At 44.6% G+C, this 72089-nt stretch overlaps 1 protein-coding gene, 1 long non-coding RNA gene and 1 other non-coding gene across 3 annotated transcripts in view; all 3 read right to left on the minus strand.

The window, feature by feature from the left end:
• Nucleotides 1-15187: 15187 nt before the first annotated feature.
• On the minus strand, nt 15188-28304 carry LOC126508553 (uncharacterized). Its single transcript, XR_007593873.1, has 5 exons — nt 28171-28304; nt 26985-27226; nt 19203-20189; nt 16711-16850; nt 15188-16440 (listed from the first exon to the last, which is right to left on the minus strand). It is a non-coding gene; the product is annotated as an uncharacterized lncRNA (long non-coding RNA).
• Nucleotides 28305-53248: 24944 nt separating this feature from the next.
• On the minus strand, nt 53249-53352 carry LOC126508600 (U6 spliceosomal RNA). Its single transcript, XR_007593899.1, has one exon. It is a non-coding gene; the product is annotated as a U6 spliceosomal RNA (small nuclear RNA).
• A 13527-nt stretch (nt 53353-66879) lies between these two features.
• Arsb (arylsulfatase B) overlaps nt 66880-72089 on the minus strand; it is a 157439-nt gene continuing 152229 nt past the window's right edge. The window contains exons 7-8 of the mRNA XM_050153857.1: nt 70313-70435; nt 66880-69430 (exon numbers count right to left, since the gene is read on the minus strand). Of these exons, the coding sequence (XP_050009814.1) occupies nt 69165-69430; nt 70313-70435 (389 nt within the window). The 3' untranslated portion in view covers nt 66880-69164. The remainder of the gene's footprint in view (nt 69431-70312; nt 70436-72089) is intronic.

Consider the following 72089-nt stretch of genomic DNA (forward strand, 5'->3'; position numbering starts at 1 on the left):
CAAGAAGGGGGAAATGGAGACTCTGCTCTGCTCCCGGACAGACCAGACAACTCTGCTCTCTGGAGCAGAGACACCATGCTCCATTCTCCCAGGATGGACGGAGGCTAGAATCTTCCCGGTAAGCGCACCTTGGGGTGCTTACACACATTACTAGAAATGGGCTAGTCCAGGTGCGAGAATTAGCCTGTAAGGGCTAGAGTTCATGGGCCAAGCAGTTCTTAAATGAAAAAAAAAAAAAAAGGGGGAAAATTTTGTGGGGTATTTGTACTATATGTGAAAACATATTGCTGTGATTGATATAATAAAAACTGAATGGGCAATAACTAGAAAGAGGTTAGGAGAGACTTCTGGGGGCAGAGCGGACTCTGGGAAGAAAAAGGGGTGGAGTCACAAGACAGACACAGAGAGGAGACAGGAGATGCAAGACGGAAGAGAAGTAACACCATGTGACAGATTTAAGAATATGGGTTAATTGAAATTAGAAGAGCTAGTTGAGACAAGTCTAAGCTAAAGACCAAATTTTCACATTTAATAAGTTTCCATGTCATTATTTATGAGCTGGCAACCAAAAAAAAAATCTGGCTACACAATCAAAAAAGTTCTACATCTGAATGAGTTCAAAGATGAGAAACTGTAAAATCCTAAGTGAGGATAATTGTCAGACAGATAAAGTGTTTCTTACTATAGAATAGCATTGTCCACCAGACTGAGCTTTTAAGCTTCCAGAAAGAGAAGAACAAGGACCAACAAAGCAGAAAATTGAGAATTCGAGGACTGGGAAGTATGGCCTCAGACTGACCAATGGCAGTGTCCGAATCTAGAAGGCAAGAGCAGCAGCAATGAGACCATGTCTGAGGGAGCTGAGTTCCTGACTCTACCGTGCAGGAAGGAGCTAGAGTAAGGGCAGTTTCAGAGCCTTGGAATGTATAGTAAGTGTCATGTCTGAGAAAGCACTGAGAATGTGCTTCATCAAAATGAGCACTTACAACAAAGAAGGAAGATGTAGAGTTCAGAAACTAACACCCGTTGATGGCCTGAAAACAAGACGCTGCTCAGGCTCCTGTCCACTGGCTGACTGAAACTGTATCATCTGACCCCCTGCCTCGAGCTGGCTACCCCTTTGCAGTTGGCCTCCGTGTTTCTTAGAGTGGCCCTTCTTCAACAGTTGAGCAAGCTTTATACCCATCCTGGGGTCTTCAAGGGATAAGATTTGCCCTGAAATTCCCCACTGGGTCAACAGATCCTTTGGCAGGTTTGCAACACAGGGGTGAGGGCAGCTTTCCCAGACCAATCCTACTCTACCTTTTGCATTTCATAGATAAATAAATCTTGAGATTTTACCTAAGCCTTAATCTTTCTCAAAGAATGCCACTGCTTAGGACGTGACAGGGAAGAAGGGAAGGAAAACCCTGGAATAATGACTGTTCAGCCTCGAGAGAAGCCAGAAGGCAACCTCCTGGCTTAAGACACAAATCGGAGGAGATAATCTGGTAGGCTCCAGCCTGTGAAAAACAGTTCCAAGATAAATTACATGGTTCTGAGGGAGAGTCTAGCAAAGCACAGGGGTGATACAGACAAAGCCAAGAAAACAGAAGGGAATAACTGCAGACACAATAGAAAGCTAAAAGATGGAAATATAATCACATTATACCTCTTGGCTAGCCTAATATGAAATTGTAAAAATAAACATCAAATTAAACTTTTTCAAAAATTCCTGGGTTTGGGGAGGTGGTAAAAAGTAAATTCCCATTCCATGTTAGCTAGAAAGACAAGAGGCAATGTCCAAAATTGATATTTCCATCACATGAGTAAAGTTTAATAAACAGCAGGACTAGGAAGGAATTCCACTCTTGTTTCCAAGGTACATGATCAAAGTGTCAGGTGGAGGGGTGTAGTTCCTAGTCACAGAGGTGTAGTTTACAGAAAGAAGGAAAACACACGTGGAGGAAGTGAAACCGCATCGATAGACATTGATTCCCAAAGCAAGAAGTTCTGTAGGCAGAATGGTGGGAGGGGTGAGTGGTCAGAGCCTGAAATGGCTCTGGTCCCAGGCTCCATGCCCTTAGAAGACTCAGGGCTGTCAGCCTCCTCTGCTCAGAAGCTGGGATCCCGAATGCTCTACCCACGGAGGCCCTGGCCTGGATGGCCTACACTGAATGTTTTATCATTGGAATTTCCTAGTCTGCTCAGGAAATGCTATTGCTCTTGGATAGGACTCAGTTATTGGAAAGAAAAAAGAAAAGCGAAGAGGAGAGGAGAGAAGGTGTGAGAGGGAAGAGGTGAGGAGAGGAGAAAGAGGGGAGAGAGGAATAAAGAGAGAGGGGAAGGAAGGAATAAAAGGAGAGGGAGGAGAGGGAAGAGGAACAGAGTGGTTTTCAAATATAATATAATAATATTATTATATTTTTCAATATATATTTTTCAATTCAAATATAATAATGAAAGACAGAGAAGAAACACATCAAGTTCCAGCGTGATACTTTTCACAGAAAAAATATCTTTAAAGTACTGCCCAGTGCTTGGACTTGGTGATAAGAGGCAGCCTGGCAGGTTTGGACAGAAGTTGAGATGCAAGATGCAGAGGAAAGTTAGAGCAGGTCACAGTCTGAGAAGAAGCAAAGTTCACTTCTTCATTGAGGAACAAATTGTGATGGGAGGATTAGGAGCCCTTGCTCCAGGTAAGGCATGATGAATGAGCCAGAAAGTTCCATGAACAAGGCAGCCTGGGAGGGAGTCCCCAAGAAAAAGTGGAAGGAGTTTCAGAAGAAACAAACCTCTCATGTCAGAAGGGGGGAGACTGCAGTCACACTAGAGCGACAGGGAGATCACAGACACACTAGAGCCACGGGGAGACCACAGACACACTAGAGCCACGGGGAGACCACAGACACACTAGAGCCACAGGGAGACCACAGACACTAGAGCCACGGGGAGACCACAGACACTAGAGCCACAGGGAGACCACAGACACACTAGAGTGAGGAGGCCAAGTAGGGGCAAGAAATACTCAAAGCCTCCAGAGGAAGCATACTACCATGGCTTTTCACCCGGTAAAACTAGTTTCAGCCTGCTGGTCTCCAGCACTGAGAGAGAATAGTCATCTTTGGTTTTAAACCCCCAGGTTTGTGATTATTTGTTGTAGGATTCACACAAGAAATAATGACAGACACACCATTAAGTCCACACAGCTAAGATATTTATCTATCTAGTTCATTTATTGGATCTAATCTTTTCCAAATAATTAAACATATGCACAGACTCTGGGATTGATTTTTTGTTCAATATATGCCTAATGTTTTTCTGTTTTATTTCATGTAATTAATTAATTTTGGTTGTCAAAACTATTCTGTTGCCTGCTTAGCCACTCTCAGTAAGATTTCCATAGCTATCTTTCATTAAAGAAGGCTTGTTTTTTTCCCTGACCTGAGATTATCCCCAGGATGCCACATTTCCGTGTTCTTTCACTTGAATTAGATGAGATAAAATCCCACAGATGGGATTCCAAGCACTCCACCAAGAGTGACCAGGAGTTCCCTCCCTAACAGGGTGAGCAAGCTGGAAACCGTAAGGGAGTGGGACGCAACTGCCTGGTGTATTCAGTCACAGCAGATGCTCTTCAATCCCATCTGCTAGTCCAGAGTAGCCAGAGGAGACAGGACCACACGTCATAAGAGTTCAGAGGGCCAGCCCAGGACACAGTAACTCAGCAGAACAGCATAGGAGGTAAAAATTAAATGTAAGGAGATGTTAAGATGCTGACTGGCGCTAGCCATAGCTAACTAGCCTTTCCCAAATAGCCCTGGAAGCTGTGAAAAGCACCATGGATGACTCAGCTTGGCACCGAATGGGTAAGTGTCCATGAGATGTTTTTTTCCTCATCCAAGGAAGACTTGTCCTGGGCAGTCTTGCCTGATTGCAGGTGATTCATCAGTCTGGACCTCACTAGCTAGCTACCCATTTATTATAACAACCCATTTTGTCAAACACATCTTCATCACATATGGGAGCCCCTTTCTACTTGCCATCCAAATGATTCTTTCATAAGAGTCCTAGAATGCACAGACGCTTTCTGGGGGGTCACGGAAGGGGGTGATGTACACCTCAAGCAAAATATAACCCCATTTCCCACATGAATTCTATATCAGTTTTTTTTATCTAGTAACAGCTGAGTCAAAGGGCAGATACATTCCTTTTGTGTTTGCGTGTAGGTGTGTGTGTGTGTGTGTGTGTGTGTGTGTGTGTGAGAGAGAGAGAGAGAGAGAGAGAGAGAGAGAGAGAGAGAGAGACCAGGTTTCTTCCTTGATCATGCTACCTGATTTTCTAAGTCAAGGTCTCTGTAAACCTAGATCTCTCAGACTTAGAGATCCCCTACCTCTGCCTACTGACCCTAGCACCGGGGTTGCAAATGCGTGTCATCTTGCCTGGGGATTTGAACTTAGTTTCTCGCGCTTGCACGGCAGCCACTTTACCAAGTGGGCTCCTCCCCAGCAGTTACATTTCTCAGTTTAGTATATCCCTTCCCTGGGAACCCCACATGTTGTAGCTCATAAGTTTCTGAGGGCTCCCCATGGAGGAAGACCTCCTCTCTATACCTCTATAAGCCAACCTGCTGGAGAGTGTGGTCTTAGAAGGGGAAGCACCTGGCTGAGCCTTATTAACATGGCAGGTTCCAGGTGAGTCTTCAGTGAGCATCTTAGATACCTAGAAAAGGTATCCCGTGGTCCTCTTCAGGACATATCTCTGGGACCGAAACTGCCTAGCTCACCCCTCCCGATTATCCTTTCTGTATATTTTCAGTCCTTCAGTCTCCAGCTGTTGAACATCTGTTCACCCAGTCAGGCTTATGTGTTTTTCATCTTTCTTTTCCATTGTTGGCCCTTTGGCCACCTAATTCCTCGCAGGTCTACTTTGGAGACTGACTGGGCACAAACCAGGGGATGGTTTATATAGGAGAAAGGCAAATAGTGAGATAATTTTCTCTGTTCACACTAACCCTTGTCACTCAGGAACCATCTAGAATGGTCTGTGTTCTGCCATTTCCTCTTCATGGGTTATTCAGGTGTCCTTCCAGACACTCAGGGAAATTCCACCCATCCAAAGCACAGGAGAAGGCATTTAGGCTGCCGGCTCTCTCTCAAACTTCTCTTCCTCTGCACCCTATCCAAGTTTTGGGGGTTGAAGCCCAACACATGCTCTCAGTAGTTCACCGGGACATTTGACAGGTCACCCTGGCTCTTATTGCCGTGGGTAGACAGATGGAAACTCTGACAGGCTTTGCCAACAGCTGTCAACAGTCTTTATTTTCACAGTTACCGACCGAGACAGCAAACCCCTCACAGGCCGTGCGTGGTCTCATGCCTACAGTAGCCACAGTGTGATTGGGTCCAAATACTCCCAACATTTCTAGATCTTTCTTAAATCAATGGCTTTCTTTGCAGAGTACAAAGGCAAACACTATAACCCTCCAAAATCAATACAGAAGAGTGATGGATGGGGAAATAGGACTGGGTCGCACAAAGCAGAAGAAATAACAAAGCCAAAGGTCACAGAGCAATTGCTTTCTAATTTGTCTTTATAAAATGGGGAAGGAATTGAAGGAGAAATTGGCAAGTTAAGTGAAAATGTCAGAAGCATTTAATAATCTGAGGCCGTGCCACATACTGTCTTGCACAATGTCAGAGGAAGTGAAGTGGAAATTGAGAATATTTTCACAAGTCTGAGTCAGCCAGGAAGCCAGGGGAAAATACTCTTAAATTTAGGAAAATTACAGCCTTGCTGTTTGACATTAGTTGTAGAAAAAAACACCAAAGCTCAGAACGTATGCTGAGAACTTGGATGAGAGATCTCCTAAGCACCGTGCTTGGCCCAGGAGGGTCGGAGTACTGTTGGTCAGAGGCAGCAGGGAGACGCTAGCACTGGGGAACGAAACAGGCTTCATATCTTTGCTTACCTTGTTTGCTAACTGTTCAGACAAGGGCCGAATCTGACTTGGAGGAATGGGTCTGGGGGAATTCTTAAGCAAGGCTGGAGAGCCATGTCTCTATGGTAGACCCCAGCATCACAGGGGAATGAAAAAACAAACGCACTAAGTTTCTTTGAAAACAAGAGAGACGAGGGAGCAAACATTCTCACATGATAAAACGCATTATCAAAATCTAATGAGTGGTCACAGGGGCAGCCATGGGGTTGATGAAACAGACTCGAAGGCCCTTTCATACATCAGATTTGACCAGAAATTTATGCAAATAGAACCAGTGGGCATTTCAAGTCACAGGGTATGTGGCCTATTTTAAAAAGTGCTTCTGGGACAACTGGATAGTCATCCAAATAAAAATGAATTCTAGATAGCTGAAAACCTGGAAAGAACTGTACTAATCACTAGAAGACATAGAGGTGATAAAGAAATATGAGTATTTTGCAAAAGGTTCAAGACTGACAAACTTGACTTTATTAAAGCAAAACTATTTCTGCAAGGAGCCCTTTACACAAGTAATGTCTAAAGAAATATGTCACAATGGGAGCAGGGGAGCAAGGTGGCAGACACTGCGTAATACCGGAAGCAGAGTGTAAAGAAGGAGTCCTAGCTTCCTTTCCTGTAGAGCTTCTACATATGGTTAAATGGAAGTCCAAAAATTCATGATCAGCTTTATTCATAATATGAGAACTACGGCAAAACATTGCTTTCACTGACTAGATGAATACTGGGGTGGAGGTGAAGGGCAGCCTCTGGGGAAAGGATGACTGTTCTGTTCGCAATAGTAGCATGAATTTTTTTTTGATGTTCTGGAAAATGTCTTGGAAAAGAGCAATCCAAATTATAATCACATTATCAAGACTTAGGTCCAGGACTTTTCACTCTTGGGAATTTAATGCAAATATTCTTGCACAATTGTAAAATAAAGTATGTGCACAAGAAAGCTCTTTATTTTATTATTTATAATCATAGATCTTTCATTTGAAATTCTTGGGCCAAAAAAAGTTGTGGTGATCTGAATGAAAATGGCCCCAATATGACTATAGGGAGTGGTATTATTAGGAGGTGTGGCCTTATTGGAGTAAGTATGGCCTTGTTGGAGGAGGTGTAGCACTAGGGGCGGGCTTTGAGGTTTCAGAAGCTCAAGTCAGGCCCCTTGTCATGTTCCCTTCCTGCTACCTGTGGATCCAGATGTAGAACTCTCAGCTACCTTGCCAGCACCATGTCTGCCTGCATGCCGCCATGCTTCCTGCCATAATGATAATGGACTAAATTTCTACACCTCTAAGCCAACCCCAAAAATTCTACTAGCGAACTCTTACAGCTGATAAACACCTTCAGTAATGTGGCAGGATACAAGAAGAACTCAAAAAAATCAGTAGCTCTACTATATACAGATGCTAAAAGGACTGAGAAAGAAATCAGAGAAACATCACTCTTTACAATAACCACAAACAACATAAAAAAAACCTTGGAGTAACACTCACCAAAGAAACGAAAAGTACAAAACGAACTTTAAGTCTTTGAAGGAAGAAATTGAAGGAGATATCAGAAAGGAAGATTTCCCATGCTCTTGGATAAGTAGGATCACCACAATAAAAATGGCAATCCTACCAAAAGCATTCAACAGATTCAGTGCAATCCCCATCAAAATCCCAGCACATTTCTTCACAGATCTCAAAAGAACAATGCTCAACTTCATATGGAAAAAACAAAAAAACCCAGGATAGTCAAAAGAATCCTGTACAGGAAAGGAACCTCCAGAGGCATTACCATCCCTGACTTCAAGCTCTACTATAGAGCTGTAGTAATGAAAACAGCATGTTATTGGCATAAAGACAGACAGATGGACTTGAAGGTGGACCAGTGGAATTGAAGATCTGATATTAAGCCACACACATATGAACACTTGATTTTTGACAAAGAAGCTAAAATTATACAATAGAAAAAAAAGAAAGCATCTTCAACAAGTGGTGCTGGCATAACTGGATGTCAACATGTAGAAGAATGCAAATAGATCCATATCAGCCACACTGAACCTCATAGAAGAGAAAGTTGAAAGTAACCTTGAATGCATGAGCACAGGAGACTGCTTCCTAAATACAACACTAGAAGCACAGACACTGAGAGCAACAATTAATAAATGGGACCTCCTGAAACTGAGAAGCTTCTGTAAAGCAAATGACGCAGTCAGTGAGACAAAACAGCAGCCTACAGAATGGGAAAAGATCTTCACCAACCCCACATCGGACGGAGGACTGATCTCCAAAATATATAAAGAACTCAAGAAACTAGACATTAAAATACCAAATAATCCAATTAAAAAATGAGGTTCAGCTCTAAACAGAATTCTCAACAGAAGAATCTCAAATGGCAAAAGACACTTAAGGAATTACTCCTTAGCCGTCATGGAAATACAAATCAAAATGACTCTGAGATATCGTCTTACACCAGTCAAAATGGCTAAGATAAAAAACAAAGATGATAGTTTATGCTGGAGAGGATACAGAAAAAGGGAACATTCCTCCATTGCTGTTGGGAGTGCAAACTTGTACAACCACTTTGGAAATTAATATGATGGTTTCTCAGAAAATTGGAAACCAATCTACCTCAAGACCCAGCAATACCATTCTTGGGCATATACCCAAAGGACACAGACCCACACCACAAGGACATTTGCACAACTCTGCTCATAGCAGCATTATTTGTAATAGCCAGAACCTGGAAGCTAGCTAGACGGCCCTCAGCTGAAGAATGGATAAAGAAAATGTGGTACACTTACACAATGGAGTACTACTCAGCAGTAAAAACAATGACATCTTGAAATTTGCATGCAAATCGATGACACTAGAAAACGTCATTCTGAGTAAGGTAACACAGCTCTAGAAAGACAAACATGGTAAGTGTACTCACTCATAAGTGGATATTAGATGTAAAGCAAAGTATATTAGATGTAAACCAACCTATAGTCCATGACCCTAGAGAAGCTGGGGAACAAGGAGAACCTTAAGAGAGACATGCATGGATTATCCAGGGAATGAAAGAGACAAGATCTGAGAAAATTGGGAGTGTGTGTGTGTGCGTGTAGGGCAGAAGTGGAAGGAGAGGGGGAGGGGAGAAGAGGATGGAGGAGGAAACATGAGGAAAGGGGATGGGTGAGATGGGGGAAGAACAGCGAGGGAGAGCAAGAAAAGAAATCACTTGATCATGGAAGCCATTATGGGACCTGTGTGAAACCTGGCACCAGGGAAATTCTAAAGAATCCACAAGGATGACCCCCAGCTAACACCCTAAGCAATAGGAAGAAGGTGCCTGAACTGGCCTTCCCCTGTTATCAGATTGATGACTACTTTAGTTGACATTATAGAACCTTCATCCAATAACTAACAGTAGTTGATGCAGAGATCCACAGTGAATCACTGGGCTGTGCTTCTGGAGATCACTCGAAGAGAGAGAGAAGTGATAATATGAGCAAAGAGGTCAAGACCATGATGGGAATACCCATAGAAACAACTGACCTGAGCTAGTGGGAGCTCACTAAATCTGGGATGATAGCAGAGGAACCTGCATAGGACCAAACTAGGCCCTCTGAATGTGGGTGACAGATGTGGTTGGGGCAGTCTTTGCAGCCACTGGCAGTGGGACCAGGATTTATCCCTAGTGCTTGAACTGGCTTTTTGGAGCCCATTCTTTTTGGAGGGATTCCTTGCTCAGCCTAAATATATAGGGAAAGTGCTCCTGCCTCAAAGTGATGTGTCAGACTTTGTTGACTCCCTATGGGAAGCCTTACCCTCTTTAAGGAGTGGATGGGGGGTGGGGTGGGGAGAAGGTGGGGGAGCAGGAGTAGAGGAGGGAGTGGGACTGGAACAGGTATGTAAAATGAGAAAAGATTGTTTTAAAAATAAATTAATTTAATAAAAAAGATATCAAGCTAGGAAGTTTGGCCAAACATGTATATTTATCAGTTTAGATCCTATGCCATGCTACAGACAAAATGCATTATAGAGTAGCTGATGAATTGAGTGCTTTTTAAATCTTTTATTTTAAAATAATTATAGAATCAAAGGGAGTTACAAATGCAGTATGGAGTGCCTACGTGTCTCTTGGCCAGTGTCCTCCAATAAGACATTTTCTAGAGTTAGAATATCAAATATCAAACCAGGAAATGAAACATTGCAACTGACTAAGGTATAAATTTTCATCAGCTTCTTCCCTTTCAAGCTTCATTTGTTATGGGAGCCCACAGATTTGAATCCATTCCATCTAGACTAAAAGTCAGAGAGTTCAAACCTATTCTTGCTCCTCAAGGACAAACAACAGGATGTTTGACCAAAGATGTGGCTACTGGATGCTTTGCTCCTCAAAGGCCAGACAGCAGAATGTTTGACTTGGGGCATGGTTACCAGGTGTTTTGAGATGTAAGGAGGTAATTATGCTTGCTTGTTTTTCTTGTATCATTGGTAAAGAAGTCTTTTGCCCTCTGTCAGAGACCACACTATGTTGGGCTGCAATATGTCGGGGATTGGCCTCCACAAAAATATCTCTTGCCAGAGTAGGGGTGTGGGGATTTAGAAATATTAGTGAAGAATACAATGACATGTTTGAAAATAACAAATCAGAAACCATAGAATTGGGAGGGCATTCTAGTGAATACTGAAATCATTTGCATTTAATTTTCCATACACTTTTACACTCCAACACAGAGGGGGAAGAAAACAACAGAAGACTTCTTTAACATGATACAAAGGACAACTTGAACAGTTAATTGTTTTAACACTTTGGGGCATCAAGTCATTAGCATTCTGTTGTTTAGGCAGGGAAGCTTCCCTAGACCAAGTATCTGGAAAGCAGCCCTTCCCCGGGTAACCTCCAATTACAAAAGATGGTGCAGAAGTAAGTTTGTACATCCTAACCACCTGTCAGGATGGAAATCGGCTCACATTTTTGGGCCTCTACAGCCCTCCCCTTTTGATCGGGGCATATAAGGACTGTAAGTAAAGACTTGGGATGGTTGCAGTATTCACTGAAAGCCCTCCTGACTCTATTCTTCTGTCTTTGTCTGTTTCTTTCCTCAATCCTCACTCCTGTGTTTGGGCACATGAGAACAGGTCGGCTGGTCCCAACAAAATGTATGCACAGGTGCCTTCAGGACCGCGAGGGGTGCACCCACACACTGAGACAATGGGGATGTTCTATTGGGAACTCACCAAGGCCAGCTGGCCTGGATCTGAAAAAGCCTGGGATAAACCCGGACTCGCTGAACATAGCGGACAATGAGGACTACTGAGAACTCAAGAACAATGGCAATGGGTTTTTGATCCTACTGCACGAACTGGCTTTGTGGGAGCCTAGGCAGTTTGGATGCTCACCTTACTAGACATGGATGGAAATGGGTGGTCCTTGGACTTCCCACAGGGCAGGGAACCCTGATTGCTCTTTGAGCTGAGGAGAGAGGGGGACTTGATTGGGGGAGGGGGAGGGAAATGGGAGGCCGTGGTGGAAAAGAGACAGAAATCTTTAATAAAAAAATAAATTAATAAAAAAATGAAAAAAAATATGCTCTTTCTAAAGTCTACTTTAGCTTGGGTTACTGCCGCTCTTGGTGGTGTATGTTCTATGGACTTGGACAAACAGATAATGACACCATCACTACTGCAGGCCCCTGCAGAATATTTTCACTGACCTAAGTATCCCCTGTGCCCTACCTCTTCCCCCTCCCTGCCCTGCAGCCCACAATAATCACGATAATTACTATTCCCATAATAGTCTCTATACCTTCATGTCTTTAGAATGTCAAATTCAGGTTGAGCAACCTTAATCTAAAATGGCTAAATGCTCCAAAATTCAGAACTTTTAAATACACACCTGATACCCCAAGTGGGAAATACACCCCTGACCTTATGTGACCCACGGCAGTTAAAACACAGGTGTGTTTTGTCTAATCACCTTCAGGCTCTGGGTCAGAGGATAAGAAAACATAGGCAAATTTAGCCTTTAGACTGGGGTCCCTTCCCAGTCTATTTTCCTGAACATATACAGATATTCCAAAGATTAAAGTATCCAAAGTCCAAAGCTCTTCTGTTCTCATGCATTTTGGACAAAAGCTAATCTGTAACAGAATCTTACGGCATGTAGCTTTTCAGATACGCCATTTTTACTTAGCAATATGTGTTTAACTTTCCTCCATGTCATTTTATGTCTGAATACCTCATTTCTTAATACGACAAAAGACATCTTCACCTATTGAAAGTTACGTTGGTCATTCTCAAGTTTTGGTAATTATCCAGAAAGCTGCTATCAACTTCTACGTGAGAATATTTATATGGACCTCTTCATCCTGTGCTAATTTATTCCCACAAAAGACCTATGTGACTCTACCACAAAAGAGATGAGCTGCCCAGTCATTTCTGTAAAACCCCTGTCTCCTTCCTCTTTGTAGCTGCGCTCACTCCTACCCTTCCACACACCATCCCCCAACACATATATCATTCCTATCCCTTCCCAGTCACTAATCTAGTCTCTAACTTATAGTTTTTTCAAAAATGTTACATAATTGGGATGCAACCAGAGATTATCTTTCTTACACTAAGAAATAATGTACTCAAGTAAGATAGAAGCACTTGAATTGCCTTGGCACACTACGGATGAAAGGGTCAGAAAGCTCTGATATGCAGGGGTGATTGAGCAAATTTCTTATGCAGGACAGTAGGCAACACTGGAGTGCAGCATCCCTTGGCAGACAGAAGGAAGTTTCCTGCACAAGGGGCAAACTGACATCTTTAGAAGTTTGATGGTATCTGCTCTTGACAGAAGAGGCTATTGTGGAAAAGACTCCCCAGTATCAACAGGAATGGTACAAACCCTTGAAAATATGTTTAGGAACACATGGCGGTATGCCTCACCAGACATGAAGACATGGGGGAGAATTATCTCCTAACACTGGCCCCATAAAACTAAACAAACAAAAACCAACTTGTGGTCCACATGCTTTGTTATAAACACTCATCACAGATCTTTCTGGAGACCTTTTATGGGGTGAAGATCTGGCTTTGGGGGTGGTAGACCATCACTAAGCTGGAGTTGCGGTCAAGGGAGTTTATCTGCTCAAGGAGTGGAGCCAGCACTAGCTGGAGCCAGAATGAAGGCGGTATTTACATTGCTTCTTGCATTCAATAGTCTTTGCCATGTTACTCTAGTTTGTCCCATGAAGAAGTGGTTCACCTTCCTAGTCCTTGATGCTGCCCTTAGCCATGCGACTCGGCTCTTCTGCTAATGGGACGTTACCACTGCACCAGGACAGATCAAATGGTGTTTGCAGGATTCCACTTATTTTCTTGGGTTCCTCTATACCCTGTCAAGAAACATGTCCAGGCAAGATGCAGCGTGCTAAACCCAACCATTCGGCCTACAGTCAGCTGAGTCAGATATGTGGTGTTCCCCAGCAGAGCTGTCCAGCCTACTCCTGACCCAAGAGCCAACATCCCTGAGGTTTGTGGTCATAGATTATGTAGAATTAGTGTGGTGAGTAGGGTCGTACTGTGTGGCAGAGATATAAGGATGAAATAGACTTAACAGAAGGAAGACAAAACAGAAGGAAGAGATCATTGTTCTCTTTGTTTCAGCAACTGCCAGTGTGAAAAATAAGGAAGTGTATTGGTGGTAGAATTTAACAACAAAGAAATTATTTGTACGAGCTGGTATGTCGGCCCTTTGTGTTAAGCTCTGTTTTAGTGACTTTTGTATCTCTGTGGCCAAATACCTGAGAACTGTACCTTAGAAGAGGAAGGATTCCTATTTGCTCTTGGTCTGTGTACATAGACAGAACACCATGGTAGCAGGGGAGACTGTGTGTGTTGTGGGGTAGGAATCTTACTCCATGGCAAACAGGAACAGAGAAACAGGAACTGGGGTCCAAGTAAAACCTTCAAAGGCTTACCCCCAAGGCTCTTAAAGTTTCCTCAAACCTTCCCAAATAATCAGCCAGGGACCAAGCATCCAAACACATGAGTTTGTGGGAGACAAACTCATTCAAATCATGGCAAACACTTCACATTGGTGGCTTCAAATATCTAATATGTTATGGGATCTACTTGGATCCAACACAACTCAAACACCAAGTCAATGCAAAAAACTCTTGTAATCAAGCCACTACTGATCCATCAGGAGATCCAGCAGAACAGACTCAGGGGCTGAACTGAGACTCCAAGCCAGATAATTACAGAGCTTTTAAGCATGGTAACTAAAAACATCTGTGCCAAGTTCCAGCTACACTTTCACCAATCAGCTTTCAGGGATTAGGGACTTTCCTAGGAATGTTTCTCTGTGGTACACTTATCTTGCTCTCATTGGTTGGTTCACCCAACTGTGGCAGGATGACTTGCCCAACATTTATGTCTTACCTTGCCAACCAGCATGTCAGTGATGCCAGAAACCCAGGGAGATCTGCGGAGGTCTTGGGAACTTATTTATTTGGCCCTTACTCAAAATGGAACTTCTATCCAAAATGGCTTAAGTTTGGCTCTTTCTTACAATACCGTAGCAACAATGAGAGGTAAAGCTACTAGGCATGAGCCTGTGGGAAAGTCTTACTTCCTGCCCATGCCTCAGTTTCTTCCTTTGTAAAATAAGGTTGACAGTGGTTGCCTCACACCTGTGGGATGAGTGAAGGGTAAGCAAGACCTTGCAGGGGTCAGAAAGGACTCCTGAGGTGGAGGTAGGGGGCAGGGGTCACAAAAGCCAAGAATTGACAGGGCCATGGTGTGTTGCCTGACTCTGAAGTGGGGGAGCAAGGGTGGATGGCCCCTCAGGTGTGGAATCCCAGAGCTAGTAGGAGCATCACAAGCATTGCTCAGGAAGAGGGGAGATTCCAGGAGGGGAGACCCAAGCCTGGTGGAGTAGCTTCCCCTCACAGGAACTGAACCCTCTAACTCTCACTGACTTGATTTTTGCCCCTGCTTGAGCCCTGCTTCCTTGGCTACTCTACTGGAAGCCTCCACATGTCCTCAGTATTCTCCTCCCCGCTTACCAACTCCAACCTTCACAGACACAGCTCAATGTAGCATGCCAGCAACACAAATACAGATTTGCTCTTGGCTAGGAATATCTAGAATATCACCTCAGGAGTGAAGGCCTCTTGAGTCACCCATGAAGTCAGAGCTCCACAGAAGCACAGTATCAACTCACGTACCCAAATTGGCTTGTGGTCAACAGCTTTTTATTGAAGAGCCACTACCATTCGGCAGACGCTGAAGTCTTGCCACTCACCAGAGGAATGGCTGTGTGGATAGTGCGTGGCTATTGTGGAGTCCCATAGTAACAAGAGCTCTCCGGTGGGGAGGGAGAACCTTGTCTGAGGGTGTATAGTCAGGGTGGGAGGAATTGGCTTCTCCAACCGTGGGTGAGCCTCCTCAGGGGGCTGGTTCTGAGCTGGTGAAACTCTGGGGCATCCTTCTTTCCTTGTGATGAAAAATTCACTCTTTCCTTAGGCCTACTCCTTCTGGCCAGGAGAGCAGGCCCCATCTGATTATTTTAGGACTAGAAATTCCCTAGCCCCGGCCGGGCCAGCTCTTGTGGCAGACCCCCTGTGACATCGGTTTTGGCCCCTCCAGGGCTCTCTGCTGGACCGCACACCCATGCAATGAGGAGTTTAGTCTCGGTACCCCACCGCACTTCCATCTGGGGTTATCCTCTGGTTGGGAGACAGTTCCCGCTTCTGGGCAGCACAGGTTTCAGGGCTGGCTTTACAGGTGGATGATGTGACAAGGGCCGGAGCTGGAAAGCTGCCCAGTGCTAGAACTTTCTCAGCTTTTGTAGACCTGTGATTGCTGCCTGTCTGGCACAGTGAGATCATGACCTCTCCTTAGATGCTTGACTTGGACGAGATTTCAAACAAGCTTCCTGTAAACACAACATGTTTGTACAGATAGGACAATCTGTCTGATTGTCACCACAAACAGGGACCTAACCCTAGATTTTTTTTTTTTTGTTCAGACAGCAGGGGGTGGGGTGGGTTCTCTTTTCTCTTTCTAGAACGGGGATCCTTCCAGAATCACAGTGGCTCTGCTGGGGCTGTAGTTTGGAGCAGGCGGTTGGGAAGACCACATCTGTCTCCATGCCTGGGTGCCTTCTCACAGAGTCAAGGCAGGCGAGCAGATGCCTGATCTTAAATCCCCCCCCCCCCATGAGGGTTTCTTTCCATCCCTCCTTCAGCCTCCTATAAAGCTGGAGCGCTCTCCAGGAGCACTGGGCTGGTGCTGCTCTCAGGGTACACAGGAAGCCTTAGGGCTCTGAGGCACCTCTGCACACAAGGGCTCTTAACAACCTGCAGTAAAACACACTGAGCCCAGAAAGTAAACTCCCACAGAGGGGGGCCACATTAATGGGGCTGTCATTAGGACTCAGCGGCTAGCTGGAGTGATTTGTGCAGGCGACCTTCCAGGCCTCTAAAGAGCTGCATCAGGTCATTCCTGAGGAGGGAATGGAAGCAAAGAGAATGGTGTTAAAACTCAAGGAGTTAGAGGAAACTATTTTGTAAATAACAAAAGCAGACATTCATCCTCACCAGCAAGTGCTATCCCCATTCAGGAAGGGCAAGGGAGTTATTGTTAGTAGGGGATTTCCCAACCAACACCCAACACTGCAGGAAAAAGGGTCGGGGCCGTGGGACAGAGCTAGAGGATGACATAATGGGATAGGAGACACCTTATTCCTCAAACTGGCTTAGCTGAAACGCTCACCTAGATTCATTCCTTTATTGATTTGGAAAAAAACCGAAGAATTTTCTGCTTTACCCCCATGTGAAGCATCAGGACTTCGGAAGTCGCTCATGGGTAGATCACTGGTCCAGCATGCACGAAGGTCTGGCTCTACTCCCCAGCTGTGGAATACACACACACACACACACACACACACACACACACACAGAGAGAGAGAGAGAGAGAGAGAGAGAGAGAGAGAGAGAGAGAGAGGCATGCACACACACACACACCCATCCCATTAAAATAGTTGCATCTGTCACATTTGAAAATTAACCACATTTTTACAAATCTGAAAGGTAGAATTTCATTTTTTCTAATACCAGCTTTAATAATAAGTTAGAAACCTCTGTGAGGGGAATTCACTCCTTCAGGCCATAATAATTGAAGCTGCAATAACAATGAGGCTTTTCTTGTTTTGGTTTGGTTTGGTTGCAGGATGGAACCCAGGCCCTTATGTGTGCTGGTAAACCCTTTATACTAAAACATATCCCCAATCCTAATAGGGGTTACTCTCATTTTCCTCAAACATTTTTAAAGAACTTGATACCTAGTGATTTCCTCTTTAGAGGCGGAGAACCAAAGACCACAGACAGGTGACTAGTGAGTGGTAAGGCTGGGATCCGAACCAGGGAGTCTGTGCAGCCCCAACTTTGGAGGACTAAATTATGCTGCTAACAAGAACACGAGCGCCACACAGAAAACATTGTAATTAATAGACAAATAACTCTTTCAACATTTTCACATCAGCTGTTTTATAGGAGCTAAGAAGGCGTTATTATTACAGGAAACTTAGAGTTTGGGGTAGAAAAGTTTGACTTCTAAAGCCACAGATCACAGCCAACATCTCTTCCTCCTCAGCTTGGTTTTTGAAAAGAGCATGTCTCAGTGTGTGCCTGGCTTTCCTATGACTGCTCAGCACCTTGATCTCCTAGGAGACCATCTTCTAACCTACAGTCCAACAGGTTCTCACGACTGCCTCTCAAGAGAGTTATGAGAAACAGACTTTATCGTGTTCAAAACATGAAGATGCTTACTGTGAAATAGCCATTGGTTACAAATATAATTCAGACTTCTTATTTCCTTAAATCCCATAAGTATAACCTAAACTCTCTAGGTGGTGATTTTACTTTTGTGGATGTCTTTGATCATCTCGAGATCTCTCGAACACCTGAAAAACAATTCTCATTGAATGTGATTATGTGTTAAGAAGCAGTGTTTAGGTGTCCATGCGCTGTCCCAGGCCATCATCGGTCCCAGCATCAGGGGTAGGGGTGGGGGGAGTTATCTGGTTCTGCTCCGGTTCCTTTCATTTTAGATGCTAATGAAGACTGTGGTTATCTCTCTTTCTTTCTTTCTTTCTTTCTTTCTTTCTTTCTTTCTTTCTTTCTTTCTTTCTCTTTTTTTCTTTCTCTTTCTTTCTTTCTTTCTTTCTTGCCAGTAAAAAAATTTAAAGTGTCATGTGGCCAGTGATAGGTCCAAAATACTACAGAGAGCTTTCTTTACTATATATATATTATAATATTACAAATATATTATACATATTTAGTATGTATTTTATATATATTGCATATATATATTTGCCTTCCCCATATTCTGATGTTGCTTATTAGGTCAACTAAAGGGCCTTTGTCTGCAGTTGAAATGGAAAAGCTGGCAAGTCGATCACTGTGGGGATCAGTTTCTAAGTCTTTTGTTGTCGTTTTATCATTTTGAAAATGGAATCTACCTCTGGGTGCAGACACGGTGCATCATTACCCCTTAAAAGTTAATCCAGTTGGGCCAGCCAATTACCTGGCCAAGATACCACCCTTCAGGGAGGCAGGTAGGAGGAATAATTATCCCTTTAATCAGATAACATACTTGTCCTCCCAGAATTCCCAGCCTTCCTAGTGCAGTCTCTCTGAGCTTCCTCAGGGGTTCTGTTGAGTCCCCTGCTTCTCTGAGCTTTGACTACAACAGATAAAACCTTTCTTTTTCTTTTTTCTCTTCTGTCTTTTCCTTTGGGACACTGACTAGAGCCTAAGCCTGAGGTCGCTGGTTATCCAGGCTTTTGTCATCGTTTTTTTAATGCTCCCTACTTTCCATGGGGCTGCTTATGTGTCACGTGACTGCTCACGCAACGTGTGGCCTCCTTAACTCAAATGGTACAGCCTTTTCTTTTTCTCTGTCCTTCTTTTTCCCTCCGTACCTGCTCTGGGATTTTTCTTAAAAATTCTCGCAAAACTGTCCTCAAGCTTCCTTTTGAAGTTAATTCTTAAATTCTCTTACAAACAAGACTATGAGTCCCTTCCTGGGCACCCTGAATTCTCTATTAGCAATTCTATCCATGCATTCATTGTAGAAAATACTCAAAGCACAGAAACATTAATTACTCATAACCTTACCTCCAAGAAATCCTGTCCTGTCCTACACACATGTGGGTGCCTCTCATGTCACCCCTTCTAACTCTCCCTCTGGCATTATATACAAACCTGAAACGTCCCTCGTGGGCTCATGTGACTGATGTGTTGTAACTGGCCCGGCAGAAACCAGCACGTTCTAAGGCGACACCTATGCCCCTTAATCTGACTTTCAGACTTGGAAACAATGGGCTCTGCGGAGCTGGAATGAGCTGGAATTCCCCCTAGGAAGCCAGTGTTGGGAAGGAAAAGGCTGAAGCCTGGTGCCAGCCAGAGGGAAAACTTCCCAGGAAAGAGACTGCACACAGTTCCAAAAACTTGTCACGTCACCTTGTAAGGTGAGCCGGAAGTCCAGACAATGGCGGATGGGTCAGTGGTGGGCAGGACCACTCTTTGACCAGGAATTCTTAATTATGCTTATTTCTGTTTAAACTTTAATGCCACTTTGGGAAGCTGAAGATGGACTGGAGGGAGGTCACTGGATTTCTTGTCCTTCTTCCTTCTTCCAAATGCAGCCATATTGAATGAATCTCCTTTTTTGGTCTTTTTACTACTGATTTATTTCAATTGACTTCTCCAGGACAAGTGGCCAAATTTGACTTCTAAGTGTACAGACTGTGACCTCAAGTTTGATAAAAGTGGCACCATTTGGAGACGTCCGGGACACTTTAGGAGGTGGAGCCTCGCTGGGGGAAGCAGGTTATTGGGTCCCTGCTTCTAGTTCTCTCGGCTTCTTGTGCAACACGAATTGAATCGGCCTCTCCTCCATCACACACAAGTGTGTGGCTTTTTGTCCAGGCAGACGGGGCCAAGCAAGCAAAAAACAAGCTCTCAGAAGCCGTGAGGCAAAGAGTAATCCTTCCTCCTTCACGGTGTTTCCTCAAGGGTCTGGTTCGGGTGACACACAATGACGGGAGGTGTTCACATTTGCCCCTCGCAGTCGGCTCCAGCCCTCCTTACACAGACTTCTAATGAGCATGCGCAGCCGGTCCAGGACCACCCAGGCATCTGAAGCTGCACGTGGGCTCAGTCTGGACCATCCCTCTGTGTTCCACACTCCTGAGAAGAAATATAACAGATTTACGGCAGAGGCTTTCTGATATTAGAAAAGTGATGGGGGGGGGGGGAGGGGGGGGGGGGAGGGACATGATGACATCATGCTCTAGGGGACAAAAGTGTGAAGTGGGGAGGGTTGTGGAGGATACAGATGACAGCCTTCCTTGAGAAGCTGTGACATTTCTGATTAAGTCTCAATCCCTAGGACAAATGGCTGAGGTGCCTATTTAACATATCAAAGTGAACCTGGCCACCAGGTTCTCCTAGCATTTGTCAGCCCCTACAGGGCTTACAGAGCCTCCTGGCTTGTGTAGGTCCTGAACTCTGCAGCCCAGGGGGCTAGGCTGATCTTCCCTGTTAATACAACCATTTTGGTTACCCCACCACCAACTCCACCTGGTGCCTTTGGGCCTCCTGGTTGCTACACCTGGTTTCCCTCTCTGCACTCCCTTCCCCTCTCATCGCCTCACCTGGCTCAGCTCAGCCTTGTCATGTCCCAGATATCTGTTGCAGGGGACTGCTTGTTCGTCCCAGCCGCCCAGAACTGAAACAACCACACAGAAGCTATATTATTTGCAATACTGTTTGGCCAATAGCCTAAGTGTATTTCTGGCTAAACTCATATTCTAACCTAACCCATCTCTAGTCTGTATATTGCCATGTGGCTGTGGTTTATGGCTAAAGTTCCCAGCGTCTGTCTCCAGTGGCTCCATGACTTCTCTCTGACTCTGCCTTCCTCCTCCCATGCTATAGGCCAAGCCAGTTCTTTATTCATTAACCAATAAAAGCAACGCACAGACAGAAGGACCCCCCACACCAGATGTCCCTGACTCTAGCTCTGCTCTTTTTTATCTACAATAAATTTTCTCCTCCATGATACCCAGGAACAGTCATGGTCTTTCCTTCTTATTTCTTTTTTTCTTTCAGGTTCTGCTTTCTTGTCAAGATGGTTGCAAGAGGGAACGCCAAGGGCCAGAGGGTTGGTGACAATCTCTTCACTACAAAGTGCTGTGACTGTATTTTCTCCGAGACTGTCCTCATGCCTCATGAGTTACAGATGTTGTGAACTTTCCTCTGTGTCACTTGAGCAGTCTTGATGGTGGCTGTAGCCACAGGGCCCAGAGCAGTGCCAGGCACATGGTAGGTGCTCAGTCTGTTGGGATGAACAAACCTAGACGCTGTGGTTGCCCCTTCTCTCGGTGCCTGAGGATCATGGACCAGCCAGTAAGCTTCAGTGGGAAGTGCTCAGAATGGCTGGCTTCCTAACTCAAAGAATTATCTGGTTTCTGTTATTTTTGGGAGAGTCCCCAGTCTTGGCTTTCTCAGGCCGGTGTGTAGAATGGACTAAAAGTTTGAGGTTTTCCTCCACCAAACAAACCCAAACTCATACTCTTTGGTTTGATGGACAGAAAGCTGCTTAGGCAATAGAATGGGAGCCCTGGATTGCTGCAGCCTTTCTTTTGGTGTGTATGTAGGGTGGGGAAGGGGGGGTGTTGGGTTGGAGTGAAGAGATAATGAGCATAGGAGAAGAGAAAAAGGCAATTATTTTAAGCAGGACATACCATTTTTCAGGTATCGTGTGACATGTATGACACATATATAGATTATATATAATATATACATGTATGACTCATATGTATATTGATTATATACATGTATGACTAATATATATTATACACATGTATGAGTCATATATATGATTATATATGTATATGTACATCTATATATATAATCAAGTATGTTGCATTTCTGTGACAAAAGGACTCCTTTTTTAGAAGCTCTTGGGATTGAACCCAGCACTTTGAATATGCTGGGCAAATACCCTTCCACTGAGCCACATCCCAGGCCCTGTTTGTATTTTATTTAAAGATTTTTGAGAGGGGGTTTACCAAATCACCAGGCAGGCCTTGAACTCCTGATTCTCCTGTGTCAGCCTCATGAGGAGGTGGGATTGAAGGCCTGTGCCCCCAAGTCCAAGAAGGAAAAACTTAAGAACTGCTCTATCAAGTGACCTTTTAGTAGTTTAGAAAGTGACTTACTGTTGGACGTTGGACAATGGTCTTGTACCCTGTAAAGATTTGTCACTTGTATCGGTTTAATAAAATGCTGATTGGCCAGTAGTCAGGCAGGAAGTGTAGGTGGGATGACTAGAACAGGAGAATTCTGGGAAGAGGAAAGGCTCTGTCTGCAGTTGGCACCCAGACACAGAGAAAGCAAGATGAGAATGCCTCACTGATAAAAGGCACCAAGCCACATGGTTAACATAGACAAGAATTTTGGGTTAAGATGTAAGAGTTAGTTAATAAGAAGCCTGAGCTAACAGGCCAACCAGTTTATAATTAATGTAAGCCTCAGTGTGTTTCTTTGGGACTGAACAGCTGTGGGACAGGGCAGGGGGTTGGGGATGGGAAACAGAAACCTCTGCCAACAGTGACTACCTTTGGCCTGTTTTCTTTTTTTAAAATTTATTTATTTCTTTATTAATTAATTAAAGATTTCTCTCTCTTCCCCACCACCGCCTCCCCTTTCCCTCCCCCTCCCCCAATCTTTGGCCTGTTTTCTAAGTGCAAACTGCAGTTCCATAAGTACAAAAGGACATTAAACTCCTGTCACAAAGAGACTGAAAATCCAGAGGACCCAGAAGGACTTCATCCCAGTCATGTCTACTCTTCAGGCAGGGGGAATATCCTCCCAAAAGTCATTGTCTTTCTGCCTTAAAAAGTGTCTTTAGCACCGACTATCTGCTCTTTATGAAGAACATCTAAGTCCCAATTATCTGCCTCCTTTTTATGTGTACATTTTTTATTTTTAAAATTATAATTGCATAATTTTCCCCTTCCTTGTCTTCCCCCAGCCCCTCCCATGCACCCACCTTGCTCTTTCTCATGGCCTCTAATTGTTGTTGTTGGTGGTGTGTGCATGTATTGCTAAAGTCCTGCTAAGTCCATATAATGTCACTTGTATGTAAATGTTCTCAGGGTTGACTAATTTGATATTGGATATATCCACCCGCCCCCTTTAAGATTCGTATCTTGTGGGGCTCCTAGACACATGTGCACACTCATTGGTATTTCTAGGTCTCTCTCCTTCTACTCTGTTCCCAATTCACTTCCGCAGACCTAGCATGCAATGCTAAGAAGAAACTTGAACTTCTGTGGTTAGGGCTGAAAGTGTTTGGTGACTGTGCTCAGGCCATCATTATAGATGCTCACCAAGCATGGCAGCACAGACTTGCATATGGCTCAGTGTTCTATTATTGCCACCTTGAAATCCCTGCAAGCTGGAACAAGGTATCTCCTGATTTTATTTTTCCCTGGGTCCTACAGTTACCAATCTGTTTTGTTCACATTTGATCATTGTAAAAGACCTTTTGTGACAGTTGATCTTTAAAAGACTTTTAAATTTACACTGATTTTGTATGGGTTTGTGTGCCTGTGCATGTGCCACGGTGTGCTGAGGTCAGAAGACAACCTACAGGAATCATTTCTCTCCTTGTGGGTGTCAAGGATTGAACCCAGGGAGTTGAGCTTGGTGGCAAGCCCGTTTACTGGCTGAGCATTCTCAAAGGCCAAATAGTTAGTCTGGATTATCAGTTTGGCAAGATCTGGAATTAATGAACAGACACACCTCAGGCTGATCTGTGAAGGTATTTCTAGAAAAGGTTAACTGAACTGAGGGGAAAGACCCTTCCCCCTAGAATGAATGGGTGGTACCTTTTATGTCAGCCCAGATATGAAGAAATCAGAAGAGAGTGCAATGTGGTTTGCATGCTTCTGAGTCTTGCTGGTGAATGCATCTTTATCTTAGCAGCTGCTATATTCTTACATAAAACTTCAAATTCTTGGCCTTTAAATGTAAACTGAAAACCAAAGACACCCCAAGTTCTTCTAGGCCTTCTGTAGTGGAATGGGTCTGTTGAGGTATCCAACTTAGCATCTATGACAGCTATTGTTTGCCTACCCCATCCAGATCTATCTGAAGCCACTTCAGGAATTCTTCTCTTATAGGATCACATTGTATCAGTCCTGTTACTCTGCAGACTCTGCCTTGCACAGCTCTCTTCCTTCAGAGCATGTCTGTCTCCACAGCTCTCCTTCATCCATAACTTTTAGGTGGTCAGCCTTGGCCCCTGCTTCTCAGTGAGACTATTGTTCCAACAAGCCAGCAGAAACCAGCATCCCTAGGGGAGAGGTGAAGGAGGAAAGCCAAGGAAGCTGGAGAGTGGGAGAAGAGCCCCTGCAAAATTATCCTCTGCTCACAGGCCAATTCCAAGGACTCCAGCAGCAGAGAGAATTGCTGGTAGAAACCCGTTCCCGCCGGGCGATGGTGGCGCACGCCTTTAATCCCAGCACTCGGGAGGCAGAGGCAGGTGGATCTCTGTGAGTTCGAGACCAGCCTGGTCTACAGAGCTAGTGCCAGGACAGGCTCCAAAGCCACAGAGAAANAAAAAAAAAAAAAAAAAAAAAAAAAAAAAAAAAAAAAGAAAGAAACCCGTTCCCACCACTTTAAAATTAAGAAGATTACTGAGCAGGAAAACACTCATATTATTGGTTTCTATCACGCTGTGAGCAAATTCATGAGCAGCCGTAGGATGTTCACTAGCAGAGGCCTTGGCACAGGAGAAAATGTGAAGGAAAGAGAGGGATAATTGGGTCTTGAAGGAGAGAAGCTTCTGGAAGCATAGGTCAGGATTAGGCACTAGTGTGTTACTAACTAGGGCAGCTGGAAGGCAGAGTCAGATTAGCAGGGAAGTGAGGCAGGGGAGCTGTTGAGGCTTTTTGTTTGTTTGCTTGTTTTGTCTTCACAGTTTTGCCTGACTGTGAGGATGAGAGCTGACTGCTCAGAGTCAGTCTCTGCATGGTGGGTTTGTATAAATTTCCTGTGACTTCCATAAGTGACCACAAGCTGAATGACTCCAAATGACAAACCATTGTCCTCACAGCTCTGCAGTGTTGCCATCTGAAATATATACCATGTCACAGGTTTGGTCCCTTCTGAAGGCCCCTAAGAAAGGACACATTCTTTGACTGTCTTTATCTGATGATGGTTTTCTGGCAACTTTTGATGTTCCTTGGCTTGTAGACATGTCACTCTGGTTTCTGCAGCTCTGAACATCTCTGTGAGAGAAGTCTTCCTCTCCTTCTAGGGACCTGGCTTGCTGGATTGATGGCACACTCTAAGCGTGAGATGGTCTCATGATGGAGAAGGGTCATATGTCTATTGGTTAATAAAGAAACTGCCTTGGCCCTTTTGATAGGACAGCAGCTTAGATAGGCAGGGTAGACAGAACAGAATGCTGGGAGAAAGAAGCCAAGTCAGGCAGTTGCCATGATTCTCCCACTCCAGACAGATGCAGGTTAAGATCTTCCCTGGTAAGCCACCTTGTGGTGTTACACAGCTTATTAGAAATGGGTTGGATCAATATGTAAGAGCTAGCCAATAAAAGGCTGGAACTAATGGGCCAGGCAGTGTTTAAAAGAATACAGTTTCCGTGTAATTATTTCGGGTAAAGCTAGCCGGGTGACAGGCCGCAGCCCGCCACCGCCCATATTACAACAGTCTCAGCTCTAGAGCCCACCTTAGCGACAATTGTGATGCTTGCTCTATATTTTCAACCTGACCATGAGACATGCCAGGGAGTAATAATACTCCTTGTTTGGTGTATCTGGGAAGATGTTGCCAGAGATGTGGGACAGCAACAAAGGAAGAAAGCCCCGTCCGGAATGTGTGTGGCAACCGTCAATTGGCTGAGGGCCCAATTGATATACTAGTATAAAATTGGTAAAAGAGAAAGCTGGGGAGATGGCTCATCTGTCTTTCTGGTTCTGAAGCTTCCAGTCTTATGAATTAAGAGGTTACTGGGTTCTCAAATTCCCCAGCATGTAATCAGCTATTGTTGAACTATATAACCTCCTATGGTATAACTTAATCCAACAGAACACACACACACACACCACTTTGTTGGTTCTGTTCTGTTCTCCTGGAGAACCCTGACTAATATAACAACTGCAAAGACCTGAATTCCAAACAAGGCAATGGGGGCTTGGAACCTAGTATATCATTTTGGGGTCACAATTCAATCCATTCCAGGGTCTTCACATTTTCAATTTATGTTTGACTTTTGTTCTTGCTTACCTTCAGTTTTTGAACTGTGGGTGTCCCCTTGATAGAATTCCTGAAGTCTTGAAAACCATTATTAAAGCATAATAGCAAACCCTCTGCAGATCCAAGGAATTCTACAAGTATGTGCCCCAGGAGGCTGCAGGATCTGTGAGCATCCCCAGAGAATAGGACTGGAACAATGGTGAATGCCTTTGATGGCTCCGCAGCAGAGCCACAGTAAGAGCCAAGCCCTGTGCATTCAGCATCCTGTGCCCTGGAGTCACAGCACAGAAATGTGCTTGCCATCTGGAAACGGAAGTGGAATTGTAACAGAAATGTGGCGTTGGGACAGAAATGTGGCGTTGGGAGCTTTGCGTCAGAGTTAATGACTTGCTGAAAATTTTGGGAAAAAAAATCTAACAATATTGATGAATAAAGTCTATAATGGAGGAATCTCATTCATCCCTATCTTACCATGGGTGGGGGGTGCATGGCAAATTATATAAAATAACATCACAGATCAAACTCCTGACCACTAGTGAAGCTACCCTGAGATATTGGGCACTCAAACGTGTTGTCAGTGCCGCAGAAGGAGCCCGCAAGCACCATGCCACCATGCTGCATTCCAAGTCCCGAGCTCAACAGTTCAGACAGGGAAGATCAGATAAAAGGTTAGGGTTTTATCTCTAACCCTACCTGTTCTTTGCCAACTTGGGTCATTCCTCTTCAAGTATCAGTGTGGGCTGGAGTAGTCCGCAGATTGAAGGTGACATTTCTCTCCCAGTGGCAGGCTTCTTTTTAGGGTGCCAGGTAACCTCCCATCTCCTTCTTTTATGTTCAGAAAAATCCAAACAGCCCAGTGAGGCTCATTTACCTTAGCAGTATCTCAGGATCAGTGCTATCGCCATGTTTTAGTGTGAGGTGTTTTCACGGAAAAACTAGGGAGACAAATAAGGGGAGACAAATACTAGATGACATGTCACAAGGCTACAATTCTGTGCCACCATCGCAGAGGGCACAGACATGCACCAGACGATATGTCACAAGGCTACAATTCTGTGCTACCATCGCAGAGGGCACATACATGCACTAGACAATATGTCACAAGGCTACAATTCTGTGCCATCATCGCAGAGGGCACATACATGCACTAGACGATATGTCACAAGGCTACAATTCTGTGCCATCATCGCAGAGGGCACATACATGCACTAGACAATATGTCATAAGACTACAATTCTGTGCCATCATCACAGAGGGCACAGACAAGCACCAGACGATATGTCACAAGGCTAAAATTCTGTGCCACCATCGCATGGAGAGCACACACATGCACCAGATACAAGCAATATAAACCCTGACTGTGGGACTTTCAGATGATAGACCCCACAGCTCAAATCATCTGTATAGCATTGGAGGAAAGGACACTTGAATCCCCACCTTATACCTGGGGATAAAATTAATAGTAAACACATTAAAGATAAAAAAAATTTAAAATCAAAGCAAACATACACATTTTTAAAGAAAACATGAGGATATTAATTAATCTGCCCTAAGTGTTTTTACATGAAGAAATGATCATTAGCAAATTCGAAGGGAAATAATACACTAGGGAAATATGTAACTCACATTACAGGCAAAAATTAATTCTGCTCCCCCACCCACTTTTACAGAAAAAAGAACTATGACCCAGTAGAGAAATAGACAAAAGTTGAGAAAGAAGACAACTAACCACAGAGGAGCAGATATTTAAGGGGTGCTCACTGCGTGCACAGAGGAATACAGTCTTAAAGGTACAATTCAAGGGGCTGGAGAGATGGCTTAATGGTTAAAAGCACAGGTTGCTGTTCCAGAGGACCCGGGTTCTATTCCCAACACTCACCTAGTAGCTCCCAAGTGTCTGTAACTCCAGTTCCAGGGGACCTGACGCCCTCACAAGAGACATATGTGCAGGTAAAACACCAAATGCACAATAAAGTAGAAAGTAAGTAAGACAGCTTTTAAAAGTACAATTCAATTATACTTGTAAAAGAAGTTTATTTTTAAAAACCATTCAAGCATCTAGCTTTACTTATGGGATCAGGCAGGTACCATGTGTACTTTGTACAGTGGGGCTGACCTCAGAGGGGAGGGTCTTCATTGTACCCGGGGAATCCTGTAACCTTCACAGGCAGTGTGGACTACGCCCCAGAGAAGTCAAGTGCCTACTGTCCTTCTCAGAATGTCACAAGCACAGGCCAGCCAGAGAGGTGCAGAACTGCCTTTTATTCTGCTGTGCTGCCCCAGGGCGGAAAGACCTCCTGAGGTCAAACAAAGGAACAATGCAAAATATTGGCATTGGCCTTGAGAAAATGAGCAACATTAAAGGGGGGAAGTGGACCGCGCAAGTCTAATTAATGCTTGCAGAAGTATTTCCCAAGCTTTGGCTTTTCCAAACGAGAAAAGGACTTACTGGGTTTTCAACAGACGGGAGGTTAAAAGTTATTTTTTGAAAATGTTACTGGAGTCACAGCCTATGTCCTCACAAGCCGGGTCAGTCACCCCATCCTCAATGAGCAAATTAAAGGAAGAAAAATCAATGGTGGAAGCAGAAAACAGTGATTTACTCAGTGTGGCCACATAGAAAGACAAAGAGATCTAGTAAATGCCACCTCACCCCCAAGTCCCTCTTCAGGAGTTAAGGAGTCTGTGCAGTTAAGGAGTCTGGCCAAGGTATGGGCCTGTCCGACACTGTCTAGGCTCCCAATCTCTCCTACGAGGCCGACAGACAAACTGGACATTTTCTCCAGCGGTCAATTCACTCCTAGCTGATAAGTTCCTTTAGAAGATGCCTCCAGCACTTTAGACCTTCTCCAGTAGATGCCAAGGGGATTCTTCAAGTCTACTGTTTTAATAGTCTGATAGCCAAAGAGAGGGGCACAAGCATCATTTTGATTATATTAGTTGTTCCCAGGGAAGCCAGTTACAATATATATCCCTGGGACTGCATTTTTTTTCTAATGTGCAATAGGACTTTTTTACTTTAAGAAAATCTTTTCTTTGCTGCTTACTTAATGCAAACACAACTTCTGAGTATTGCCAAGGTGAAGAACAAGAAGGGACGAGCAGGACACGGTCAGTCACTGTAGTCCACGTCTCACTATCTGTTCTTTATATTTTGGTTGTTTGTTTTGTTTTGTATTTTAAGATAGGGCTTCTCTATGTAATCCCAGCTGCCCTGGAACTCATTTTGTAGACCAGACTGACCTTGAACTCACAGACCTTTGCCTGCCTCTGCCTCTGCCTCTGCCTCTGCCTCTGAGTGCTGGGATTAAAGGCATGTGCCACCACCGCCCAGCTATTAGTATGTGTATGAATGTTTGCCTGCTTGTATATATGTATAACATCTGCCTGGTGTCCCTGAAGGCCAGAAAAGGGCGTTGGATCCCCTACTGGAGTTATAGAGAGTTGTGAACTCCCAGGTGGGGGCTAGGAACCGAACCCTGGTCCTGTAAGAGCAACCAGTGCTCTTAACTGCTGAGCCATCTCTCTACCCACCCACCCCTTATGTTTAACAATAACAACTGGTCAGAACAATTGTCTGCAACTCCATCTGAACTGTTTCTATCATTGAGCTTGACAGTCACAGGATATATTGCAAATTTCAATTTGCTTACATACGTTTGTTACAAAGAATGATGAAGAGATTTAAAGATAAATAAGGCTTTTAAGCATTTGGTTAGATTATGCCGGGGATGATATTCCTGCAGGGGAAAGAGAAGAAAATTAGGTCTGTGTGCAGCAAGTATAAAATGCCTAGCCCAGGAGAATAACTTGCTGACCTAGTTTAAAGATAATAATGGTAAATGTAGAATGGCCATTTGAGCACACTCTAAAGAGTGATGTAAGAAGCTTTAAAAATGTCTACTTATTACATGTTGGAAATTATACATCTAGTTGAAGTAACTTTTTATAGCTCCAAAGAGAAAACCAGGTTTTCAATTTTTTGGAGGAAGACATAACCAAGTAATTGGAACGATTGCCCTTGGGAACAGCTGGCCAACCAATTAGGAAATGAAGACCTCATCCTTCCAAGTCTTTCTCAATGATGGAGTGACAAAAGGAAGTATACCCTACTCTGCCTTCCTGGTCTAGGTAGGCAGGTCCAATCTAGGCAGACTGCCTGGAAGGAGTGAGTCATGATGGGCTTGGCAGAAGCAGTGGAGCAGTAAAGAACACAGGGAGTCACAGTCCAGCCTCGCAGGAATGCAGGAAAAGCCCCAAGCCATGACCTACTCCCTGCCACGTCCCCATGGGTTGTGCAACCTTCCGACACCTCCCTCTGTCCTTCCACCTTGTATTCCCGCAAATCTCCTGCCTCCACATCCTCATCTGACTGTCTCTTGAGAACTTGCCTAGTCCCTCCTGTCTGAGATGTCAGCAAACACTGCTCAGAGTTGGTGCAGGGGCATGCCGCTGGTACTGAGGACGAATGGCTGCTGTGTTGCTCTTGTCTGGTGCTGTGGAGACAGGCAGCAAACACCACAGCGAGTAGAAGCAGCAGCTACCTACCTGATGTGATTTGAGAGTGCAGAAAAATCCGGGTGGGAAGACAGATGGACATGGTGGGAACAGTAAAAAGCCATTCTTTTTATCTAAGTAGTGCAAGAACACACAGGTGAGTTTGAAGTAGGGACAGAGATGATATAGGAAAATATTCGGAGCAGACAGTACTGGACCAAGTTTGCTGAGAGGGGACATTCGCGGGCCCCCACTGCTGGGACAGACACTGTGTGGGACATCCCTGCATGCAATTCCATTTCACTTTTCCCCCAAACCACATGGCACGGTGGCCTATGCTTTGTGTGCTTGGCTCAGTATGGAACGTCCCGGGGCCTCATTGCCTCTTGGAATTCTCTATTATTCTTTGAGGTTATAATATAACTACACCATTTCCCCCATCCCAGTACTCCCTGCAACCGCTCCCATATGCCCTCTGCCCCTTTCACATTTGTGGATTCCCTTTTCATTAATTAAAATGTCTTTCAAAGGACCATTACCAGGCTAGCAGTCTGGTGGTGGGGCATACACTTAGCATGAGAGAGGCCCTGGGTTCAAATCCCTCCTGCACCGGCATAGGAAAAATAGAAGGGGAGGAAGGGAGGGAGAGTGGACCATTAGAGGATACAGGTAGAGCCAGGAATAAGAAGGACAAACTCCTCCCTCAGTGCAGTTCTCCACAGAGACCAGAACCTTTGCTTGAGTCCTTTCTCCTGAACCTGATCAAAGCCTGGCAAGTGGACCGGTGGGCACCATCCCTTTCTCATAACACATCCTTGTGCCCTACGTGTCCTGACTGGGCTGCCAAGTTCTACGTAGTTTATAAAAGACCAGTCTGATGATTTCCCTCGGTTCCACAGGGAGGATTCTTGGATTGGTCCAGCCTCACATACCAAGAAAATGGTCCATTCCAAGATATACTTAGAACTTTATCAAAGTCTCCAGTCTTCACGTCTCTAAAAGCCCAATTCACCTTTTACTAGCCTTGTTTCCCATTCCTTCCTGTTTTCAATACGAGCCTGGCCTCTTTTCTTTCTCTTTCTCTCTCTCTGTCACTGTCTCTCTCTCTCTGTCTCTCTCTCTCTGTCTCTCTCTGTCTCTCTGTCTCTGTCTCTGTCTCTCTCTCTCTCTCTCTCTCTCTCTCTGTATGTGTGTTTTCAATTGTTTACTATGCCAAACTCTTTCTCAATGGATCCCTCGGCCTGGACTTACTTTCCCGTGGATCATTCTTGTCTCTTAGGCCAAAAGCAAGGCCTGAGTGAGCTCCACTTCACTCCATGTAAAGAGGCCCTGTTTGTTTCTCTACAGCACAACATCCTGCCTGTTTCTTCAGTCACACAGCACAGCCTGTAATCATCTTGCTCATCATATACTTTCATATACTTACATATAATTTTGGATACTTACTATACTTTCTACTCTATAATCATGCCTACTTTGCCATGATATAATCCCAAGGACCAGATCTACCTTTCCTCTGCTCCTACCCTAACATGTGGTTCATACAAGGTACTCAGCAAATGTTTCTTGATGATGACAACGGACAGGAACTCTTACTGGGAATGCTAGGTCCATGACTGTGACCAGCTAGCTAGGGAAGATTAAGAATGGCTTTGCCGCGGAAGAACTCAATCTTCAATTCTTTTTCTATTCTGTGCTTGTAAAATTATTGTAGCCTGGCAGTGGTGGCACACCCACTTTAATCCCAGCACTTGGGAGGCAGAGACAAACAGATCTCTGTGAGTTCGAGGCCAGCCTGGTCTACAGAGAGAGTTCCAGGACAGGCACCAAAGCTGCACAGAGAAACCCTGTTTCAAAAAACCAACCAACCAACCAACCAAACAAACAAAAAGACCATTGTGCTAGCTAGTTTATGTCAACTTGACACAAGCTAGAGTTATCTGAAAGGAGGAGAACCTCAACTGAGAAAATGCCTCTATAAGATCCAGCTCTAAGGCCTCCACAGGAACAGACCCAAGTGAGTGAACGAGTCAAGGACATGTGCAGGCTCGGGAGAGTAATCTCAGCAGGAGCAGGCCCAGGTAAGCAACCTCTGCAGGAGCAGGCCCAAGAGAGGGACATCTGTGGAAGCAGGCCCAAGAAAGCAACCTCTGCCAGAGCAGGCCCTAGCCAGTAACCTCCACAGGACCAGGTCCAAGCTAGTGACCTCTGCCAGAGCAGGCCTGAGCCAGGGACCTCTGCTGGAGCAGGTATGAGGGAGCAACTTCCAAGGGCCCAGGCCCAGGCCAGGGACATCCACAGGAGCAAGCCCAAGCAGTACCAAGTCACTGACCTCCGCCAGAGCAGGCCTGAGCCAGTGAGCTCAACGGAGGTAGACCCAAGTGAACCACCTCCGTGGGACTAGGCCCAAATCAGCAACCTCTGTGTGAGAAGGCCTGAGCCAGTGACCTCTGTGGGAGCAGGCCTGACCAGCTGTCTGGATTGCAGAGCAACCACAGGGATTGTCAAGCAACCTCCAGGAATGCTGAGTGACCTCCAGCTTGACTGGAACTGTGGCCCTGACTCCATCACAAGGAACAACCATATGAGCCTTGGAACTACTGGTACCTGGAAAAGTGATCACCAGAGACACGACCCAACTACACCATTCAGAGGAAAAGACGGGTAGAGAAGGTAAGAACACACTCAACACCACAAAGAGCAACACAATACCAACAAAAACTAGTGGCTATTAAACAACAAGACTTGAAAACCCCAAAACAGATGACAGAAGAAAATGACCTAAAAAATAACCTTAGCAGAATGTTTGGGGCCCTTAAAAAAGAAATGGAAAATTTATTCAAAGAAATGTAGGGAAAGACAAACAAAAAATTTGAATAAGTCAACAAATCCCTTAAAGAAAACCAAGAAAAAAACAATCAAACATATGAAAGAAACTATTCAAGATTTAAAAATCAAAATAGAGACAATAAAGAAAAAAAACACACTGAGGAAATTATAGAAAGGGAAATCATGAGAAACAATCAGAAAATATAACTGCAAGCATAAACATCAGAATACAAGAAATGGAAAAGAAAATCTCAAGTGTTAAAGACACAATAGAGGAAATAGACTCATCAGTCAAAGAAAACACCAAAATCTAACAAAAGCTTCACATAAAATATCCAGGGAATATGAAATGCCATAAAAAGACAGAACCTATGAATAATAGAGATGGAAGGAGAAGTCCAACTCAAAAGCTCAGAAAATATATTCAACAAAATTATAGAAGAAAACTTTCCCAACCTAAAGAAAGATGTGCATATAAAGATACAAGAAGCTTGCAGAACACAAAATAGAATGCACCAAAAAACTCCCCTCACCACATAATAATCAAAACACTAAACATACAGAATAAAGAAAGAATATTAAGAGCTGTAAAGAAAATAGGTCAAGTAACACATAAAGGTAGACCTATCAGAATTACACCCAACTTCTCAATGGAAACTATGAAAGCCAGAAGATCCTTGTCAAACATTATTTAGACATTAAGAGACCGGAGATGCCATCCCAGACTACTATACCTTCTTCTCAGAACCTCATGGATCCTTCTCTAAAATAGAATACATACTCGGTAACAAAACAAAACTCAACAGATATAAAAAGAAAGGAATAACCCAAAATATCTTAGCAGATCACCATGGCTTAAAATTAGAATTAAAGAACAACACTAATTTCAGAAAGTTCACAAAAACATGGAAATTAAACAGTGCTTACCTGAATCACCCAGGAGGACTAGATGGCAGGAAATAATCAAATTGAGAGCTAAAATTAACAAAATAGAAACAAAGAAAACAATACAAAGAATCAATGAGGCAGAGAGTTGGTTCTTTGAGGAAATCAACAAAATAGACAAACTTTATCCAAACTAAACAAAAGGCAGAGAGAGAATACCCAATTCATAAAATAAGAAATGAAAATGTGGACATAACAACAGACATGGATGAAATCCATAGAATCACCAGGTCATATTTTGAAAACCTGTACTCCACAGAATTGGAAAATGTAATGGAAATGGACAATTTTCTGGATGAATATCACTTACCAAAATCAAATCAAGACCAGATAAGCAAATTAAATAGACCTATAACTGCTAAAGAAATAGAAATAGTCATCAAAAGTTTTCAACCAAAAATATCCCAGGGCCAGATGGTTTCAGTACAGAATTCTACAAGATTTTCAAAGAAGAATTAATACCAGTACTCTTCAAATTGTTCCAAATAATAGAAACAGAAAGAACTTTGCCAATTATCCTGATACCCAAACCACACAGAGACATTACTAAAAAAGGGAATTACAGACCAATCTCCCACATGAATATTGATGCAAAAATCCTCAATAAAATACTAGCAAACTGAATCCAAGAACATATCAGAAAAATCATTTACTATGATCAAGTTGGATTCATCCCAGAGATGCAGGGATGGTTCAACATATGAAAATCTGTCAATGTAACTCACCATATAAACAAACTGAAAAAAAACCCCACATGATCATCTCATTAGATGCTGAAAAAGCCTTTGATAAAATACAACACCCTGTCATGATAAAGGTCTTGGAGAGAGTAGGGATAAAAGGAACATGCATAAACATAATAAAGGCAATATACAGCAAGCTGACAGCCAACATCAAACTTAATGGAGATAAACTCAAAACGATTTCACTGAAATCAGGAACAAGACAAGGATGTTCACTCTCTCCATATCTATTCAATATAGTTGTTGAGGTCCTAGCTAGAGCAATAAGACACCAAAAGGAGATCAAGGGGATACAAATAAGAAAAAAAGAAGTCAAACTCTCATTATTTGCTGATGATATGATAGTTTACATAAGCTACCCAAAAATTCTACCAAGGAACTTCTACAATTCTTACGCACCTTCGGTAATGTAGCATGTTCCAAGATTAACTAAAAAAAATCAGTAGCCCTCATTTATACAGATGATACATGGTCTGAGAAAGAAATCAGAGAAGGGGCTGGAGAGATGGCTCAGTGGTTAAGGGCATTGCCTGCTCTTCCAAAGGTCCTGAGTTCAATTCCCAGCAACCACATGGTGGCTCACAACCATCTGGAATGAGGTCTGGTGCCCTCTTCTGGCCTGCAGACATACACACAGACAGAATATTGTATACATAATAAGTAAATAAATATTTAAAAAAAAAGAAATCAGAGAAACATCACCCTTCAATATCCAAAAATAACATAAAATATCTTGGAATAACTCTAACCCAACAAGTGGAAGATCTGTATGACAAGAACTTTAAGTTTTTGAAGAAAGAAATGAAGAAGACACCAGAAAATGGAAAGATCTCTTATGCCCTTGGGGAAGCAGAATTAACATAGTAAAAATGGCAATCTTACCAAAAGTAAACTACAGGTTCAATGCAATGCCCATCAAAATCCCAGCAAAATTTACAGATCTTGAAAAAATAATACCCAACTTCATATGGAAAAGCAAAAAACCCAAGATAGCCAAAACAATCCTGTACAATAAAGAAACTTCTGCAAGCATCTCAATCCCTGACTTTAATCTCTACTACAGAGCTACAGTACTGAAAACAGCCTGATATTGGCATAAAAACAGACAGGAGGACCAATGGAACCAATCGAAGACCTAGATATCAATCCACACACCTATAAACACCTGATTTTTGACAAAGAAGCAAAAAATATAAAATGGAAGAAAGAAATCATATTCAACAAATGGTGCTGGCATACTGGATATCAACACGTAGAAGAATGAAAATAGATCCATAGCTATCACCATACACAAAACTCAGAGATCCACCTGCCTCTGCCTTCTGAGTGCTGGGATTAAAGGCGTGCACCACCACTGTCCAGCCAAATACTGGAAAACATTTTTGGACAATGTAGAAAGAATGAAAATGTTCCCTATTGCACAGGACTGTACAGAGAAACCCTGTCTTGGGGGGGGGCTAAAAAGGGGGGACTTTCTGATTATTATTGTAACTTTATCTTTTATCCAGGAATATAAGCATATTTCTTAATTTTAATGTATACTGATTACTTCTAGTATTTCTGTTATTAATTTCTATTTATCTACAGTGAAGTCAGAGAGTCTATATACCATGTAGCTTTAGTCCTTAGGAATTTGTAGAAAGTTATTTCATGATATCACATATGATCACTCATACAATCAGTTCAAATAAATCCTGGCCTGGTAATTCAGGTCTATAATCCCAGCCAAATGGGAGGTTGAGGTAGAAAAACAGCAAGTTCAAAGTCAGCCTGTGCAACTTAGCAAAACCTTTCAGAAAACACTGAATAAGAAAAGGCATGGGACTGAGTTTAGTGATAGGATACTGATGCAGATATATATGGGTTCACCCCCAATACCATAATTAAATGTGTACCCATCTCAACTGGAAATAATATTCTGTTATTTAAGTCTTCTAGAAACAAATTCTATCAGCTTTTAAAAAAGATATATGTCTCATTCAAAGTACATTTTCAGTCATTCTTAGTGCCATTTTGAGATAATATTCCACATTTTCTATATCACTTCTATTGTAGGCAGTTGTCTCTTCCATAGTCACGCTTTAAGTGATGTCGGAATTATAATTGAGAGCTATTTCAGATGTTCCTCACTGAGTCTTAGTTTTACAAGCCTTACTGTACGATAACTAAGGTAGTTTTCACTCTACTTTGTTGTTTGTTTTGTTTACAAGAAGGAAGGCTTTATTTTGATCCACTGTTTGAGGTCATGGTCTCATTGGCCAATAAATGGACCTGTCTCAAAGGAGGTGAGTGCCATTCCTAGAAATGGTACTTGATGTTATCCTCTGGCATTTATACACATGTACGTATTTACATAGGCACACACATAAACATGCACACAAACCCACACAAACATGAGTTCAACTAATTTAATTAATAAAAAAAACAAAACAAAATCTGTTCTGGATGGGCAGCTTATTGAGACTTTTATCATTGTACTCTAATATCCAGAGTATAGATTAGAGCTCTAACTTAAGGCGATGGGTTCTCCAATGACTCCAACGGTGGACACTAGATTGGATCCCTGGTCAAAAGGGCCGTCATCTGGCCTTCTGACCTCTTAGCTCTACCTTCAGAGAAGGCAAAAGCCCATAGTTGTATGTGTGTGTATGTGTCTGCATGTATCTCTGTGTGTGATTGTATGTATCTGCTCATGCCGTGTAGGTAGTTTTTCATCAGAACTGTAGATTAGCTCTGTCCTGCCAGCCACTCCCAAATAACCACACAGAGACTTATTATAGTTAAAAATGTTTGACCAATACCTTAGGATTATTACTAACTAGCTCTTATATCTTAAGTTAACTTTTACTTTTATCTATGCTCTACCACATGGCTCAGTACCTTATTTCAGTATGACATGTTCATCTCCTGCTTCCTCTAGAAGGAAGACTCTCTGACTCCACCCTTCTTCTTCCCAATATCCTCTTAGTCTGGCTCTCCAACCTAATCTTTCCTGACCAGCTATAAGCCAATCAGCTCATTATTGACCACGAGAGTAGCACATCTTCACAGAGAACAAAAGGATTATTCCACAGCCATGCTGAGTCATCTCCCTGATGTCTGTCCACCAGCCAATTTCCTTTATCACCTTGAAAATTACCAGATTCTTAAATATTTTGTCCCATTGCCACTAGATTCCTCTGTGAGGAAACTGAATTAGATCAGCCACTCTATCATTTCCAAAATTTTGCTTATAAAAAGAGAGAAGCTGGGTATGGTGACTCACACCTATAATCGCCACTCTCAGGAGACTGAACCAGGACAATCACAGTAAAGTCCAGCCCACCAGACAATGGTGGACTACTGAGCAAGACCTTGTTGAGAGGGTTGTTGGCTGTGGTGGCTCAAACCTGTAATTCCAGCCTTTGGAAGGACGAGGCAGGAGGTTTGCCATGTGTTCAAAAACAACCCGAATCACATAGTGAGATTTAAGCTAATGCAGGCAATGGAGTGAGTGGGTCCCTGTCTCAAAAACTGAAAGCAGGAAGGAGGGTGAGGAGAGGTGAAGAGAAGGTTATAAATGTAATTGTATTGCCTCATTATATCACCAAGGTTAAAATGTGTACTTCGGTTTCAAGGTGATTAATTTGACATTTATACCAATATAAAGACATGCAAACTTTTGTTTCTATACTAGAGTATAGGAAAAAAAAACTAAAATTATAGTCAAAGTTTGGGAATTTTCAAAAACTTTATGATATGGTGAATGGATTTGGGAGAGTCCTCCTTTGTAATCTTTATCTTGAATCAACTTTCTCTCTCTCTCTCCTCCTTCCTTCCTTTCTTCCTTCCTTTCCATTTCTTCATTTTTCTCCCTTAGTTCAGAAATACTCTTACAAGATGAAATATATTACCATAGAATTGCATGATTTTTGAATTAACCTTTTGTTTTAAGAGAATATTGAAAATAGTTTCACCATCAAAAACTCACTCTTCAATTTCCTTTTTCTATTCTGGGATTTTAAGATGTCTCCTCTATTTTCCCCTAGGGCTTTTAGCTCATTTCCCTTGGAATGATTTCTTATAGCAGAATGTCCCACTTTAAAGGGGTCAACATTGTATCATAAGACAGAGATAAAAGTGGGTCAGCTCTGGGATGGACACATACTGGAGTCTCTGAAATCTCTGGAGATTGAAGAGTTGGTGAGCTCAGCATCTTGCCAGGCAGATTCAAGAGTGTCTTCTGCTTGACATATGCCCTAATAAAGCAACCTTATATATCGTGCTAACTGCACTACTAAAATCGGGCTAAAGCATATGGAGTTTTCTCTTTTGGAAATCAAGCACTGCACTTTCTTCGTAGTTTGGAGAGCTTTAGGCCTGATGAGTTTACCTAGCACAGACTGGATTCCCTGTGACTTTACAGGTAAGACTCCTTCCAAGAGGATGGAGGTCCATTTTTCTCACACTGGATACATCCAGTTGGACAAGTAAGTGACTGGGGACTGCAGCTTCTAGAATGAACTCTAGGAACCAAAGCTTAATAAGTGTCCTAGTTAGGGTTACTAGTGGGGTGATGAAACAGCATGACCAAGGCAGCTTGTGGAGGAGAGGGTTTATAAGGCTTATAAGGAAGGAAGTCAGGGCAGGAACTCAACAGGGCAGAAACCTGGAGATAAGAGCTGGTGCAGAGGTGATAGAGGAATGCTGCTTATTGGCTAGGGTCTGCTCCCACAGTGGTGGTTCCCTTGTATCTGCTCCTGTGGGGGTTGTTGCCTCGGGCCTGGTTCCAGTGGAGGTCACTTGCTCAAGCCTGCTGCTGTGGAAGTCACTACGTTGGGCTGCTCCAGCATAAGTCACTGGTTTAGGCCTGTTCCTGTAGAGGTTGCTGCCTAAGGCCTGCTCTGGCTGAGGTCACTGGCTCAGGCCTGCTCCTGTGGAGGTCACTGCCTTGGGCTGCTCCAGTGGAGGTTCCTGGCTTGGGCCCAGTCCCATAGAGATCTCTGACTCAGGACTACTCCCTCAGTGGTTGGAAGACTATACTTAACTGTGGGTACAAGGCAAATGTTTATAGTTGTTGTTATGGATTATGCTGGTTCAGTAAATAGATGATTGCTGTAGATTCTCCTCCAATAACCATGACCTCACTAGCCCCTGGGTAGTTGGCTAAGTTTCCAGTACCAGGCATGGTTTTCCTCTTGTTGAGTGGGTCTTATATCCAACCAGAGAGTTGTTGGTTACTGTCATGGTGTGCATGCCACTACTACGCCTTTAGGGTTACTGTATCACATTGACCATTGTTGTAGTTCACAGGTGTCATAGCTGGGTAGGATTGTTGGTTGCCTGTCTCATTTAGAAATGCACATGGTGCCTTCTAGTGCCATGAAAGCTAGTCCTCAGGGAGGGACATTCAAGTTAGTTCCAGCTCAGGGCCTTCTGGGCTCTTTTTTTTGAAGTATATTTCTTTGACAATAGGGGCTTACATACTTGTCTAGGTAACCAAGGGCAACAGCAACAAGCTGTGTGTTTTGGGAGTCGCTTAGATAGCCCTACCATGCCAAAAGTTTTAATTAGCTTGATTTTCTGATGGTCTTATGCAGCTAACTTCATTTTCTGGCTATGTGTCCATGTATCTAACTACCATGTCATGTCTTGAAAACAGCATTACACAGCACCCCTCTCCATCCCCTGGCTTTTACCGTCTTTCCATTCCTCTTTCCCAGTGTTCCCTGAGCCTTTGTTGAGGGTGCAGGGTGTTTATATAGATGTTCCATCTATGGCAGAACAGTCACAGTTTGCTATTCTCAACTCATAAGGGTCTACCACTAGCTGAGGAGGGACATATAGTCACTGCTCAGTGAATGCCACTCCCTTAGAATATAAGCACTGCCCCTAGGAATGTTGCGTATACAGTCCTTTCTGCTAGGCCCTCGGAGACACCTGCATTTCCTAAATCCTGGAGTGCTGTGAAAAGAAAATGGGAAGGGGAGGAGACAAGAAGAGAGAAGAGGAAAGAGGAGGGGGAAAGAGTGGAAGAGAGTGGAGAGGAGAGCGGGGAGGGGAGAGAAGAAGAGGTGAGAGGTGGGGAGAGGAGTGGTGGAGGCTATGTCAGGGACAAGAGCTGGTGGGGAGGTTGAAGGCTTCATGGACATCTCTGAAGACCATGAAGTAAATGGCATGTTTGTTGAGTTTCCATCTGGAAACCAAATGGACTGTACCACAAAAGCTGTGTGCCTGGTTTCACTGTCTCCTGTGGAACCCCTAGATTGCCAGGCAAGAGCTGGACGCTGAAGCACCATCCATTTCATTCATCCAGTGGATGTTTATAGAGCGCTTTTGAGTCCCGAGTCTGCTTTAAGGCTGGAAAGGCTTTTCAAGATGAACTTACACTAGTATACAATATAAAATATATATTATGGCCGGGCGGTGGTGGTGCACATGCCTTTAATCCCAGCACTTGGGAGGCAGTTATGTCATTCATAACAACATCATAAGGCTACCTAGTAAGGGCTGCGGCTACCCAGGGTGTAGCTGTGTGACTGAGTACACCGGGAGAGGTAATCTTAAGAACTGATGGACAGGAGTCTTTGAGAAAAAAAAACTCATTTAAGGTGACACTTAAAATATGAGGATTTGTGGTGCTGAAACTATGGGCAAATGCTGGGTATCCTTAAATTGGTTCTTACTAATAAGATCTAATTGAGATGTAAATTGAAGATTGCTTGTGTGCTGGACCCCACCCCTGCCCCAGGAAACAATCTCTTATGAAGCAGTTTCTCACATACCTTAGGCAGGCTAGCATTGTCCCCTCTAGCTGAGGATAGCCTCACACTGGGATTGAGGCTGTGCACCAACAGGTGGGCGCTGGGAATAAGGTTTAGGCCTGGTGCATGCTAGGCAAGCACTCGGCCAACTAAGCTAGCTCTCCAGGCCCCAGAGAAACTCCCTTCCCATTGATGTAAACTTAAAATCTCTCCCGTTGCTTTGATTTTCAGGTCACTCTTTAAAAGATCCCAGTGCACTGAGTTGCTTTGATCTACCCTCTCTGGCCTTTCAAGTAGCACAATTTCAAAACTTTGCTTGGGAATTCCAGGAGAGCTAATGGTCAGGAAAGCTGGGAACTGCTTTTTTAGAACGTCTGCAGACGTCTTCAAATACTAACTAGCCACGTCCAGCTTTTGATTAAAATGTCATGAGATCAGTGATACAAACCACTTTCCACTACTGATCTATTTCCCAGGATCTCTCCACGATGGAAAGACGCTGGGGTTTCAGGCCAAAGTGGGAATACCCCAGTGCTTGCCGGCATTACGACTGCAGAGATATCGCTGACACTGCCTAGCCCAGCTTCACTCTGGCTTGCCTCCCCAGCCAGAAGGAAGGCTGGCAGGTTATGTTCCCTCCAGTTTCCATGGATACCATAGCAGAGTTTTAAACATTCCAGTGTAGGTTTCTTCTTTTTGGGTACATTCCTTGGAAATCCATGGTGGTGTTTGTCTGGCTTTTAGCTTGTAGATCACACGGCATTGGCTTGATTCCTTCCAATGTGGCACAGATTCCCTCGTCACTGGGAGGTGGCCTTGGGATGGGCCAGACAGCTTGGACCTCTCTGGGAGCCAGAGCCCTTGGATTTGAGATTTGAACTTGTTAGAAAAAAAGGGCAGCTAACTGAGTTCCCTCTAAGTTGGCTGGACAAGTGGAATGAGGAGGAAAACATCTAGGTTAGCATAGATGAAAAAAAAAATGAGAAAAAGCAAGCTCTAACTTTCTGGATCTTTCAGTGATAGAATCCCAGCCTCTGGGATCCCTAGAATGGCCTCCTTGTTACTTTGAAGGTGTGGGCCCAGCCTTAGGCGTCCTCTCACACTTAAATTGGACACCCCCTTCCTTTGTAAGAAATTGCTTCTGGGTTCCCCCTCTTTTCCTCACATTCCATATAGGGGTATAATTATTCCTGCTTCTTTTTCTTTTCTGGGCAATTCTTGTATTGACCACAGCCAGGGCTCACCACCAAGAGGGAAGAAATCTTGTCCTAAGAGTTGAGCCTGTGAATTAATTACTCACTGAGATAAATGCTTAGAAGTGGCTGAGCCAAGATCAGGTGGGCTATCCTTGGCCGGGGCTCAATTCCTTGAACACATCTGGTCAATCCAAAGGGTGGGTGGGGTAAGGGGCAGGGAAGGGACAGCATGGAATTCTGTTTCCTTGGCAACCCATCTGCTGAGGTCATGAGCAAGCCACGTACTGGCTGCTCTGACATATCGCCTTGTGGGTGGTCTCTCAAGCTCATTCCACCAGCTATGCGACACAGCCCACCCCTTGCTTGTGGCTTCTGCCAGGCTATTTATTAGGAGCTCTGCTTTCTTGGAAGACTAAATTGCTAGGACTTGATGATTAAAGACTTCAGTTGTTTCTTGTTGCAAATTTCTGTGGCTAATGGGACTCAAGCCTGCATTAAGCCATGAATGGCTTCTAATCCGTCAATCTCAGCCACCTAGCAGATCCCCTCCCACCAGGCTGCCAGCAGGATAAGGGATATCAGTGCCAGGTCCACATGAATCCACACCGTGGCCAAAACTACACTAGGAAATTTGATGCCCATCTATCCATTGTCATTCTCATCTTCTTCGAGACAGGGTCACTATGTAGCCTAGACTGACCTAGAACTTAATACATAGCTGATTCTCCTGCCCCTGCCTCCTAAGTATACCAGGATTTGAAGTGCCCACCGCACCTGCCATATGTGGTGGTGTATGCAGAGCGTCATACATGCTAGACAAGCATCCCATGGCTGAGCTCCAGCCCCAGCCCAGCCCTTATCATTGACTATCTTCAGTTCACCCCAAGAGTAAAGGGATCATTTCAGAGATGTATCTCTCTCTGAATGAATCTCTCTCCAGGGCTTCTCTATCTAGACCATCCTTCCAGAGAATATTCTAGAAGTTGCTGGGACAGAGGCATAGAGACTTTTAGGTAAGTGGAACAGAGCTGCCCACAGAAGCTGGCTAGGTTGTGATCATGAGGTCAGTACATTTGGTCCCAGAAAGGGTCATTTTGTGTCCTGTTTTGAGAATGAGAGAATAATACTGAAACCACGGATATGCGTTCTGCTTTGTTTCAGGGACTAGTCTGAAACTTTATATGCATTATAACCCCATAAGCCTCAGCTCTATACCAAATGCTGTGTGTACTTTTTCCCCAAGAGGTATAGAGGGGATATGAACACTCAGTCTTGAACTATATTTCTCAGCTTCGCTTAAAGTTAGGTGAGATTGTATGACCAGACCTTGAACTGATAGGTGTGGTGTACAATCCTGGGGCATGCTCAGACCAAGGCCCTTAGAACAGATCTGTTCCTCTTTTTTTTTTTTTTTTTTTTTTTTAAAGAATGAATTGGTAGAAATTGCAGGAGGTCTTAGCCACCCACCAGGCCAGAGCACTTGTCCTAGGCAGTTTCCTGGTTAGTAGTTAAGCTGCCTGATCTCTAGTTCACCCAACCCCAGGGATCTTCACCACCAAGCTTATGCTGTTCTGGCGTGTCTCCAACAACCCACCCAGGTGTGACCTCTGATGCTGAAAGGTTGGAGTATGTTCTATGAAATCCTTGAGTTAGTAGCTAGCAACATTGGCATTCAAACCGGTTTCTTGAACAATCAGTGATGATAGAGGTCAGAGCTTGGTAAAGTAGACTGAGGGTAGAAGTCTTTCATCTCTCCTTTTTAAGAAAAAGATGCTTGGATTAGATGTTAATATTTGACCCATATCTGTATTATAGCAGCATCAGCAGTAGTACTATAACTTAGAGTGTTTGTGAGCTTCAGAGGATAAAGGTATTTTTTATATAATAATAAAATGTCTAAGCTGGGTGTTGTGATGCATGACTTTAACCCTAGCACTTGAGAGGCAGAAGCAGGCAGATCTCTGGAGTTCAAGAGCAGCCTGGTTTACATAGCAGATGTCAAGTCAGTCAGGGCTATATAGTGAGTGAGCCCCCGTGTGATCATATCTCTGAGGACAAAGCAGAATTGCTTTATGACATGGTGGGCATTGGATTCCTTTCTTACGTATTTACCTGTGTGCACACATCCATGTACATGCATGTGTTTACCCCATGGATCCCATGTGGAGGTCACAGGACTTCTTTGTGGAATTGGTCCTCTCCTCCACCTTCATGTCTGTCCTGGAGACTGAACTCAGGTCATCAAGCCCGAACATCAATCACTTTTACCTCATAAGTCATCTCTTCTGTCCAGACTTCTTGCTCTCTCTCATTTGACGGATCTTTTTTGTGTGGCTGGAAGAAAATAGAGCCAAAATCAGCTCCAGTTCAGAGCACTGGAGTTTAGTTTCTCACAGAAAAGAGCGAGTTCTTGCCTACAGCTTGATTAGGCATTAGACACTGGAAAGACCTTGGGTCTGTTGCCTTCTCCACAGACCACCATTGAAGCTTTATGCTTTCTCTAAACTCTCATTTTAAGGACCCAGATTTTGTAAGGGATAGAAACCTTCATTGCGAGCCTGGAAGCCCTTGTCCTAGTTAAGACGTTGGGTCTGCTTAGATTCCATCATTGTTATGCAGGTTATTTAATGTGAATTGCCTGAATCGGGGTTTCTATTGCTGCAATGAAACACCATGACCAAAAAGTAAGTTGGGGAAAAAAGTAAGTTGGGCTTACACTTCCACATTGTAGTCCATCACTGAAGGAAGTCAGGACAGGAACTCAAACAGGGCAGGAACCTGGAGGCAGGAGCTGATGCAGAGGCCATAGAGGAGTGCTGCTTACTGGCTTGCTCCCTATGGTGTGCTCAATCTGTTTTCTTTTAGAACCCAGGACCACCAGCCCAGGGATAGCACCACCCACAATGGGTTGGGCCCTCCACCATCAATCACTAAGATGATTGATCATTAAGAAACTGCCCTACAGGCTTGTCTACTGCCTGATCTTACGGAGGCATTTCTCAGTTGGGGTTCTCTCCTCTTGCATAACTTTAGCTTGTGTCGAGCTGACAGAAGGCCAGCCAGCACAGGTGTGGAGTCAGTTTGAGATGCTGAGTAAGTTCTTGAGAGCAATGGAGACACTAGTCAGCACTGTAAATAGACTTAAATCCAGTGAATTTAATGGTATATATAAAAATGTTTAAAGTGATAAAATGTATTTTTTAAAAGAGAAGGGGGTTAGATTGGGTGTTCCCAAGTCTGTGTTTCTAAGTCCCTCATGGTCCAGTCTTCTCTCAATTGCATAATCTGGTGGGGACCAAGTCTTCAACACAGGAGCCTTCTGTGAGTGTATATGTCATAACTAAACCATAACATATATAACATACAGCAATCAAATCAAGGTAATTACAATTCCTATCTCCTTAAACATTTATCAGTTCTTTGTTCTGGGAACCTGGGATTCCTTTTAAATTCTTCCTGCCCTTTTTTTCCAGGTCAGATAGATGTTGAGGTTGGATTGGTTTTAATTCTCTTTTTCTAAATTTAAGAGCAGTCTCCTCCCTTTCTTTTGAAAGGTAAAAAGGAGGAAATAAGTAACAAAAAGCCGGCAACAAACTGGATTTGGGGACAGATAGCTTTCTGTTGCCACAAAGGTATGCTGTGTAACCAGGTAGCTGTGGGGCCCAAGCTTGACCCGGGGTTCCCAGTCCTTGAAGTCTGGTCCCCATGCTGACCATTTGTTCTCTTGGGGCTCTGCAAAAGGGTGCAAACCTTAAGCAGGAGGTATTTGGAAGTGAAATAATAGAGGTATTTTACTTATACTAATGGTTTTTTTTTTTTCATTTTTAGAAACAATGAGGGAGCTGAAAACTGGTCCTGAGTAGCTTGCTGCTGAGTAGAGCTTGCTGCTCACATTCCCCAGTTCACCCACCACCGGAGAGACACCAAGGGGACAAGAAGAAACAGAGCCATTGGAGGGCATCTCATACCTCTTTCGTAAGACAATAGCAGATGAGAGAATGCCTGCCATGGCTGACAAATCAAGTCCGAAGACAAGGACCTCTTTGGCTTGAAGGTGGCTGGACGCAGAGGGTCGGTGGGTCTTTGGTTTGAAGGTGGCTGGGCACAGAGGGTCGTTGGTGCAGGTGATCAGCTGTGCATCACTTAGTGAGCCTCAAAAGCCTTCTGCGAACAGGGCTTCCCAATGATGCAGATGAGACTCCAGTGTGATGGGCAGATGACCAACAGAGGATGCGCTCCAGTCTCAAAAGAACATTCTGCTAAATCATGAGCCTGCTCCACCATTCTCGACGCTGCTCCTACGAATGAGAACGCGGTCTTTTGTTGTTGTTGTGTTGTTTAGAGATAGGGTTTCTCTGTGTAACCCTGGACGCCTTGGAACTTGCTCTGTAGACCAGGTTGACCTTGAAATCAGAGTTCCACCTGTCTCAGCCTCCTGAGTGCTGGGATAAAGGCATGCACCACCACTGCCCAGTAAGAGTACAGGCTTAATCCAGCCACTGTCATTCGGGTCCCTGCACCATACTATAGAATAATTCTTCCATTCTTTCGTTTTCATGCCCTTGTGGTTCACAGACTCATGGGTGCATGTGCACAAGGGTATCACATTTAATGGCTCATGGTGTGCTTTGATCAATATCAGGAGATGGAATGAAGAAAATTGCTGGTTTTGTGAAAATACTCCTTTTCTACATGGGGCGTGCTCATTTGGTTCTTTGCCAGTAAATTATATCTTTTTTACTGTTGAAAAAAAGCAATAAAAAGTCCTCTCAGACTTTGTTTCACTGAAGAATTTTAATGTTTTACATTTATCACTGTAAAAGCAAGGACGATTTTATAGCTCCTATGTATGTGTCATATGAAGAACAATTTGTCTTTGAGGAGGGACAAATCACTCTTTAAAAAAAAATACTACATAGCTTTTCCTTTATGTCAAAATGTTACAAACATAAGTTTGTTTGAAACAAGGAGGAAAAGTGAGGTGGAAATGGAGTAAAACTCTCAGGTGGTAGTTTGCAAAGCCATTAAAGATTAAGAGCGATTGAAGTGCCCATCCTAGGCAAGGTCCCTTAGAGAGAACGAAGGGTTCACATACAGCCCCAGTTTGTATTCTCTCTACTTTCCCCAAACTGCAAGAGCCATGGCTAGATCACAGCAGGCTCATCTGCTTCCCAGGCGTGATGCCGGGGCCACGCCTTGGGTCCTGGAGTTGGTCAATGTGGTTCAAATCCTGATCCTTTCATTTGCCAGCACCTGATTCTGAGGAACATCTTATGCACCCCGTATCTCTGAGTTTACCCCCCACAAAGAGAAGGCACCGGCACTTACCTCCTAGGTTGTTATGAGAGCAAATGAGATAACAGAGTCCCCAGCAGACAGTTAGAATCTAGTAGACCTGTAGGTTTTTTTTTTTTTTCGTTTTTCATTTTACACGCCCATTCCAGTTCCCCCTCCCTCCCCTCCTCCTGCTTGCCACTTTCTCTCACTTAAACCCCCATCCACTCAGCAGAAAGGGTAAGGCTTCCCATTGGGAGGTTGTCTGGCATATCAAGCTGAGGCAGGACCAAGCCCCTCTCCCCCTGTATAGAGGTTGAGCAAGGTATCCCTCCACTGGAAATGGGCTCCAAAAAGCCAGGTCTTCAAGCACTAGGGATAAATTCTGGTCCCACTGCCAGTGGCCTCACAGACTACCCAAGCCACACAACCGTCACCCACATTCAGAGGGCCTAGTTTGGTTCTATGTACGTTCCCCAGCTGCCAGTTCAGAGTCAATAATTTCCCACTAGCTCGGGTCAGCTGTCTCTGTGGGATTCCCCAGGTCTTGACCCCTTTGCTCATATAATCCCTTCTCCCTCTCTATGACTGGACCCTGGGAGCTCAGCCCAGTGCTTAGCTGTGACTCACTGCATCTGCCTCCATCAGTTGCTGGATGAAGGTTCTATGATGACAGTAAAGGTAGTCATCAATCTGATTACAGGGGAGAGCCAGTTCAGGCTCCCTCTCCACTATTGCTTGGAGTCTTAGTTGGGATTTTTGGGAATGTCCCTAGCACCAAGTTTTTCCTTAAACCCATAATGGCTTCCTCTGTCAAGATATCTTTCTTTGCTCTCCCTCTCTGTCCCTCCTCCAACTCAACCATCCTGTTCCATCATGTTCTCTTTTCCCTCCCTTCCCTCTCCCCTCCCAATTTACTCAGGAGATCTTACCTATTTCCCCTTCCCAGGGGAATCCAGTGTGTCCCTCTTAGGGTCCTCCTTGCTACCTAGCTTCTTTGGGGTTGTGGACTGTAGTTTGGCTATCCTTTTCTTTACGTCCAATATCCACTTATGAGTGAGTGCATACTGTGTTTGTCTTTCTGGCTCTAGGTTACCTCACTCAGGATGTTTTTTTTCTAGTTCCATCCATTTGCCTGTGAATTTCAAGATTAGATCTGTATTCTTTCTTTCTTTCTTTCTTTTTTTTTTTTTTTTTTTTTTTTTTTTGAGACAGGGTTTCTCTGTGTAGACCTGTATTCTTATACCCCGCAATGTTCCAAATCTGAGCGAGCTGGTATTTCCTCCCTAATATTTTATCATAAGAATTTCTAACATACAAAGAAGCTGAAAACTGTACATTTAGCTAGGCATGTTTCTTTGTATACTTCTGTCTTAGCCACTGTCAATATATTGTTTTTTTACTTTTTTTTGTTTAAAATACAGAATGATTCACAAACTGGCAGGCCATCTGTGCTCCTATCTGTGCTTCTGAAGTGAACTGCATCCTTTGTTTTTAATAAATTACAGATATATGTATTTCCCATATTTATTTTCCTTATTGAGAACTTTTCCCTGCCATTTTTGCCAAACAAAAAACCAAGTGATATTATCTGGATTCTTTTCAAGGTAAAACTTACATTCAGGGGCGAGAAACCAGCCCGTACCAGCAATACACGTATCCTCTGTTGCCATAAAGACAGCTTTGCTATTGGCTGGACTCTCCCAAGGATCAGGTACTGTGTAGCAGTGGCTTGGGAGCACAGGGGAGGCCTGGAGGCAGGTCTCCACATCCACAGACTGACCCTTTGAGGCCCAGGACAGCATCTCCGAGAGGCACAGCTGAAACACAAAAGCAGCCACCGTGTCACAGGTCCAAGTCATTCTCCGATGCTACCTGGGTTTCTGAAAATGGAATCTTTCCCCACAGTTCCTCATTTGTGTGTGGGCTTCAGGTGGCCTCAACAAGCGTACATGTTCCCTCTGCCAAGGAACCAAATCCTCCTTCCTAAGCCCTTCCCATTGGAGATGGCTCCAGGGTCTCCTGGGGACCACGACTTTGCTTCTGCTGCACCCCTCATTTCTCTACATTTCTCCAGATTGCTGCCTCCTTCCTCATTTCCTGCCTCCAACTGTTCGGTGACAGATCACATCCTTTGGTGATTCCTTGATGACACGTTCTGTGGCAAAGACCAGAGAAGGCATCCTAGGCCAGCCTGAAAGGCACTGCTTCTCTGAAGGCGTGCCAACTGCCATATGTGAAGAAAAGCAGCCTTCCACGGGCCAGACAGAAAAGTAATAGTCCAAGCATCTCCCCCAGTTTTGTCTTTCAAACACAGTCTGGACTATATATCACAAGGAAGCGAATGCTCTACTCGGTGCCTCTTCTGTGCTGAGAACAGTTACAGGATACAGCATCCGTCCGAAGCTTCACTGCATACGGTTATAAACAATGCAGAGATCTGCTAACTAACCCTAGTTAACTCTTGTTGTTGAGGGAGGCGGCCTGCGTAATCATGACTGCACACTTCAGACGGGAAGTTTCCAGAATACCTTGCTGTTCAAGAACTTCTCTGAAGTATCAAGCCAGGTACATCATCTGCCAGGGAGCCCAGGGCCAGGGAAGCCACATTGCAGTCTGGAACACAGCCAGAGCTCTGTGGTATGGGGTTCTGTTTTCTACAGAGAATGCTGGACCGCATGGTAGCCCAGTTTTATCCTGTCTCTCTCTTCCCCGTTGAGCCAGAGGAAACCCAAGTTGAAAAGTCTCTAAGTAACTTTTGATACCATAAGTGTCTGCACTCGGGGCGGGCAAAGGCCCTGCCAGCTCAGCTGGTTTACATTTTTTTTCAGGCTGTGTTTATAGAAAGGAAAATGTCTGATCTAATTTTTACCAAAGCTGCTTTTCTCTGCTTCCCATGAGACCAAGAGTTAGACGAAGCCAAATAATCAGTCCGGCAAACTCACTGGGCCCTCACCCTGCTTGCTTCGCTTTGCTTCCAAATTTAAGAGGTGGAAAAACCCAAACGTATGTTCATCTGCGGTTTTCATGAGGGGAAAGAGCAGCTGACACCAGATGGGGACCGGGAGGCTTTGGCTCCACCCGGGAGCAGGGGAGTGTTCTCAGCAGCAGGCAGAGGGATCTCTGCCGGTGTCTGTCAACTCACAATGAATCTGGCTCCCTGGAAGCTTAAGAAATATAAACTATACCTGTGTTGGTTTTTATCGCAGAAGCCATGAGGCAAAGGCATGTCTCCAGTGCACCGTGGCATGGGCAGGGACTCTGCTGTTGATCGAGTATGCCGCGCAAAGGCTCATGGGCAGGATGCTTAGGCTCAAGTGTAGCAATGTTGAAGCGACGAGAGTGTTTAAAAGGTGGAGCCTGGTGGAAGGTTAGGGTATGCGGAATAGCAACCCTCGGAAGGGACTGGTTGGTTCTGGCAAGGTGTTAGTCTCAGGAACAAGCTGCTGTAAAAGAGCAAGTGTGGTCCCTGACACATCTGCCTTCCTGGTTTATCTGTGATCTCTCCCTCTGGCGAGTAGACTCGCCATGATGCCTCTTCCATATTGCGACACAGCCATGTAGCTCTCACCTGAGGGAAAACAGATGAGGATGCCTGACGTTGGTTGGACTTTCCTGCTGAAAAAAAAATTGTGTGTGTGTGTGTGTGTGTGTGTGTGTGTGTGTGTGTGTTGGGGGGTGTGTCTGTATGTGCCAGAAGAAAACTGAAAATCTGCCAGTCCATTCTCTTCTGCCATGTGGGTTCAAGCCCTGAACTCAGTCATCAGGCTTGGCACCAAATACCTTTATCCACATGGTACTGCCTGTAATGTTGTTTGGTGTTTAGCCTCCTAAATTGCTTGCTGAGCTAAGCAATTATTTTCTTTACAAAGCACTGGCCTCATTCTTTTGTTATAGCAACAGAAAACATGCAAGACAGTCTTCTTTGGGAAGATAACTTCTGGAAAGAAAAAGAACCAGCTAGAATCTCAGCATTAGTGTAGACGTGTTTTGTTTCCTTCCTGCCCCGGCTGATCTACCATATTTGATCCCGAGGTCAATACAGGAGCCCCAGATTGTTACACTTTCCTGTCGTTCTCTAGGAAAGCTGACCTAGTCTGGTATAAATGCCTAAGAAGTGGTTCTGGAAGCAGCCAAGAACAAGAAGGTAAGAGGCTGTGTGGCTATAATAACTGAGTGCACCAGGGGTCAAGCCCAGGGAAGCCCAGCTCTGTGTCCGGTACTCATATCCCACAGCCTATGGCAAACAAAATGAATATGCTGGATTCCATGCTAAAATGAGTCGAAAGTGGAAGACAGGATAGGAGATAGTTCAGGGCAGCTTCCTAGGCTAAACGTCCTGTGCAATCCAGTTTCTCTGAGCACGAACAGCGTCCAGGTTTGCAGTTTATGGATTGCTTGACACATGATGATGCTGATTTAATTTCATATACATCATCCGGAAACACAGCTGCTCCATCTGCCTCGGCAACTTCAGACTCAAGAAGATCCAACATTAAAAAAAAAAAGATTTGAATTTGTTTTTATATGTGTGGGTATTTTGCTTGAATGTATGCCTATGCATCACATGGGTAGGGCACCCACAGAGGCCAGAAGAGGGTGTTGAATCCCCTGGGATTGGGGTTACAGACAGTTGTAAACAGCTATGTGGGTGCTAGGAACCAAACCCTAGTCCTCTGGAAGAGCAACCAATGCTTTATGCATTAAACCATCTCTCTAGCCCTATTTATTAAAGCATGGAATACGTCATAAATTTGTGTGTCATCCTTGAGCAGGGAACATGCTAATCTCTGTATCATTCTGATTTCAGTATATGTACTGCTGAGTCGAGAACACTTAATTTTTTTTGTCATGTTATAGCCGTGTGTATCTCTGTGTGGGTATGTACATGTAAGTGTAGTACCCATAGAGGCTAGATGAAGGTATCGGATCCCTTGGAGTTGGAGCTACAGGAGGCTGTGAGCTTCCCAGTGTGGGCACTGGGGACTGAACTCTGGTCCTCTGCAAGAGCAATGTGTTCTCTTAACTGCTGAGTCAGCGCTCCAGCCCCAAGAGCCAGCTCTTGAATGGAAGTCAAACTTAAACTCTTTTGGAGTTTAAAAACCTATGACTTTTAACATTTTGTTGATCCCCACTGTAAAAAACAGGCAACTCCTTTATTCTGGATTGGCAAGTTTAAAGATGCTCAACACAAAGTCAGCCCCCAGATAGACATTCAAAATTAATCTATTTGATCATCTCAGCTGGAATTACTTTATTTCTATCCAGAGCCCCCCAGGAGAGTCTGTCTAGATTATGGCCATAAAATGGTAAACCTCTTTTACTTTTTAAGGCATGAGCTCATGACATAGCTTATGCTGGCTTTGAACTCATGATCCTCCTGCCTCGGCCTCTTGAATGTAGGGATTCGGGGATAGCTACAACAGGGGGGAATAACTTGGAAATAAATACATTAGAATGTATGACCCAAATAAACGTTGGACCAGAGAGCATCTTTTGTTCACTTTGGCTTGTGGCATTTTAAAAGTCCTCACAGACTGGCAGTCTTTAAGGATGCCCTCTTTGCTTGCTTATGAGAGGGGATCCCCTTTTGATAAAGAAGTGACAAACTGAGCTCGTTCCCTTTGTAAGCTCCCACCACAGAGCTCACTATCACAGAGGCCTCCTGCCTTCTGCCCCGCCTTAGCCAGCAGATGGGCTTCGTTCAGCTCTTCTCTTCAGAATGCTCGCAGTGTGTTCACTTTGAAGCAGCAGCAGACACCTGAGACAACAGGATGGGTTCCAGTCCACATCCTGTTGGCCGTTGCTACCACCTAACATTTCTTCTCCTGCCTTGGATCGGCCTTCCGTCTGGCACCTCCTCGCCCTGCCGTCTCTGCTCATCTAAAATGTCAGGGAATCACAGGCCAACTTCATCTTCAAACAAAGCTTCAAACAAACCAGAAAAATAATTCCTATGTACTTTATAGAGTGGATGTGGGATGGATAATGATGTATTCATTCTTAGCCTAAAAAAAATGAGTCCATTTTTTTGGGCACTAGCTGTTGATGCTATTATATAATACACAGTATGGCTTTCTTCATTTTACATTCAAAGACAGGAGGATAAAGAGAGATATTTTTGCAAAATCCTATCCAAAAGTTTCATCGGTTTCCTGAGGGCCTTTCTTCTCCTTTGATATTCAAATCACCTTTCTTTGAAGAGCCTTTTGTGTCCTGTCAATTTTCTCTCTTTTTCTGGTAACTGCTGCAGTTTTTGCCAGATTCTTCTTAGTGAATGGATTTAGAAAGGGGGGGGGAGATAGAGATAGATAGATAGATAGATAGATAGATAGATAGATAGAGAAAGAGAGAGGAGAGAGAGAGAGAGAGAGAGAGAGAGAGAGAGAGAGAGAGAGAGAAATCAGCTCTCCAACTTCACTGCCTGCCTCACCCAAGCACCTGTGTTCCGCTTTATCTTTCTGTGTATTTCCAGCATTGGAAGATCAGCAGGACCAGAGGGAAGATGAAGTGGGTCCCAGGAAAGGGCTAGTCTAATAATGGCAGAGTATTTGCACAGGGACACCTTGTATAAAAAAGCCGTGGGGCTCAACTGTCAACCTTATGCTGTGACAACCTTTGCTTTCCCAAGCACTAACGTTGGAGATTAGCTATCAGACACTGCAGCAAGCAAGCACCTCTGCTGTCCCAGAGAGCAGTTAGACCTTCTGCGTGTTCCAGCCAGGATGGAGATACAGGTGGAGAGGAGCCAGCAGGGAGTTCCTAGGCGCTCAGCGGAGGGGAGTGTGTTGAATCATAGATCCAGGAAACCCTTGGAAATTTCTAGGAGGGATTCTGAGAGGATGCTTATCAAGACTAGTTTGACCTCCGTGACCATCTGCGCCAGGCTCAATTCTGAAATAAGATGAGATTGTGTCTTCAAGTGACAATAAGTATGTAGCAAGAGGTAGATGGGCAAGAGAAAAGCACAACAAATGGATTGAAATGTAGTTTTATGGGACAGTGGAGTCTTCAGAAGCAACCCAATGGCTCCCAGAAAGCTGTTCGCTTTTATGTTTAGTCTTTATAAAGACCGGACAGCTGCATAGATGTTTAACTGGACAAAAGGAATCAGATTGCATGTAGAAAGACAGAAGGCAGGAACCCAGCAGAGAAAGAGGGGTTCCTGCTTTGGAGCCTCATCACTTCAGCTCAAAGTAGTCAGCATGCCAAGGCGAGATACTTTGGGTACCATTTTTTTTTTGAGCTCCAGTGTAGGCTACTAAGGAGCATCAGAGGATAGCCCCAGCTTCAAGTCCTGTTTTGCAGAAGTGTTCTAGACGTGACCTCTTTATGACCCCCTCACTCCCAGCTTTATGAACTGCTGTGATTGAAGTGACATGATGAAAGGATGGAAGCAGTGACGTGTCCTTTTCTAAGGGTGTCCTGAACTTGGGCGGCATGGGGAGCAGTGAGATAGAGCATCAGCACTAGAACACAGAAGAAGGTGGTCTGGGGGACACAAAACACAGTCCCCAGTCTCCAAGTTAGTCCCAGGGATTCCTACCTTCTGATGTTCATGCCTTTGAGGAATCCCACCCAGAGTGGGTGCCGGGTTCAGTACAGATTTCTAGTATACAGACAGCTATGACAAAACAGGGCGCCTCTGACAGCTGACTGCTTTGTTGCTATGACAAACCCCTGACAGGGAGTTTATTTTTTTATTTTATTTTTTAAAAATTTTATAGAGCTCCATATTTTTCTCTGTTCCCCTCCCTGCCTCTTCCTTCCCCTTCAACCCTCTTCCAAGGTCCCCATGTTCCCAATTTACTCAGGAGATCTTGTCTTTTTCTACGTCCCAGGTAGATTAGATCTATGTAAGTCTCTCTTAGTCTCTTCATTGTTGTCTAAGTTCTCTGGGATTGTGATTTGTAGGCTGGCTTTCTTTGCTTTATGTTTAAAGATCACTTACAAGTGAGTACATGTGAAAATTGTCTTTCTGTGTCTGGGTTACCTCACTCAAAACGATGTTTTCTAGCTCCATCCATTTGCCTGCAAAATTCAAGATGTTATTTCTTTCTGCGGTGTAGTACTCCGTTGTGTAAATGTACCACATTTTCCTTATCCATTCTTTGGTCGAGGGGCATTTAGGTTGCTTCCAGGTTCTGGCTACGACAAACAATGCTGCTATGAACATAGTTGAGCACATGTCCTTGTGTCACAATTGAGCATCCTTTGGATATATACTCAAAAGTGGCATTACTGGGTCTTGAGGAAGGTTGTTTCCTAATTTTCTGAGAAATAACCACACTGACATCCAAAGGGGCTGTACCAGTTTGCACTCCCACCAGCAATGCAGGAGTGTTCCCTTTACCCCACAATCTCTCCAGAATAAGTTGTCATCAGTGTTTTTGATCTTGGCCATTCTTACAGGTGTAAGATTGGAATCTCAGAGTTGTTTTGATTTGCATTTCTCTGAATGACAGGAAGTTTAAAGGAAGGAAGGTGTACTTTGTCTCATGGTGTTGGTGGAGCCTGCTTTGCTGGCTGCATTGTTTCTGGGCCTGAGCTGAGACACAAAAATCATTGCAGCAGAGTAGGATGGTGGCAGCTCGTCTCCTAGCAACTGGGATGGTGACAAAGGGGCAGAAGGAGGGAGGGAGAGAGGGAAGGAAGAGGGACACACACACTACACACACACACACACACATACACACGTACACACACACGTTTGGATCAAGTGTCCCCTGCATGGTTATGTCCCCAGTAACCTACTTCCTAAAACAGACCCTGCTTATCCACTGCCTCCCCAGATGCCAACAAATTATGGCTCTATCAATGGGTTAATCTACCAGATAGGAACCAAGCCTTCAATACCCAAGCCTTTGGGAGGTAGATTATATTCAAACCATAACAAGATGTCATTTCTTTCTTTTTTAAATTTTTTTTGAGACAGAGTTTATCTGTATAGCCCTGACCCACCTAGAACATGCTCTGTAGACCAGGCTGGCCCCAAACTCAGAGATCTGCCTGCCTTTGCCTCCAAGTACTGGGATTAAAGCCATGTGCCACCACTGCTTGGCTGCAGGACCTCATTTCTAACAGGTTAATATATAAGTGCTTGCAGCTTCCATCATGGGATCGCCCACTACGACCCTATTCATCCAAGCCATACCTCCAGTCCAAACGCCTGTCTCCTGAGAGTCCCTGAGACAGACCACACCTCAGTTCTGGGCCCCTAGACATTGGGAGACAATATATGTTTTTTTGTTTTTAAGATGTAGTATCATGGTATAGATCATTATACATCGATAGATGGTTTATATGGCAAAGTATTAATATGGGGCCATTTTTTTTGATTTCTGAGGACAATTGAGAAGAACATAGCAGAATCACTAAATGATCCTGATGAACATATTAGCATCTTACACTTTTCACCAAGATGCCTGCCTCAAGTTCCCGGCAAAGTTTATTTTCCTTAAGGACACCAGCAGTTTATCTCTGACATTTATAGTCTCCCGAACCACCCGCCACCCTGTGGCAGGAGAAAAGTCCCTGTGGGTAGGGGGTAGGGGCTGATAACTAAGAGACGTCAGGAAACATACTGCCTGCCCCTTACAGTTTGTCATTGACTTTGCAAGAATTGCCTCGCCCCTGGGCATAAATTCTGAAGCCCGGACTCAGCGTGGAAGGTCACACACAGAAAAGCATCTGAAACAGAGTCGGAGTGAGTGGAAGGCGAAACTCTGAGGGGAAGCCTGGAAGATAAAGGGGGAAATCTGAACACATCCGATCTGGGGACTGTAAAAGGGTTTGAAGTCAGGAGCTGACCTGTTGGAGGAAATGCCCGGTAGACTCTTTGGTCTGAGAGGCCTGGAGAGTATAAAGGTTTCCCCTGCTCTGATAAAGGTCTTGAAGTCCTTCCAGCTGCTACAAACAAAGCCTTCACTGGTAACCTGGTTCCAGATGCCTAAGTCCCTGGAGCAAACAGCAACAGAGAGCTACTACAGGGACTGGGTAAGCATGGTTGGCAGGTAGCAAGGGTGCGGGAAAGCACCACGCTAGGTCCAGTACTGAAATGTCTCCCTGAGTTAGGAAGCAGCTAGGTCCTAATGAGTCAACAAGCAGCCCTCTTTTGCTAGTGTTGCTTAAGGCCAAACCCTGGGCTGCGTTGCATATTCCATCAAGCAATCCAGGCATGAGACAGGCATGAAGAAAGCACACCGATGCCCATTTTAGAGGTGGGCAGGTCAGGCACATGGGTTCTGTTGGACAGGGTCCGGGAAAGCTGCTGGGGTTAGGGTAGCGGAAGTACAGAGACATAATGGACAATGGGTCATTTAAGGAAAGAGAAGAGAGACAAACTACACACAGGACTAGTAAGTGTACTGAAGTTCAAAGTCACTGGCAGGTCAGAGGTCAGAAAGGTGTCAAGGCCAGATGGCAAGAGTGGAGATTTTAATGTTGGGAAGGGAAGGCTAAATGCAGGCTTGAGTTATGAGCTCATACTGTGGTCAAAGGTTTCGTCTTTGGGGGCAGGTTGCTGTTCTTAGACACTGTGAGGAGTGCAGCCATCAGCACGGCTGGGCAAGTACCTGCATGGTTTGTTGATGCAGAGTCCTGCAGGTTCATACCCAGGAGTGACAGGGCTGGGGTGTATGGTAGCTCCATTTTAGAATAGAGAGAACTCTTCATGACTTCCACAGTGACTACAATAGCATAAGCTCCCAGTACCAGGGCTTCTCTGGCCTCATGTCCTCATCAGTTAACATCATTTGCTAAATCGATGATAGCCACTATAGCTGGAGGGAGATGGAATTCCAATTTTTGTTTTTATGTTGCTTTTGAGATAGGGTCTCACCATGTAGACTTGGCTGGCCTAATCTAGAACTCAAAGGGGTCTGCCAGCCTCAGCCTCCTGAGTGCCAGGAGTAAAGACATGTACTACCATGCCAGACAAAAGCTCAGTTTTCTCTGATGGCCGAGGAAGCTGAGCACTTTTTAAAATATTCATTGGTTAGTTTGTATGCTTTGTGTGTGTGTGCGCGCGCGTGCACGTGTGCACACATGCATGGCATATGCACGTCTGTGTGCATGTGTGCAGAGTCCAGAAGAGGAGTTTGGACGTCTTATCAGTCACTCTACCCTGCCCCCTTGAGTCAGGATCTCTCATTGAACCTGGAGTGAGGCTGGCAGCCATCCAGCCCTAGCAATCACTCTGCCTCCACTGCCCCCAGAACCGAGGGTTCAGAAAGGTGCAGCCACACCTGGCTTTCTCTGTGGGTCCTGGCGACTTGAACCCAGGCCCTCCCGCTTGTACAGCAAGTGTTCTCAGCCGCTGTGCCGTCTCCCCAGCCCCTTTACTGCTATTTTGAGAACACTAAGTTCGGTTTATTAGCCCATTTTTTGGTTGGATGGCCTATTTTTTAATGTTCTTTTGTTTTGTGGTTCTTTTCATACTCTAGATAACAACTGTGTACCCGACAGCTGGCAAAAGTCCCTCTTGAGGCTGCCTCTGCACCCTGGCGATTGTCTCTTAGCCTTCTGGCACTGCTGCCAAGTCACAGTCTTGGCATTAGTAACACCAACTCACCGGGTGAAAGGTCATTCACACTTCAGCTCTTTCTTCCAGGCGGGGAGTCGTTCTGAGCTAACATTTAAGAGCAATTGGTAGTCATCGTATTTCTATGATTATTTTCCCTTTCTCGTGGTGATTTGAAAAAGCATTACTTAAAAGTATTTGCAGAGTGAAGAATGCGAATTAGGGGAAGTTCCATATTGTCTTCGAACAGCAAGCGGGTCTGTATGAGTAGCAGGCAGCTGGACCTGTGGGCCTTGGTGAGAGGGCACGACAGGATTCAGAGGGGGAGACCTTTCTCCTCACCCTGGAGTCCTGGCTGGGAGTGGCACATAAACCAGCTGTGTGTCGTAAACCCAAAGGCATCCTTTCGATCCCTGTAGCCCTTTCAAATCAAAGTAGCTGTTTCTCTCACTGAATCAAAGTATGCACTAATCAAAGTGTTAGCTGTAGTCTCTACAGAAAGAACCCATACTCCCATGGAGGTAAAAGATAAAATAGAAAATGTTTATCAATAAATATTTATCAATAAATGTTTATCAATAAAAATAGAAAATGATAAATCAGACTCCCTTGTTGGCCTGCAATCTGCACTCATTGGATTAGTGAGAACCTCATAACCCTTCTGCTCTCAGGCTCCATTTTGGAACCTTCTCTCATCTCTTACCTCATTCTTGGGAGCTGGGATATCTGCCCATGCATGCTCTTACCCTGTTGGGAGCGGACACTCTATCCATTTTCCCTTCCGAAGCACATCACAGCATAGACTCGCATGATTCCACCTCTAGGGATCCAAGAGTCAATTCACTGAGTGCCAATAAAAGCCAGGTTAGTCCTGTTTACGTGAGTGGCATGTGCTTGCCTCCTCTGCCTGGCTTTTCAGAACTCTGTCTGGTCGAGCGGCCATGCCCTGGGCTTGTAGGTTTCTTGGGTGGCACACCAGCCCCTTGTTAACCAAACCGCTCTTGAAGCCCGTGGAGAATAGCAGAGTGGGCACACAGGTATTAATTCATACCCCTTTGGAGTAAACGGTCTTAGAACATTTGTACTTCTTTAAGGACATTAAAATGATTACCCAAAGTGGCAGCATTTTACTTACCAACCATCTTAGTCTCTAATGATGCTCAGCTGGGCACAGTGGGCTCTGGATACCAACCTGGAAAGTGGCTACTTGATTATCCTTTTATCCAGATGTCAAAGAAGCTTTATGGGACTGGCTTCAAGTGCAGGGGTATGGCTTGGCTGAGGCTCTGTTTTAGATGTTTGAAATGTAAATAGGCTATTTGGTGAAGCCTCTGGAGTTCAGGGATTGGTCCTGTCTCAGCTGGGGTTACTATGGAAGTGCCCGAACACCATGACTAAAAGCCACTCGAGGAGGAAAGGGTTTGTTTGGCTTCTATTTCCACATGACTCACTGTTCATCACTGAAGTCAGGGTAGGAGCTCAGCAGGGCAGGAACTTGCAGGCAGCAGCTGAAGCAGAGGCCATGGATGGAAGCTGCTTCTAGCTTGCATCATGGCTTGCTCAGCCTGCTTTCTTATAGAATCCAGGACTCTTGGGAAATTCAAGGATGACCTGTGTCACTGTCTCTGTCTGTGCGTGTCTGTGTATTTTAACCTCCAGCCCCCTTGCCCGAAGCTCAGTAACTGGGTGCCAGTGCACAGAGCACAGACACCGGGGCGCGGTGCGCAGCAATTGGAGGTCTCCACCGAGATAGCGGCAATTGAAGGTCCCAGCCGAGATATCGGGAACTAGGGAACGCTAAGAGGTCGCCCTCAGAAGGTGAGGGTGGATTGGTGTATATGTGTTAATCCTGACGTCCTTCGCTCGGTTTGGCAGCAAGTGGAAGTCAACCGAGAAAGAGGGGTAAATGAACAGGGTTGTCCCCGGCCGGAGGGGACGTATGTATTGGGAAAAGATAGAAAGAATGTATATAGCTTAAAAAGATAAATGTGTACAGATGTATGATATGTTGATAGTGTTGTCTTTTGTGCTCTGGACTGGAGAAAGACATTTGATTCTAGGAACTACTAAGAAAGGTATCTTGACTTTAAAATATGGGCTTAAGAATTTGATGTTTTGGAAAGGAGGTTGTTTTTGTCTCCACAGACGATGAGAGCCTAAGGATTTATTTGATATCCATGTGGTTTGAATGCCCTCTTTATTGTGTTCAGGGGCAGATTATATAGAGATAGCCACGCCCCAGCCAAACCCACCAGAAATCACTCTCCTGCCATCAGGAACTCCTGAAGGTCTCGTGCTCAGAGCAGCTGTAGGCACTCAGATCAGGGGATTACAAGAAATTCAGGATCTGGGGTCTCACTGCTCCCAACACAGGACCACCAACCAGCCCAGGATGGCACCACTCACAATGGGCTGTGGTTCTCAACCTGTGGGTTGTGGCCTCTTTGAGAGTCTAATGACCCTGTCACAGGGGTCACATATCAGATATTTACATTTCGATTCCTAACAGTAGCAGGATTACAGTTACGAAGTAGCAATGGAAATGACGTTAGGGTTGGGGTCACGACAACATGAGGAACTGTATTAAAGGGTATTAAACTCTATTAAACTGCATTAGGGAGGTTGAGACCCACTACCCCACAGGCTGGTCTGCAGCCTGATCTTATGGGGCATTTTCTCAGCTGAGGCCCCCTTCTCTCAGATGACCCGAGTTTGCATCAGGGTGACGTAAAAACCAGTCAACACAGTTGCTTTAGCAAGTTCCTTTGAGAGTGAAACACCCCTCTGATGAACCGATGGAACCAAGGACTGCAGTGTCCTTTCTTCCCTCCTGTGTTTGTGCCATCCTGGGGGTGGCTTTCATGAAAATAGGGCAAAGGTGAAAGTCATATGCCCGCTGCCATCTGGTTTGATTCCACCCACCCTTAGGAATCATAAGGCAGGGTGTGCAGTCTGGGTCTTTCAAATGAGCCTATGAACACACATTATGGTTAGTCCACCATTTGTACAAAAACCTAGATTTTAAAGCTCCTTTAGTTTCTATAAAAGGCAGAACTCATCACCTTATGTAGCCCACATATTGCTGGGATATTGTTTAAAAAAAAAAAAAAAACAAAAAACCAGCCACACTAGAAAGATCACTGTAGCGCAGTTAGACTGCCAGTCTCTCAGGGCCATGCTGTCGGGGTCGTTTGTGTCGCCCCCTGGTGTCTGTACCTACTAGCACGTGTCTAGCCCATCACACAGGGTGGTAAACGCTTTAGGATAACGTAGGCCAACAAGACAGCTTGGTGCAGTGCTTGCAGCCGATCCTGTTGACCTGAGTTCAGTACCCCCCCCCCCAAAGTTCCATGCGACAGAAGTTGAGAACTAACTCCTGAAGGTTGTCCTCCGACTTTCACACTTCATGGAATGGACACCCATGTGCCCTGCAACCCCAAACACAAAATAACATTTTGAAGAATTAAAATTAGCTTCGAGGCTTGGAAAGATGACCCAGTGGTTAGAGCAGTACTTGCTGCCCTTATACAGGAGCTTAGCGTGGGCAGCTCACATCTGCCTGTGATTCTAGCTCCAGGGGACCTGGCGCCCTCTTTCCGCCCCTACGAGCACTTGCACTCATGTGCACACTCCACCCCACAAAGACGTGATTAAAAATAAGATAAGTTAAAACATAAGGTGTTTTCCCATAACACTGAAAATGTTGTGTTTGTGCGTCAGTATTTACAGTCCCACTTTGTTTATCAAAAAGATAAACAAGCGGTCCTTGTTCTGTTCAAAGGACAAGCACTTTGCTTTTGTTTGAAAGAACTGTATAAGTGGATATAAGATACACTCCATAAGTGTGTGTATCAGTGTATCTTGGTGAGTGTCTACACTTGCATATACCTATGAGGAGACTAAGGTCAGCATCTGAACCCCAAAGCATTCCCACCCCAAAAAAGAACCACTATGTTGACGTCCGTCACCATCAGTTAATCAATCACTTAGAAATCTCACCTGCATATGAGGCAGGGGTGCAGCTGTTTTTATTGAGGAGGCTTCGGGAGCCCCAGGCCCACAACTCTGGCCCACGGAGCTCCACGTCCATAGAGTCCCAGACCCACAGAGTCCCAGGTCCACAGAACTCAGTCCCAGACCCATAGAGCCCCAGGCCCATGGAGCCCCAAGCACACAGAACTCCAGGCCCACAAAGCCCCAGACCCACCCAGCGAGTCTTTTCTCCTGCTGATATTTGCTTCTCTCTCCATGACTCAGTTCTGGAACTCTGGCGCACTCCCCTCTCCTATCTATTTATATTGTGATAATACATACACACACGACATGAAGCTTTTCTGTTGGTCCTGTCTCTGTCAGATACCCGAGGACAGCTTGGAGGGGACTTACTTATGTTGACTTATGATTTTAAGGTTTCAGTCTACAGCCCTCGGCTCCATTGATCCTGGGTCTGTGGTGAGGCAGAGCGCCCGCCCTGGTAGTGGGAGAATGAGGCAGAAACTGCTCACCTCATGGCGACAGGACACAGAAAATGCACACGCCTGTGCTAGCGGGTGGCCCCCTTCCGACCTTTACTCCATCCAGACCTGCGACTTCAGGGATGGCTCCACCCACACAATGCAGGCTTTCCCCTTTAGTAGAGACTTTCTGGAAATGCCTTCAGCTACACCACTTTACCAGTCTTTCAGTCTAAGGAGGTCGATAAGATCAGCCACCACAGTAACTGATTCAATAGTACTGGTTATATCCATGGTCTTAGGAAGCTGAAATCCCCACCTACTTCTAAAACATCTTCAGAAACTCTGTCTCCACTGTACTGGGCAATATCTTCCCAGTCTCTGCTTCCCCAAGACCTGAGTAGTATCTGTCTTTACACCTGGGTCTTTACATGTTACATTCGAGTATTATTGCTTTTTCTATATGAATTTGTCTATTCTTTAAAAACTTTCCTTTACATTTATTTATTTAGCATGTGCTAGAGTGCAGGAAGGGCACAGGATGGAGCTCCCTCCTTCCACTGTGTGGAACTTTGGTCATCAGCCTCAGCAGCAAGTGCCTTTACTTACTGAGCCATCTTACCGGCCCTGCAGTCTCCTGTCCTTAATAATACTGCAGTGGGATCATGCAGTATTGTCCTTCATGCTCAATGCCTTTCACCTATCATAATGTTTTTCAAGTTAATACAAATTATAGAATGTATGAAAACTCCACTACTTTCTGTAACCGGGGAATGTTCCATTTTGTATACATCATGTTTTATTACCCAGTTATATGTTAATGGGTACTTGAGCCATTCCTCAGATGAATCTTGTAAAAAAGGGGGAAAAAAGATATAAAATGGGTCTAGAGAGATGGTCCAGCTGTCGAAAGCACTTACAGATCTTCTAGAGAACCCAGGTTCAGTTCCTAGCACCAAAGGTAGGTGACCTCACATCCTCTTTCGGTTTCTCTGGCACTCATATGTATATATTCATGTACACACACACACACACACACACACATAGACACACGTACACACACATATTTTTAAAGACAGAATGATTCCTTCGTTTTCTTGTTTTAATAATTTTATGTTTGGACAAAGATTGCATGTTGGGATTGCTTAATCCAGCCATCTCCTTACTGGAAGGGGAAACTGAGGAACTGGCATGACTAAATGGTTTGCTCTTGGTTGTTCTACCACTAAAATAAAGCTAGAATCTTTTCCTGCCACTCTCTTCGAGTAGCAGCACGTGGTAAGTGCATGTCAGTTTGACTGGACAACCGTGTCCACTGCAGTGAAACACAAGTACAGACCCAACAGTCTCTGCAAAAGTGGGCTCCTTCTCCTGAGCATGACCTTGATTAAGAGATAGTTAGCATGCATATAAAAAGGCAGAAGTGACTGTGTACAATTTTGAAGACTAGGTCACAAAAGGCGTCAAAGCTCCCTGCCTGTTGCCCCTTCTCTAGATTTCCTGCCCTGTAAGGACATTTTCATAGTCACCACTGATGCCCACATGGCAAGGAAGTCAAGCTTCTGGTCACAGCCAGGCCACGAGGCATCTCAGAATGAATCTGCCAATCACATCCAAGCCTCGGATGATCTCTGCTCAACTGCTGGACTGCTGACTCATGAAAGACCCTGAAGCAGAGCCCGCAGATAAAACACTCTGAGTCCTCACCTTTATGCATTTGTGCAAGAAATGTTTGTTGTTTTGGTGGCTAAATTTTGGGATCATTTCTTGGCCAGCAATAAAACACTACCATGCTCCATCAGCACCGTTCTTATGCCCTTCACTAATGCCTCTCTGATCTTAGTAGTGAACCTTCCTTTTCTGTGGTGCTCAGGACTGAACCAGGGCCTCATGCACTCTTACCCTGAGCCCCATGATGTATGTTCTTAGGGCAATGTCTCACTTGTTTTTCACTTTAAAGTGTTTATTATTACTGTGTCTGTGCCTATGATGTTGGGGATGTTTATGACAGGGCATGCATGTCAGAGGACAAGTCTATGGAAGAGTTCTTTCTTTCCACCCTTACATGGGTCCTGGAGCCAAGCTCAGGTCGTTGGGTGTGCATGGTAAGTGATTTATCCTCTGAGCAGTCTCACTGAGACTAACACATTTTAAAAAAAATCTCTGATATATTTGTTCTTATTTGTGTAACAGATGTGTTGAGATACACTTCACATAATATAAAACTGGGAAATAAGAAAAAATGTGGCAATGCCTCTATTACACACAATCTGCCTTTTCCACCACCTTACTGGTAGCCCACTGGGTCCATCATGACCCATTCACCTACCACCGCTGCTGAGTTCCTGAACTTTCAACCATCACAAGCTAAGGCCCCACGCTCACACAGTTTTAGAAAGATCAACTTTATTTTGTCACTCAAATCTGAAACAGTCATGTGGTAACAAAGGGATGAGTTTGCACATTAATAAACAAAACCTTCTTTAAAGGCAGACACATTAGAAAGAACTAACATTAATATTCCTAAAGATAGTTATAAATCTAAGGAGATAGATCCTCAGACTCATGCCATTCTATCTGATTAAACAGAATCTCCAGCCATTTTTTTAACACGACTGTCTGAAAGTCTTCTTTAATCCATTCATATGCTAACATTCCCAAGATAGCCCACGATCAAGATAGCCCAAGAGCTAGAACTGAGGGTAGCTGCTCAGAGAATAATAAGGAAAATTCAACTAGGTGTTGTGAAGTAAAAACCTTCGGTCTCAGAAGACTAACAGCCACCAACAGCTGTGGGACAGAAGGAGCATCCAGAGTCATCGCTGTCATTGCTCTGGAGTAAGAGGTGGCCTGGTGGTCAGCTATTAGCCAGCCCAGATGAGTAAAGGTTGGTAAAAGATGTCATTAGCCTTAGCACCACTTTCTTGCAATAGTTTTATCACAAAAAATTCAGATTATTAATGACCAGGAAATACTGCTATGAACTGAAGGTGGCTGTACACGAGGACCTATATCATTTGATTCGATGGTTTTAATTTCTTGTGTTCAACGAAAAATGGAAATGGAGATTGTTGTCAACAGAGAATAACTAGGAAAAATAATTCTCTTGTGTCTCCCTGGACAGGACATCACAGTCCTGCCATGCAGGGCCAGAGACTGTCCAGATGTGCTCCAGATGTGCAGTCCATGCTCTCACCAGGGCAGAGGGGACAGCTTAAGGGCAGACTAGTAAGGACTAGAGGGTATTTACACTGCCCTTAGAGTCAGCTCACTTGACTAGGATCATTCATGGTGAGTCTTTCCCGTTTATTCGGTTCATTCACTCATTTAAAAAAAAATATACCGAGTGCCTATTATATCCCCGGCCCTGCCGCGGGCATTGGTGATAACAAGGCAACAGTGCTGATGAGAAGCAGTTTTGTGTCTATCTGGGTTTGACACTCTCTGAGGCTAATCTGGATGGAGTCACATTGGTAGGATATAAGAGGTTCTGAGAAAAGATTGAAGGTCAAATAGTGCATCCTCATTCTTTAACCCCAGAACCCCAGTATGAGGCAGTGAAATAGAGAACGAGAGGAATAGGGATGATGACTCCCTGCTTTACTAAGGCCAACAAACATACCAGACATTGGTCAGCCCCTTTCTCAAACTGCCCCTTCCATCACCTCAGAGTGAAAGTGCTTTCCTGGCTCTTCTTCCCACTGCTTGAGAAAACAGCACAGATCATTGCGTACTGGGAGATACAGCCACATTCTTGCTGGATTCCATGCAGCTGGAATAGACCTGCTTAGCAGATGCCACGGACCCACAACTCCCACAAGCATGGTCACGGAATGACCAGTCCACCTCCTCTGGGCAGGGCTTGGGACTGTCCCAGAGCTCAGGATGCTCAGAGTGGAAGGGAGAGTGTCATCAGACAAAGGACAGTGAAGTCCAAAGTCATAACAGAAACAGAGCCACACAAGCTGGGGTGACAGAATGAGCAACAGTGGGTGGGGGAAGTAGGAGAAAAAACGTATTTAGTGATAGTGGAAACCTAAGCCAAGACACAGCCATCCTCCGTGCTGGCTTATTACAATGGGCTTTATGCTCCACAGTGAGGTGAGTCAGTGAGTGGTGGCCTGTGGGTCATGGATCTGGAAAAGCTGAAGGAGATCTCAGAGGCACGGAGCTCTCACGGCCAACAGAATCACTAGCAATCATCTGCTCCCCGCCTTTGTTACAAGGCATGTGTCTTGCCAATAAAACTGGTTATTAGCAGAGGGAATTCTAATGATCGACTTGTGAAGCAAAAAGAGCCAGCTGCTCTGGCCTCAGGGACTCAGGGATAGCTTCCTATGTCAAGTTCCCAGCGACTGGAGTTTAGGAAGCAGGATGAACCCAGCCACCCTGGCCTCCAGACACTAACTCCAGCCAACAGCAGGATCCGTCCAGATTTTTACTGGCTTTTTAAAATGTACCGTGGGTTGAAACTGAACTCCTTTGGTGGATTATGTAGCCTGAGGGCCAGGTGAGGGGGCTGGATGACTTTCAGAAAAGCCAGTAGAGTAGGGACCTGAGGTCCAGCCTGCCCACAAATGCGCTCCAGCCCCCCCCCCCCCCCCCCCCCCCCCCCCCCCCCCCCCCCCCCCCCCCCCCCCCCCCCCCCCCCCCCCCCCCCCCCCCGCAGCCCTACATCCAGGGGCTCCACACACCAGTGTCCTTGGGATCACAGCGGGGGTCCATGGGTGGGAAGAAGGAAGGCACAGAGTGCTCGTGGTAGTACTGGAGGCGGGAAAGGAGCTTCAGGACGATGTGGGGATGCTTCTGGGACAGATCGTGTTTTTCTTCGGGGTCCTGATCGATATCAAACAGCCAGACAGTCTTGGTTGATGAGTCCAGTGAACGGATCTCAGCAACATTGGATTGAGACGGAGGCGGGATCCAATGACCACAGCCTGGAAAAAGACATGACACTTCAGGGGGGAGAAGCACTGTTCGTGGGTTCTAATTTCAAGGCATCTGGGGGACAAGGCTGCCCTGGCTGTAGGTATGGTCATATAAAAAAATCAAAACAAAACCCCCAAACCCCCACGTCTCTTTGTGTTGATTCTAGATTTGTCTCGAACACTCAAGCATAAGCTAAGCATAGCTGAATTGCATCAGAGCCTGTGAAAATATGCGTGTGTGTCCCTTTCTGAGAATCGGGTAACAGAAGCAAACACAGCATTGGTGGAGAGTCTCGGCTAGAGCTAGGTGTGCTATGTTTGAAAGTCACACATGTCTGAAATCCATGTCTATGAAGTATTCAAATAAGATTTTCTCCTCTTGCCCCTACTACGAATAATTAAAAAACAAAACATAAAACCAAAACTCAGAGGAAGTTTGGTTTGAGCAGCTGAAGCCATTCCTCCACTCTGCAGACTCAGTAAGAACATTTTATGATATTTTTTAAAAAGGCAGTCACAATTTTGGTGAGCTTTCCCTTGCCGTTCTTTCTGGGGGAGGGACTGCTTAGACCGTGACAACAGCAGAAGTTGTGCAATTCTGACCAGACAGAGGCCACGAAACCCCAAGCAGATAGCTGCTTTCTTAAGATCTGCTGGGAGCATGAAAGATCTGACGGCCTGGTTAGCATTTCAGATGTCTGAGCAAACTGAGGGGGTTTGGCAGGGAGCCTTGAGGAGCCAGGGAAGGAAGAGAAGGGCTTAGATGGCAGTGATGAGGACCTCCCTCCCTTTCTAGGGAAATAGCCCAGAGAATGAAGTCCCAAGAGGACAGAGAGACTGGGGGCACGGCCCCTGCTCTGGCAGCTGTGGGAAGAGAGCTAAGCAGTCTACCTGGGTAGCCGGTAAGGAGTTTCCAGTTTTTGTATCTAATCCCAGCATGGATCGATGTGTTGAAGGGAGAATATTCGGATGGAAAAGAATCGTTCTTTTTTGCAGCCATGTTCTCGCCAGGACCTGGGGAGAAACAGTTTGGAAGAATTAGACGGCTGTTATTGGCCCGTGTCATTATAAATCAACATTTTATACCCTTCTTGCCGAACAGTAGCTTTTGTTCAACGCCAGAGCACAAATGAGTGCCCTGCCACAGAAACGAATCTTTTATTAAATATAAACAGAAAGTATAGTTACATTAGATGTCAGTCATAAACCACCACAAATATAAAGGAAACCCCAAAGAGATTAGAAGACTAATCCATCCTTAAAATCACTGCTTCTCGCCAAGACACAGAGGCCATGGGCAGAGCAGTGTCTGTTACAGCAACTGAGCTGGGCGTTGTGTGTGCGCACACATGTGCGTGTTCTCTTTACTCTTAACTGTTTAAGGGAAATACATTTTCTGTGAATGCTTGTATCTTTGCACATAGCATATCAAATTATAAATGCACATTTTATTGCAGCATGTCTCTCTCAAGCCAGGAGAGGTTAAACACAGTGCAAAAACCAAGGATACATTTATTTTTAAACCATTCATGAAATTTAAAATTTGTTGAGCAGTACTTTTAACTATCCAACAGAATAAGTATGGTTATATCAACCATACTTAGGAGAGAGCATGGATTATATTAATTTATCATTTTAAGGTCTTTCAGCAATTGATCAAGCTTCTGAGGGAACAGACATTAATACTCGAGTTTAGAACCAGTTAAGAGACAGAGGACAGATAGACGGACCTAAACTATCACCTTTGGGACTGATAAATCACCTACAGAGGCACGGCTTCAGGTCACCGTGGAAAGAATTGCTAATAATTGACCCTTGGCTTCCTCAGCCACCACCACTGAGCTTGCTGGACAGGCTCAGGGTTCTCTTAGAGCACACAGTGATGGCAGACTGCTTACTTATACCCGGCACATGCGCTGGCTCTGAACTTAGACCTGGAAAGAGTCTCAAGCTGAGCACGCTCAGTCTCTTCTTCTAGGCTAACTTCTACTCTCACCTGCCGCCGAGAGGAATGTGCTATGTAAAGTCAAGTGCAACTTTAGCTGAGGACATTGGTTGACCCCTGAGGGCAGGGGATGGGTGGACTCATGGCTATGAGTGTATATTTACATATTTATAAGCTTCTGCTTTGGACCTCACTGTATAATATTTAGTCTGTTTTAAGCTTACATTTGTTTGTTAACTTTCCAAATACGGTCAAGGCAATTGTCCGGGGGTGGGGGTGCTTCAGAAGGTTACTAAACAGGTTGCCAGCCTAGTGAGTAATTGTCACCATGTATGGTTATGTCTATAAAAATGCAAACTCAAAACAACTAAACTGAACAGGCCTGGAGATGCGGCTCAGCTGCAGACATGTGCCCAGCATGTTCAAGGCTCCCGCACTTCCCAACGAAACTAAAACAACCAAGTGCACACTCCACCAAGGTGGTGAAAGGGAGGTGGAAGTTCAAAACCCGGCTAGGTGAACAGCAGCAACTCTGTGTGCTGTGTCCCTCCAGAGCTTCAGGGCTTGCTGGATTCAAGGCAGCGGTTGGCACAGGCTCTTCGGGCCATGGAAAAGGTGGGAGTCCTAACCCTTGTCAGTCTTTTGAGTCTGGGAATGGATCGAGTACACATCAGTGGCTTAGATCTTAGTAAGCACCCATAAGGAAAACCTTTTCTGATTGCT

Source organism: Alexandromys fortis, unplaced genomic scaffold, assembly GCF_014885135.2.
Source record: "Alexandromys fortis isolate MF-2015 unplaced genomic scaffold, M_Fortis_MF-2015_v1.1 scaffold_79, whole genome shotgun sequence".
Classification (NCBI taxonomy): Eukaryota; Metazoa; Chordata; class Mammalia; order Rodentia; family Cricetidae; genus Alexandromys; species Alexandromys fortis.